General features: G+C 34.0%; 3 protein-coding genes across 3 annotated transcripts; 2 read left to right on the top strand and 1 right to left on the bottom strand.

Moving 5' to 3' along the window:
- The first annotated feature begins 23,641 nt into the window (after positions 1–23,641).
- On the top strand, positions 23,642–26,347 carry LOC107627823 (F-box/kelch-repeat protein At3g23880). The gene is made up of 2 exons (XM_088500760.1): positions 23,642–24,051; positions 25,074–26,347. Exon 2 carries the CDS (start codon positions 25,150–25,152, stop codon positions 26,314–26,316), a length of 1,167 nt encoding a protein of 388 aa, XP_088356886.1. The 5' UTR covers positions 23,642–24,051; positions 25,074–25,149; the 3' UTR covers positions 26,317–26,347.
- Positions 26,348–37,847: 11,500 nt separating this feature from the next.
- On the top strand, positions 37,848–40,242 carry LOC107627744 (uncharacterized). The gene is made up of 2 exons (XM_016330592.3): positions 37,848–39,326; positions 39,940–40,242. Exons 1-2 carry the CDS (start codon positions 37,884–37,886, stop codon positions 40,024–40,026), a joined length of 1,530 nt encoding a protein of 509 aa, XP_016186078.1. The 5' UTR covers positions 37,848–37,883; the 3' UTR covers positions 40,027–40,242.
- Positions 40,243–41,677: 1,435 nt separating this feature from the next.
- LOC107627663 (phosphate transporter PHO1 homolog 1) lies at positions 41,678–51,148 on the bottom strand. Its single transcript, XM_016330511.3, has 14 exons — positions 50,296–51,148; positions 49,659–49,962; positions 48,748–49,183; positions 48,521–48,569; positions 48,358–48,429; positions 47,806–47,935; positions 46,677–46,800; positions 46,022–46,271; positions 45,236–45,340; positions 45,095–45,139; positions 44,606–44,758; positions 44,020–44,298; positions 42,926–43,062; positions 41,678–42,050 (listed from the first exon to the last, which is right to left on the bottom strand). Exons 1-14 carry the CDS (start codon positions 50,638–50,640, stop codon positions 41,960–41,962), a joined length of 2,520 nt encoding a protein of 839 aa, XP_016185997.2. The 5' UTR covers positions 50,641–51,148; the 3' UTR covers positions 41,678–41,959.
- Positions 51,149–63,186: the final 12,038 nt, after the last annotated feature.

Here is a 63,186-nt window from a genome sequence, read left to right as displayed (position 1 = left end):
TGTGATGATTTTGGAATTGCTCATAACTTTTCATGCCCTAGAACCCCTCAACAAAATGGGGTTGTTGAAAGAAGGATTCCAAAATTCCTATGGGCTGAAGCTGTGAATACAGCTTGTTATATTTTGAATAGGACTATTATTAGAAAAAGGGCTAAAGAAAACTCTTTATGAGCTATGGAAAGGAACCCCTCCTAATCTTAAGTATTTCCATATTTTTGGATGTAAATGCTTTGTACTTAAGAATAAAGAAAACCTTGATAAATTTGATCCAAAATCATATGAGGGGATGTTTGTTGGATACTCCACCACTAGCAAGGCTTATAGAATTTACCTCAAAGATCATAGGACCATAGAGGAATCCATACATGTTTCTTTTTGTGATTCTAATTCAATTCTCAGTACTATGATAGAAGATGATACAGATTGTGAAGATGCTGTCAACAAGAAAACCAGTGAAGAAAATCCAAAATCTGCCCAAAATGAATAATCTATCCATCCAATTTTGTCTAGGATGGAGGAGACATTTCTGTTTTGTCTCCTGAGCTAGCAAGAGAATCTGGAACAGATCAACCCACTGAAGCTCATCAAAGCTCAACATCACTCCGGAAGCCAAGAGAATGGAAGTCCATGAGGGGTTATCCTCATGACTTTATCATTGATGATCCCTCTCAAGGTGTAACAACAAGATCCTCAACCAAAAAACAATCCGAACCAAGCAACTTTGCCCTCTAGTCACAAATGGAGCCCAACAATGTAAAACAAGCTCTTGAAGATCCATCAGGATCAAAGCCATGCAAGAAGAGCTTGCTCAATTTGACAAGAATGAGGTTTGGATACTAGTACCTCATCCGGATGGTAAGAAGGTAACGGGTACTAAGTGGGTTTTCAAAAATAAATTAGGTGAGGATGGAAAAGTTGTTCGTAACAAGGCTAGATTAGTGGCCCAAGGTTACGATCAAGAAGAGGGTATAGATTTTGATGAGTCTTTTGCTTCGATAGCAAGAATGGAAGCAATTAGGTTGCTTCTTGCCTATGCTGCCTATAAGGGTTTTAAAATGTTTCAAATGATGTCAAATGTGCTTTCCTTAATGGCTTTATTGATAGAGAAGTGTTTGTAGCACAACCCCCCGGTTTTGAAGATAAAGAATTTCCAAACCATGTTTTCAAACTCTCAAAGGCTCTTTATGGTCTTAGACAAGCTCCAAGAGCTTAGTATGAAAGGCTTAGTGCCTTCTTGTTGGAAAATCAATTTCAAAGGGGTACCACCGACACTACTTTATTTATTAAAGCATCTAATGATGATATTCTCCTAGTTCAAGTTTATGTGGATGACATTTGTTCGGGTCGGCCAATGAATCCTTGTGTGAAAAGTTTGGAAAACTCATGACTAGTGAGTTTGAAATGAGTTTAATGGGAGAGCTAACATTCTTTCTTGGCCTCCAAATTAAACAAACTCCTAGTGGCACTTTTATTCACCAAGGAAAGTATGCAAAATAACTAATCAAGAAATTTGGCCTAGAAAATTCCAAACCAATGGAACTCCAATGCATCCAAACACTAAACTTGAAAAGGATGATGATGGCAAAGATGTAGATGAAACACGGTATAGAGGAATGATAGGATCCCTCATGTATCTTACCTCTTCTAGACCGAATATTGTACAAAGTGTGGGTATATGTTCAAGATTCCAATCTCACCCAAAAGAATCCCATCTTTCGGCTGTCAAACGCATCATTAGATATATTAAGGGAACTAGTGATTATGGCTTATGGCATCCAAAATCTGATGACTTTTGTGCAGTGGACTTTTGTGATGCAGATTATGCGGGAGATAGGGTGGATAGAAGGAGCACATCCGGCATGTGTTGCTTCCTTGGAAGCTCACTCAACATGTGGTCAAGCAAAAAACAAGCCACAATGGCTCTATCCAAAGCCGAAACTGAATATATTTCTGCATCTGCATGTTGTTCACAATTAATTTGGTTGAAAACTCAGTTGGAAGATTACAAATTAAAAATTAATAGTATACCCTTATTTTGTGACAATATGAGTGCTATAAACATTTTTAAGAACTCTATTCTGCACTCAAGAACCAAGCACATTGAAATCAAATATCATTTTATTAGAGAGCATGTGCAAAAGGGAACTATTGATATTCAATTTGTAAAATCTGAAGACCAACTTGCTGACATTTTTACAAAACCCCTATGTGAAGACAGATTCTGCGCTTTGAGAAAAAGTTTGGGAATGACAGAATTAAGCTCTATTGATAATTTGTGAAAATTTTTTATTCTGTTTGGTTTTATCTCGTAGGAAAGCAGGAGATAAATTTCAGGCTGTGATGAACAGGCCATGATTCAGGGGGAAATTGAACTGATGTTAATTATCTTGGGCCCCACCAAATCTCTTTAACCTTACTCTGACCCGTTTTTGAGTTTCTCATTTTTTAATCACATTGTTTTTGGAAGGTGTCATATCAAATCTTGTAGGAAAGTGTTGTTGTCAAATTAAATCTTTATCCATCCCTCATCCCTTGATTCTAGGAGCTAACCATTCAGTTTTAATTTTAAAATCTCTCCTTGGTTAATAACCGCGCTCCTTAATGGGTAATAACTACCCCACTTCTCTCTCCAATCAGCATTTAATGCTTCCTTAACCTCCCACCTTTCTCCACTCACCTCGGCCCCTCTCTTCATATTCCCTCTCCCTTCTCCATTTTTTCTTAACATGAAAAAGAAGGTTGCCCCAAGGAAGAGTAGCCGAACCCCCTTACCAAAAAGTCTCCTATTCTCAACTCCTCAAACCCATACACACATTCATATATACTTTACATCCTCTTCATCTCACTCACCATCATCCAAACAAACCGAAACAATGAGAAGGAAAGTGATAGTGCAGAAAACTTCATCAAGGAGAAAGCTTGGAAAGAACAATGAACCAATCATGGAAGAAGAAGATGATGAGTTTCAAACCTCCATTCCTCACTCACCACCGAAGAAGGCAACACCACATGCGTCTGCTCGAAGCTCTCAGAAGACCAAAAGTTACGTGCTACGTAACACACAGGAACCACCGAACCTGGAATCCCTGGATTTCAAGAATAAATACAACAAAAATCATTCACATTTTGATCCTGGAAGGTTCAATTCTTGTGCGTCTTATGAGTTTCACAAGGATGTGTTGAAGAAACGTCACTTGTGTGCTTCATACATAGTGAACCTTGACTCTCTTGCTACTAAAGGAATCAACTTTATCACTCTTTTTGAGAATATGAAGTGGTCTCCTCTGTTCAAAATTCAGAAACCCGTATACCCTGCCTTGGTCCGAGAATTTTATGCAAACATGAGGCTGATTGATGGTGTGATTCACTCCTATGTGAAGCGGGTTTACATGACTCTGAGCAGAGAAACAATAAGTGCTGCCTTGGGTTATGTTGATGAAGGTCCAGCAGCTTATATGTCAGAAAAATGGGATTCTCATGTTGGAGTCACATATCAGATTGCTTTGCAACAAATCTGTGAAAATCTGTCTGGGCTGGATGGCACGGTTCCAACTCACAAGGCCCTTGGTTCAGAGAGAGCATTGCTGCACAGAATCATTACTCACATTCTGACACCACAGAGTGGCTCACACAATAGAGTAACCGTTTCTGATTCCTTTGTGCTTTTTGCTATCATTACCTCATCTCCTATTTTCTTTGCATACCTCCTGATAAGGCATATGTGGGAATGTGTTAGGAGCACCAAAAAGGCTAACCTTCTCTATAGCATATTTCTTACCTGCATCTTCGAATATTTCAATGTTGATCTAACCAATAAAGATGTAGAGAACAAAGTCTCATCAATTAAGGGAGGAGGAGTTTCAGGTAAAAGCACCAAAGAAAAACAGTCAATGCCCACTAACAGTGATCTTGAAAGCCGCCCAGCCGAGCCGTCCAAAATGGTAGAATCGATTAAGGAAGTCCTCACTGAATTTTTTAACATGTCCAAACTGATGGTGGACTCCTACAAGACCGCTCGTAAGCAAGCATACGAAAATGAAAAAGCTTGGACAAAGTGCCAAGAAAGAGTTGGTCTGATGTTTCAGAATTTCAAAGAGAAAATGGGGGCTGTTGATAAGGATGATGAAACTGGATCTGAGTACAATCTCTCTGATGATTAGCTTATTTGAACTCTAGTTCTGTTTGGATTATTTTAAAACTTTGTAGGCTGTTTGGATACTTTAGATCTCTGTTTTTTTGTTAAACTCTTGGATATTTTGGTTATAGTTATATTTGTGTGAGTTCCATTATCATTTTTTTGCAGGTTCCCCTTTGATGACAAAAGGGGGAGGAAAACTGAAAAATTGAAATTAAAAAGTTGAAAGAAACAGGGGCTAAAATCTTTTGGGATTCATGATCACCCCTGTACACAAACTTATGATTTGTTTTAGTTACTAGATTTAGAACTTAGATGTCATTGATCATGATATTCCTTGTTGATGCCTTTTGATGTTGGTGATTTATGTTTTGAATTGTTGGAAAGGGAAGGAATCCTAATATTCAAAGGGAATACTCTAATCTTTAATTTCCTTCCATTTCAATTTTTAATAATGTTTGTCATCAAGGGAGAGATTGATGAGTTTGGAAAACTCTAAATTAAGTTGATGATGATCAAACATTATTAACATAATTAATTACAAAATTATTAATTTGAGCTTTAATTCACATTTACTAATTAATAATTTTGTGTTATGCGGATTTTATTATTGGGCCAAAAAGAAAAGAAAATCATTGCAAGCCCAATGTGAATTCAAGTTTTCAACCTTATTCAAAAAATGTTTAAGTGTTATGACTAAAGCAATATCTTGTTATTGGGCCAGATTTTTTAATCATTATTGTTAGCCCAATTCAATTTTGGTTGGAAACCAACTTGCTTGGTCTGAAACCAATATTAAAAGAAAGGAAGTTCCATGCTTCCAACCGATCCCACTTTCAATTTGTGATGGATTTCAAATTCAATTAACTTGAATTAACTTGCATTGGAAACATGAGAGAGAATAGGCAATTGATTTGATGGCACCATTAGTGCTACACGCTACCTAAAGCAAGAGGGAAGTAAAAATTAATTTATTTTAATTCAATTGTTCAAATCCATTGAATATGTTTCTTTCTTCTCTTCCATCTCTCTCATAACTCTCGGTCACTTCCATCAGGGAAAGCATAAAAGCTTTTGCAAGCTATCAGAAGCAAAAAGAAGAAGCTAGAAGCAAGCTTGATGCCATAGTGATGATGGCTTCAAGAAAAAGAAAATCTGAAGTGTGGAGTGGCTGAGATCTTTGCCAAAAATGGGTAAGGAAAGGTGAAATGTTCTCAAGCCTTCCGTACTCGAAAATGGAAGAAGATCCATTCGGCCAGAGGAAGAAGATCCTTAAGGGATGGCTTGTCTCAGCTTTTGATCAACTACCACAGGAGGTAGCTACTGTAGCTACGTGGAGAAGATGCAGAAGTTAGAGCAGAAGAAGCTGTCATTATCAAGAACTCATCAAGGGCTAGGGATTCTTCTTGGAGTGCAAGTCAAGATGGATGGCTTGGATTGGTGAAGTTTGGTGTAAAGGGAAGACACAGAGGTAATTACATGTTGGGTTTTACATTCGGTTTCCTCTCTTCTCTCTCTGGCCGAACCGGTTTTACATGAAGAAGAAGAAGTTGGCTCGGTTCAAGAGCTTCAACCTTGGAGGCTTCCCCTTCTATAAATAAGAGTGAACAGTGAGGGCTTGAAGTAAGGAAAAGAGTGAGCACAGAGTTCCTATAGCTTCTCAAGCTAACATAAGTTCTTCTCCTTCAATGTTTTTCATTTTGTATTTTTCTGTTTAATTTTGTCTGTCTTGAGTCTCATGGAAAAAGGCAAATAGTGAGGTTTGTAAGAAAAAGCCATAGAGCGGAAAAAGGCAGAGAGTGCAAAATTAAAAGAAAAAGCCATAGATGTCCTTAGAGGTCCTTTGTACATCTGTGTTGTGTTTCATGATTCTGTGGGAATTCCCTTGCAAGTTGGTTTAGCACTTAGCAGTTGAAAGCTTGGCAGTGACCAAGTCAAGTTCAGGATTGAGGATTAGATTCTGGACTTGTCCCGAATATGAAGGGTAGTTTCTAGGGAGAATTGGTGTATGTAATCATGAAGATTATAGTGAAATTCCATCATTATTGTGATGGAGACTGGATGTAGGCTGCATTGCGCTTGGCAGCTGAACCAGGATATTTCGTGGTGTGATTTTCTCTCTTTCTTCTACTCCATTTCTGTTTCTGCTGCATAGGAGATAAAACTGAAAAATATCTCGTGCCGGGTTACGAGATAAAAAGAAAAAGTCTCGTGGCTAGGTACGAGACAAAAATAAAAAAGTCTCCAGAAGTTGTTCCAAAGACCAGCAAATTTTAAGAAGCGAAAAAGGGACTAAGATTCAACCCCCTTCTCTTAGCCACTAAAAATCATCACTTATGAATGTTTTTAAGTTATCGTTTTTTATTTTTCCTATAATTTTATATTTTTATAATAGTGAAATATCCAACAACAAAAGATAAAATATATTCCACATGGAATAATAAAATGAGAAAGTCCTAATATCAATGAAAATAAAATAAAAATAATATGTTTTTTATTGTATTTTTTTATTGCATATCAACTTTACTTACAATTTAAAATTTTATTGGGTTAAAAAAGATACAATAAAAAAACAAAAACCTATAGTCATTATTTTTTATTTTATTTTCATCGGTATTAAGAGTTTTCACTTTATTATTCCATGGGTAATATATTTTATTTTTCGATGGACATTTCGCTTTTATAAAAATATTAAATTATAAGAAAAATAAAAAACAATAACTTAAAAACATTCATGAGAATAATTAATTAATTATACTTTTTTCTTTTAATTTTCAAAGACAAAAATATACGTCAGCTTACAAGCTATATAATTTGAATTACAAATATAATTTAATACTGAAAAGAGTAAAATATATTTCTAATTTCTTTCTAATATAAATAAAATCTCCCCGTTTTTTTCTCTCTATATTATCCTCTCCATCTTAATTTACAAATCATTTCCAAAAATTAGATTCATTCATTTTCTCGTGTTTTTTTAAACACCTATCCATTTTTTTTTTTGGACCAGTAACACCTATCCATTTTTCATCTCGTGTTTTTGGTTTATTCATACTAAGGCCCAGGTCTCAGAAATCCATTTTTGGCCGACAAATACCAAAATTGCCCACACGGTTAGCTATTCAAAATGACCGTTCCTAGCAATAACACTAATTCACGGAATAAATTACTATTTGTATCCATAAAAGATATAGATACTAACAAATATATTTATATAAGAATAAAACGACAATTATAACTACGGAAAATGGTTTTCGTGTGCCAAGAGTATCTGGACATTGGTTATACAATTAGTCTATTAGGATATTCTTGGCACACAGAAGCTATCTTCTGTGGGTACAATTATCATTTTATTCTTATATGGATACATTTGTCAACATTTGTAAAGATACAAATGGTAATTTATTCCTAATTCACTTGAGTAAGTGTTTGAAATAAAAAATCTTGTATCATAATTCAAAATTAATCATAGTCCTAAGTTACAGAGCTATTGTAATCAAAATTTAATAAAAAAGAAAATAAAAAATTGTAATTTTGGAAAAAGTAGTAGAAAGAATGAAAGAAAATAACAGAGGACGAACCGAAGAAGATTATTGAGAAATTATCGGTCGTTCTCGTCATCATCGACAAATCATCCAAACAAGAACGAGAGAGGAAGAATCGTCACCAAAAGTATTCTATGATGTTGTCCATAGGGTTTTTTTTTGCTGGGCGGAATCTTCTAGCGGCAACCTGGTGGCTGAAATGAGGGTTTCATTGCTAAGTCTGTATAATTTTATAAAGGGACAATTTTAAAATATTGAAATACTTGGAGTTAAGTACGATTTTAGTCTCTAACGTAGATGCCAAAAATTTATTTAGTCCCGACCTTTTTTTCGCTACAAAATGATCCCGAAGGTTTTAGTTTGTTTTAAAATCGTCCTTCGGACGAAAATACCCTTCTCCTTCTTCCCCAAAATCAACCAGAAACAAAAGGCCAAAAGCAGAACCTGAAGTTGAACCAGAAGCAGAAGAACAGCAGAAACAACAATAATGAAACCACAACAACTAGACGAAGAAGAACAACAACAACAATGGATCATATATACAGTTAACCATTAACAGAATTCAATAGCCAAAGCTAATTCTATCAAACCTAAGCTAATTCAACAACAACAACAACAATTCAGCATCAACTTTCAGCAATTCAACCTAAGCTAATTTTATCATACCCACCTAAAATCAACTAACAGAAAATCAAAATCCAGCTAAACTAATCCAGAATCAAATCAAGGAACTAACACTAATCAAAAACAGAAATTAAAAGCAAAATGGTAACCAGGATTAAGAAAATAGAATATAGGAAAGAGGGGACAGAGGAGGTAGTCGTGGAGCGCCAGCGGTCTGGGCATGACGAGAAGGGGCTGGAGGGAGGGGAACGGGCAGTGGTGGCTCTGGTTCCTTCTGCGACAGGGATTGAGGGAGGCAGGGGCGAGATGGCGCGAATGGACAATAGGGAAGAAGGGCTCCACGTTGCTGCGCGGTGGTGAAGCAGGGGAGGCTCGCCAGCGGTGAGCTCTGGTTTGAGGAGGTCCGCAACAGGGAAGGAGAGAAGGGGGGAGAGGGTCATGGTTGCTCTAGGGTAAGCGCGAATGGGATAGGAGCAACGGCGGTGGCGAGGATTAGCGGCGGTGGCCCTTCCCCTTCCCCTTCCCCCTCCCCCTCTTCTGAACCAACTCCCCCCCCCCACAAGCGTGCGTGATTCCCTTTCCCCTTTCTTCCTTATTCAACGTTTTTGCGTTTAGTTTTGGTTTTCTTAGTGAGGGGTATTTTTGGAATAAAAATTAAAAATTTGGTAAAAAAAAAGGACGATTTTAAAACAAATTAGAACCTTCAGGACCATTTTGTAGCGAAAAAAAGGTCAGGGACGAAATAAATTTTCGGCCTCTACATTAAGGACCAAAATCGTACTTAACCAAATACTTGTTATTTTTATTGTAATATTTAATAAGTTATTTATAGATTAAATATGAGCGACATGTCAGCACAAATTTTTGAAATTCGATATATGAGCGTCATCTCAGCAAAATTTACAATTTATGATATGTAAACCCCGATAAGTTAGTAGATAATTAGTCAATAAATTAGTTTTTAATAAAGAAGATTAGAAACATGAATATTATATCAAATTAGGATAGAGTTCATCGAAATAAGAATTTTGACACTAATTTCGAAGAAAAAGGTCCAATATTGGACCAAACAGGGCCGAACCGGTTAAATCAGGCCAGCCTTTTAAAATGAATCAACGTCCTCTTCTTCTTCATTTTCAGCAAAACGCTGAAGGCTGCGTACAGGAAGAAGAGAAATGCCGAAACCCTTGCAACAAATTTCAATTCGCCGTAACTTTTCCGTCCGAGCTCCGATCGCCGCACCATTCGCGGTCACGCGTTCACCGTGTCGAGCTCTACGTTTTTACTGGAATAATTTCATAGGTAACTTGTTATTTCACCCTTAGCCTCCTCTTCCCCCAATTCTTGAACTATTGAGTAGGAAGTTGAATTTCTTTGATTTCTGATGTTTTAGGATCCAATTAGCTTGAGAAAAATGTTCACTCTTGCTTATGTGAAGCTTGGGTAAGGTGAGGATACGATAATTCTATTTTAATTTAATTGAATTTGAGCTTTGAGTATTAAATTGGATATATATGTGTTATAAATGTGTATTAGGTTGAAAATAAATAATTGGAGCTTGAAATTGTGAATATTGGAACTTGGAGGAAGCTGAGCTTAGAATTTGTTGAATTTGGAGGGGCTGCCTTGATTTTGAATAAATCGCTTTGGTCATTACGTGAAAATCAGCCATGGTATGGTTTAGGTTTCTTCCATTTAATATATAATGTTCTGTGAAAACTTAGGCTAGATGACTTTAAGATAAGTTGAATTGCAGGTGAACATTCATTGTTTAGAAATTTATTAATGAATATGTTTAGTTGGTGTTTGTTGGATAATTGATGATTTGGAGAAGTATGGACTTGTGGTATGTTTATGATGATAGATTGATCAATTATGGTTTTTGGTTGACATTGATTGATAGATTTGAATATTGAAAGTGTATTAGTGTTAATTGAAAATAGGTATTGTGCTGATTGTTGAATGATGAGGAAGGGGGAATGTCACATTGAGGAATGTAGGTTTAATGGTAAAGGAATGGAGTTTTGATTGAAAATTGAGGATTTGGGTATTTTTGTAAAGGTTAGTTTTTGGCTGAACTTTGACGAGGCATAACTAAGTTTTCAGACCCTTAATTTGTTTCCAACTTATTTAAAATGAAAATTGGGTTCATGATGTTTATGCCACTCAAAGAACGGGTGAAAAATATTGTAAATCGAAGAAGTTATGGAAATTTGAAAATTATGCTTGCAAACTGTACTGTTTTAGCAGTTTTGTTTTCTTGCTACTACAACCTAGCTTCTGCATCTGCCTTATTTATTCTTAAAAAGAACGTACGCCCACGTGTCCCACGCGTACGCGTGGGGTGGATTTTTTTTGTGATGCGTACGCGACGAGTCCATGCGCGCGCGTAAGGGGTAAACAAGCATGTCCACGCGTACGCGTGACCCATGCGCACGCGTGACATGAAGATTTCACCTACGCGTACGCATGACGAGGGACGTGCGTGCGAGATGCATTTTTACAATCCCACGCGTACGGGTGGCACCTGTTCCAGCAAACATGATTTTTAAGGTTTTTAAAACCTATTTCAAACTACTAAACCTCTATTTTCATTCGATTGGTCATAAATAATAGTGTTAAACCTGATAATCAGATGAAGTTAGGAAATAAAGATAACTTGAAGGTGAAGTAAAGTTGAAAAGTGATGAATTGATTATGAGATGTTATGGATAAGTCATATATGTTACTTGACTGGATATTCTGATGAAAGAATATGTATGAAATTTGGCTTGAATGATTTAATGATCTGAAATACAAAATTCTATGGGTAAAGTGTCGTGGCTTGCCACCACGTGTACCAGGTTGAAAGCTCGATACTCTGTTGATCCTACGACGTAAGTGTGACCGGGCACTATAAATTCCCGGGAATATAACCCCCATTGAGCAATATTGATTATTTGAGAAAAAACTATGCATAGACTCTTGGGGATGCACGTCGGGGGACAGTCTAAGGTTTTCAGACTTGTCGCCTTGTCGGGTTGGCTGGATAACCGACAGATGAGCCTCATCAGCCATAGGACAGGTATGCATCATATGCATATTACTTGAATTACTTGCTTGTGCTTTAATTGGGTGTGCCTAAATGTACTTGCCATGTTAAATGTATATTTGTTACCTGCAGTATTTGTAACCTTCTTGTGCTTGTCTTTATCTGTTTATTTGTCTGTGAAATGCATGATGGGTAGGAGGTATGGAGGAATGACAGCATGGGACTTAGATTTTAAGATTAAGTTAAGTTAGGTTTAGATACTCTTAGAAAACCACCTTTTTATGGCTTCTGTTTAATACTTTAAGCTCTATAATCTGAGTGTCGGAGTTCTATGATTGCCTCTGGCATTCCCAGGGCCTTATATATTATGTGTGTGGCACCTTTACCATACTGAGAACCTCCAATTCTCATTCCACACTATGTTGTTATTTTTCAGATGCAGGTTGAGAGGCGTCTGGGCTCCTGAAGCGAAGTGGTTATTGGGCTATTTTGTCATACAGTGATGTATGTATATATATGTACTTAGCTTACTCTCCACATAACTTGTTCTTTTTTTTATCCTCTTAGAGGTTTATAGAGAGACAGAATTTTGTTTATGTACATTTGAGTTTTGGATATGTATGTGTGTGTGTGTATTCTCCGGCCAGCCTTGACTTCGCAGGCTGAATTAGGAGCTTGTTATTTTGTATCTTTGGTTCTCTATTCCTACTTTTGTTATTTTATGTTTGATAGATATAGTTTTCTTCACACGCAAGTTATTCCATTTCCAGAGCGTTGCGCTTTTTATTTCGTGATTTTGTTTTACCCATTTTTTTAAGGCTCCTAGTTTATTATATTATTTTTGCTATTATATATACATATTTTATTTTAGAGGTCGTAGCGCTTCACCACCTCTGTGTTACATCCTAGGTGTAATACTATGTGTGGTAGAGTGTTACATAATATGTGTTTATAAGTACATATTTTGTATTCTAGAATTAAGAGACAGAATGATAATCTTATCATTTTTAAGGATCTGAATAATAGAAGAATTATGCTATGCCAGTCTTGGACATTAAGGAGACTAAGAATTTGTCTAAAAAACAAGTGTGCTAAAAATGACGACACTCATAAGGTCTATTGGATTAAATTAAAATAGCAAGAAGTCCATTAGTATATTTCAAGTTCAGTGGAAGCCATAAAATTAGCACTTAATTTTAAATTATTAGATTTATATTTTTGTTTGTTTTATTGTTAGAGTGTTAAAAGATTTGATTTGATTCTCAATCGTTTCTAGTATTTTTTGAAATTTTAAATTTAAATCAGTCTGATCTAATCTAATAAGATTAAATCTGATTTAAATTTATTTATCTTATTTTATATTTTAAGAGATTTAAATTAAGTTTTCTTATCTTATCTTTTAAGCTCTTAGGGGCTGTTCATACTCTGGCCCAATAAATAGGGCCCAGGATCCAAGCAAAGACGCCCAACCCAGAGGGTTGGCCCTCCATCCAGTATCAGCCTTCATCCCAGAAGTCGGTACTGAACACGACCTGTTCCAAAGAAGTCGGACACAAGGGTTAGCTGGCAGATAACACTCATTCGAATGAGTAACTGCCCCTAGAAACTCTCTAACCACTTCATAGAGCCATATCTTAACCTCCCTAAGATATGGGGACGGTTATCCACCTAAAAAGGTGGCACTACTTCAGCGGTGGTTATTGGATCACCACTATAAATACACTGACACCCTTCAGGTATCTCTAAGTTCCAATACTCTCTAACCTGCTCACACTCTTGCTAACTTAGGCATCGGAGTGTCTTTGCAGGTACCACCCCCCATTCTTTCACACGTACAAGTCGGACGGAGGAACACCGAGTAACAGGTCCACTCGAAAGCCACCTCCCTCACACGTTTGGGCCAACCAACGCCATCCAGCCCACTAATCTCCGGTTACCCACCGTAACATTGGCGCCGTTGCCGGGGACCCGAGAGATCAACCAGTGATGGCGGATAGATCCCCTGAAGAGGGTCACGTGGAGACTGATTCTGAACAAGAGAATCTGAACATTGGAAACAATGAGGCAGACCAGACCCTTCACCAGGAAGCCAATGATCAACACAGGGAAGGCACCTCCGGAATCAAAAACCCGAAGGTGAATTCCTCGGAGGGGCGCGAATCAGAAAAAGAAGGACCATCCCACGCAATTGAGCTTATGGGATTAATCCACAGTCGCCTCGAGCAGCTAGAACAGGAACGGGAATGACAAAAGGAAACCGAAAAGAACCTAAAAGAGGAGATGGAGCGACGAAAAGAGTTAGAAAAAAAACTCTTAAAGTTAGAATCCTCCCTCAAAGGCCAGAACTCCCACGACGGTAGAGAAGATTCTCCCTTAGGGGAGAAAGATCCTTTCAGCGAAGACATAATGAGGGCAAAAGTTCCGAGAAACTTTAGAAGCCCCGATATGGACCTCTACGACGGAACCACCGATCCAAAGCATCATTTAAGCAACTTTAAAAGTCGGATGTATCTGGCTGACGCTTCTGACGCTACGCGATGCAAAGCTTTTCCGACAACCTTGTCGAAAACAGCGATGAAGTGGTTCGACGGCCTCCCTCCGAGGTCAATTACCAGCTTTGAAGACCTCTCCAGAAAGTTCTTGATGAGGTTCTCCATCCAGAAAGACAAAGTAAAACATGCACCAAGTCTCCTGGGAATAAAACAGGAGGTCGGGGAGTCCTTACGGGCCTATATGGAAAGGTTTAATAAAGCATGTTTGGAGATTCAAGACCTGCCCACCGAAGCAGTCATCATGGGGCTAGTCAATGGCCTTAGAGAAGGTCCCTTCTCACAGTCCATATCAAAAAGACACCCCGCCTCTTTAAGTGATGTACAGGAAAGAGCGGAAAAGTACATCAATATGGAAGAGAACGCTATGCTAAGAGACCCGAGTTTGCGACTCGGTCACCCTCCCTCAACGAAAGAGAGGGAGAGGGAATCTAAGAAGAAGGAAGAACTCGGCCTCGATAGGCCAAGAAAATACCACTCTTATACTCCACTGAAAATTCCTGTAGTGGATGTATACAGAGAAATTTGCAATACCGAAAGGCTGCCTCCCCCCAGACCCATTAAAAATAAAAAAGGGGGGAGCCGCGGTGATTACTGTGAGTACCATAAGATATATGGGCACTCCACAAACGACTGTTACGACCTTAAAAATGTGATAGAAAAGCTGGCCAGAGAAGGTCGGCTTGACAGATATCTCATAGAAAGGTCGGACGGTTATGGAAAAAGAAAGCGAGATGATATGGACAAAAGAGACCCACCACCACAAACTCCGGAGAGACATATCCATATGATCTCAGGAGGGTTTGCGGGAGGGGGACTCACGAAATCCTCTCGTAAAAGACATCTCAAGAGAGTTTACCAGGTTGAAGAGGGGTCCTCCGATCTCCCAACCATTTCATTCACAAAGGAAGATGGGCGAGGAATAATCCCTGGGCACGACGACCCAGTAGTAATCACCATGATCCTGGCAAATGCCCATCTACACAGAACACTAGTAGACCAAGGAAGCTCGGCGGACATCCTCTTCAAGCCCGCTTTCGACAAACTAGGATTAGACGAGAAAGAGTTAAGAGCCTACCCCGACACCTTGTACGGGTTAGGCGACACGCCAATAAAGCCACTAGGATTTTTGCCCCTCCACACCACCTTTGGAAAGGGGGAGAAGACAAAGACTCTGAGTATAGACTTTATAGTCATCGACGTGGGGTCGGCCTATAATGCTTTAATCGGCAGAGCTACCCTTAATCGACTCGGAGCGGTGGTATCGACACCCCACCTTTGCATGGAATTCCCGACCTCAACAGGGATAGCAACGGTGAGGGGAGATCAGAAGCTAGCAAGAAAATGCTACAATGAAAGCCTAAACCTGAGAGGAAAAGGCAAAGAAGTTCACACAATAGAGCTCGGTGGAGCAAGGATTAAAGAAGAGCTGCGACCCCAGCCCGGGGGAAAAACCGAGGAGATTCAGGTCGGCGAAGAGGAAGGAAAAAATACTCACATAGGAGCCAACCTAAGGGAAACCCTAAGACAAGGGTTGACCAAGCTTCTAAGAGATAATTCCGATCTCTTCGCCTGGAAGGCCTCCGACATGCCTGGGATAGACCCCGAGCTCATGTCCCACAAGCTTTCGGTCTACTCGGGATCTCGGCCTGTACAACAACGAAGACGCAAGCTCGGCCCAGAGCGAGCTCTAATAGTAGAGGAACAAGTACAAGCGCTCCTAGAAGCCGGTTTCATCAGAGAAGTCAAGTATCCAACATGGCTAGCCAACGTAGTGCTAGTCAAAAAACAAAATGGTAAATGGAGAATGTGCGTCGACTATACCGACTTAAATAAGGCATGTCCCAAGGACCCTTATCCACTACCAAGCATTGATGCCCTAGTAGACTCTAGCTCGGGGTATCAATACTTGTCGTTCATGGACGCCTACTCAGGATATAACCAAATCCCGATGTATGAACCAGACCAGGAAAAAACATCATTCATCACGCCCAGAGCTAACTTTTGCTACGTGGTCATGCCATTTGGATTGAAAAATGCAGGGGCCACATATCAGAGGCTGATGAATAAGGTGTTTTCCCCTCACTTAGGGAACTTAATGGAAGCATACGTCGACGATATGTTGGTAAAGACCAAGAAGGAAGCTGACCTCTTGTCCGACCTCTCATAAGTCTTTGACACCATAAGGTTGCACGGGATGAGACTAAATCCTGCAAAGTGCGCCTTCGCAGTGGAGGCAGGAAAATTTCTAGGATTCATGCTAACACAAAGAGGGATCGAAGCCAATCCCGACAAGTGTAGAGCTATCCTAGAGATGAAAAGCCCGACTTGTTTGAGAGAGGTCCAACAGCTGAACGGCCGACTAGCAGCTCTCTCCAGATTTTTGGCAGGATCAGCATTAAGATCCCTTCCACTGTTCTCCCTACTGAAAAAGGGGCACCAGTTTGAGTGGACTCCCGAATGCGAGGAGGCGTTCCAGGAGTTCAAAAGGTTTTTGAGCCAACCTCCTATCTTGACTCGACCTATAGCCGGAAAAGACCTCGTCCTATACCTATCCGTGGCAGACAAGGCTGTCTCAGCAGCCTTGATAAGAGAAGACGAGGTCAGTCAACACCCAATCTATTTCATCAGTAAAGTTCTACAGGGCCCTGAGCTAAGGTATCACAAATTAGAAAAGTTTGCCTACTCCTTAGTAACAGCCTCTCGAAGGCTACGGCCTTACTTTCAGGCTCACACAATAAGAGTCCGCACGAACCAACCCATGAAGCAAATCCTCCAAAAGACGGATATTGCAGGAAGAATGGTCCAATGGGCAATAGAGCTCTCCGAGTTCGACTTGAAGTACGAAACTCGGACGGCGATTAAAGCCCAGTGCCTCGCCGACTTCATTGAGAATATGCGGGGGACCAAGAGGACAAACCGACTACCTGGGAACTCTACGTAGATGGATCCTCCAATAAAACAGGAAGCGGCGCAGGCATAATACTGGTAGATGAAAGGGGAACCCAGATAGAGGTTTCCCTCAAGTTTGAATTCCCAGCTTCAAATAATCAGGCAGAATACGAAGCCTTGATCGCAGGATTGAAGCTGGCAGAAGAGGTCGGTGCTATGAAGGTGATGGTATACAGCGACTCCCAAGTGGTGACCTCCCAAATAAGTGGGGAATATCAGGCAAAGGACCCAAATATGAAAAGGTACTTGGAAAAAGCTTCGGAGCTCCTGGGGCGCTTTGCAGAAACCGAGGTGAAACACATAACTCGGTATCTAAATAGCAGAGCAGACGCCCTATCCAAGCTAGCAAGTACCAAGCCGGGAGGAAATAACAGAAGCATGATTCAAGAGACTCTCCAGGAACCTTCAGTGGTAAAAACGGAAGACACACTAGAAGTCTTTGAAGTGGTCGGATTAAACCTCGGATGGATGAACCCCTTAGTCGAATACGTAAAATTTGACATCCTCCCTAAGGAGAAAAAAGAAGCCCAGAAAATCCGAAGGGAAGCACAACACTATACCTTGGTGAAAAATGTCCTCTATAGAAGGGGGATATCAACACCATTGTTAAAGTGTGTACCGACCTCGAGAGCCACCGAGGTGTTGGAGGAGGTACATAGTGGAATCTGCGGGAACCATCTCGGAGCCAGGTCATTGGCCAGGAAAGTGATCCGAGCTGGATTCTACTGGCCAACCTTACAGAAAGATGCCACAGAATTTGTGAAAAAGTGCCAGCCATGTCAGATGCATGCAAATTTCCACGTGGCTCCCCCAGAAGAGCTCATTAGTATCACTTCTCCATGGCCCTTTGCAAAATGGGGAATGGATTTGTTAGGTCCTTTTCCCCAGGCGCCAGGACAAGTTAAATACCTAATAGTGGGAATAGATTATTTCACAAAGTGGATAGAAGCAGAACCACTGGCCACCATCACTGCACAAAGAAGTCGGAGGTTCCTCTACAAAAACATAATCACAAGGTATGGGATACCTTATTCCATTACCACAGATAACGGAACCCAGTTCACCGACTCCACCTTTAGAAGCCTAGTAGCCAGTATGAACATCAAACACCAGTTCACCTCAGTGGAACACCCACAAGCCAATGGGCAAGCCGAAGCAGCCAACAAAGTCTTACTAGCAGGGCTGAAGAAAAGGTTACAAGATGCGAAAGGAGCTTGGGCTGAAGAGCTCCAACAAGTACTATGGGCTTACAGAACAACCCCCCAATCCGCCACTAGAGAAACACCCTTCCGACTAGTCTATGGCGTAGAAGCCATGATCCCAATAGAGGTCAATGAGCAAAGCCCAAGAATGATTTTCCACGACAAGATCAGGAATATACAGGGGCACAAAGAAGAGCTCGACTTGCTCCCTGAAGTCCGAGAAGAAGCTCAGATAAGAGAAGCAGCGTTGAAACAAAGGATGACTACAAGGTACAACAAAAAAGTCATTCGAAGGAGTTTCACCCCTGACGACTTAGTCTTAATCAGAAACGACATTGGAGTCAACAAATCGGGGGAGGGAAAGCTCGCTGCTAATGGGAAAGGACCATACAAGGTCAAGGAGGTCTTAGGAAAGGGCTATTATAAGGTGACCGACTTAGGCGGCACCGAGTTACCAAGGTCATGGCATGCCTGTAATATGAAAAGGTACTACAGTTAAAAGCGAACTCTACTCCCTGGTGTACTCTTTTCCCAGCTTCATGATTTTTTCCCAGAATCAAAGGGTTTTTTCTGGAGAAGGGTTTTTAACGAGGCATCATAGTAGGGACTAAGGGAAATAAATTATCAAAAGCCCTTAGTAGCAATAAGGTACCTCCTCAATTAATAAAGATCTCTTTCATCTTAAATATCTCTTTTAAATTCCCTTTTTTATTCTCTTTCTACGAAACGCGCCGATTTAAGCTCGACAAAACGTGAAAATCCCATGAACCGACCAAGATGGTCGTCAGGATAAAACGACGAGGTACAAGTCGGCGTAAAGAGGCTATAGAAGTCGATCATGATAAAACTCAGAAGCAATCTGACTCATAAGTCGGAAAACGAAGCCGAGTAAAGTTAAAATGAATCGCAAAAGTAGCCTAAGTCACGAAAAACTCAATAAAACAAAATTGAGTACTAAAAATAACAAAAAGAGATAAGAAAAAACTAAGAAAAAATAGTAAGGCTGCCTTGAGAATCAAGGAAATTCAGAAAAGCAGGCAAGCCCCAAAGAAAAGGTTTTTTCTAGAAAAGATCAAAGAGTCAAAAGAACCACGAACAGAAAAGGCATGCGCGCATAAGGTAACTCAAAACCCTTATCCAAAAAAGGGCATTTATTTAACGCTAAATTAAACCCTTGTTAAGAAAGGGCATCATAAGTTGTTTTGTTTACGGCCTTAAAAGGCCAAAAATTGTTCAAAACACCAACAAATAAATATAAAGAGTTTAAAAAGAGGGGCCCACAGGCCGGGCCCCAATAGCCAAAATCACTTTTTAAGAGGATCACCACCAGCAGAGTCAGGGGGAACGCCAGGAGCAGAAGTCGAAGAGGAAGTCGGAAGAATGGTAGAGGAACTCGGAGCGTCCTTAGAGCGAGGAGGGGACTCTACGATCCTCTGCCCCCGAGTCTTCAAATCAGACTCAGACTCCACCACGGGGACAGGAGGATCCACGATGGCACCATCAATAACAATCTTATCAGGGTCCAAAGGAGAAAGGTCCAAGTCAGGAGCAATAACTCCGACCTGTTCCTTGAAAATCCTCCAAGCCTCATCAGCACCATCCGCAATAGAGTCCTCCAACTCGGTGTAGGCCTTCCGAGCATTCAGCAAGTCGTTCTTTACAGACACAAGATCAGCAAATAAACTGTTGTAGCTGGCTTGCGCTGCTTTCCTCAAATCCATCTCCATGTTACATTGGGCTTGCAACTTCTTCCCCTTCTCCCGGAGGCTGTCTCTCTCCTCCTTCAGCTTGGTAACTTCCCCCTCCAACTCCCTCTCATGATCCTGATATATGCGAAGCCTACCTTCTAACTCCTCGACCCTCGAGGTCGTCCCTAAAGAGCTGATAGGAGTCTTCTCAAATATATCTAAGAGTTTGCCACAAACCCCCGCCGTCTTAAGACTCTCCTCAACCACAGTGGTGAGGTAGTGCCGAACAGAAACATCATCAATACTCATACGAGCATGAGGATAAATGTTCTTTCGGACGAACGCAAGAGCGTCTGCCTCACCAGAAGCGCCAGACTCTAAGGTCTTGCGCTTCTTTGGCTCTGGTTCGGGAGTAGGTCGGACGGGAGGGGGTGGCAGAGAGGGAGCAGAGGAAGAAATTACAATAGGTTGAGAGGGAGTCCCAACGTTCCGAGGAGGAGGAGGAGAGACAACCGTCCTAACACCACCAGATCTGGCTCGAGACTTTGCCTTGGCTTCCTGAACCCTCTGGTAAGACTCTTGAGCGTTTTTCTTTGCCATCTCTGCAAAAACAAATTGGTAGCTAAAAATCATACAAGTCGGTAAAAGAAATTGCAAGTCGGAAATAAGCGAGAAACGCAAAAATCTACCTAATTGTGACTGGACAAAGGCCGGCGACCCCTGGAGAAATTTTTTAGTATCCAAGTATGGGGCCCTCCCCCACACTTCTCGGAGGAACCCCACAATGGCTGCTTCTACCTCATTTAGGTCATCTAGACCATATTTCTCGCAGGGGGAGGCCTCCAGCCAATATAAAGGAAATCGGGGAGAAGAATGATCATCCAGGAAAAAGGGGTGGTGACCCTCTACAGCTTGCACTTTGAAAAATTAGTTCTTGAAGTCGTGAAAGGACTCGTCAAAAAGGGTAAAAAGCCTCCGACCTTGTATGGCTCGGAAGGACACCCACTGTTGCTTATTATTTAGCCCACTGAAGGGCTTGGTCATATGGAAAAGGTAAAAGAAAATCCTCAGAGAAGTCGGAAACTCTAGGGCCTGGCTGATAGATTGATAAATTTTCAGAAAACCCCAAGAGTTGGGGTGAAGCTGGGTGGGAGCAACCCGGCAATGACGCAATACAGACATTTCAAACTCTGAAAAAGGGAGAAAAACGCCCAAACGAGTGACCATACTCTCATACATAAAAAAGAAATGAGGGGCCGACGAGAAACAAACCCGGTCTTCTGGACCCGGGACTACCAACTCGTACTTTGGCTCATCTTCTTCAGAAGTACAAATTCTATAGTGAGTACGAAGGTGGGTGATAAATTCAGTGTCAACTGAGGGCTCCTCCCCTAGGACCGTAACGTCTACCCACTGGGAGAGAGCATCTACGGAAGCCATTTTCTTTTCTTAAAAAGGGGGTGACAAGAAACCTACAAAAGAAAAGGAAAATCAATACACGGTCTCTAAGGGAAGGGGCACGGAACTAAAGCCTACAAACCAAATCTACCTACAAGATAAAGGCACGCAAATAGAAAGCATGTTACAGAAGGGGAAAAAACTAACCTTTAAGTCTGAAATCAAGACGGGAGGAAGTAAGAGCCTTCGAAACGCAAGAATACAGCACGAACAAATGCAAGGAAAATTTGAAAGATTGCAGAAACGAAACAACGAAAGAGAGGGAAAGTATTTATAAAGACGTTAGGGGCATAATGGTAAAACTGGGGCAACTCTTAATAAAGGTGCACCGTTACCAAGGCCATTAAATCCCTACGCATACCCAACGGACACGACGCTTGATTAGACGTAACCGTCAGAACCGAAAGGTCAAAGAAAAATCACGTCGGTTCTTAATCATCACGTCGGTCCTCTCGCAAATCGGCCAAGACCCCGAGTTGAATACTCGAACCCAACTCTTAAAAAAGGAATTGGGCTCGAGTAGGGGCACTGTTCATACCCTGGCCCAATAAATAGGGCCCAGGATCCAAGCAAAGACGCCCAACCCAGAGGGTTGGCCCTCCATCCAGTATCAGCCTTCATCCCAGAAGTCGGTACTGAACACGACCTGTTCCAAAGAAGTCGGACACGAGGGTTAGCTGGCAGATAACACTCATTCGAATGAGTAACTGCCCCTAGAAACTCTCTAACCACTTCATAGAGCCATATCTTAACCTCCCTAAGATATGGGGACGGTTATCCACCTAAAAAGGTGGCACTACTTCAGCGGTGGTTATTGGATCACCACTATAAATACACTGACACCCTTCAGGTATCTCTAAGTTCCAATACTCTCTAACCTGCTCACACTCTTGCTAACTTAGGCATCGGAGTGTCTTTGCAGGTACCACCCCCCATTCTTTCACACGTACAAGTCGGACGGAGGAACACCGAGTAACAGGTCCACTCGAAAGCCACCTCCCTCACACGTTTGGGCCAACCAACGCCATCCGGCCCACTAATCTCCGGTTACCCACCGTAACAGGGGCCTATTTAAATAATCTTTGTTACTCGTACTAATTAACTTTTGATGATACCAATTTCTAATTGCTTTTTGCACGTTTTGTGTGTGTGATCAAGTGAGGTGAACGATTTGCTTTGTTTGTTGCATGAAAAAATTTAAAGGATCTAACATAAGGTAATTCTTAGTGTTAGTTCTTTTAATTTTTACCCATTTAATCTAGGTTATCAATGACATGTTCTTTGAAGGTCGAATACTACTTTCTATCCATCTTATTTTCTCATTAAATTCTCCATCTTTTTCAAATTTTGTTGTTGTCTTCTTAATTATCTCCTTTTGATTTTGCCGCTATTTTCTATCTTTTCATTTTTATGGTTATTTTCTTATTAATTTATAAATAAAATTTTAAAAGTTCATAATGATGACATCTAAGCAAATAATCTCCAAACTTAATATATAAGTGCCATGTTATAAAAGAATTCCTTATTTATATTTTTATAAAGATAAAGATAAAGATATGATACAAAAAAAATATTGGAAGACCATCATAATTTATTATTTTTTATTATTAGTTATATATAATTAAAATATGTTGGATGTTCAATTTATTAAGTATACGAATGATTATTTTTATTCTTGCGTGGATGGTTATTTTTACTATGGGTAAGCGACGACAGTGATGACGTGTGGCAAGCCAAGTAGCAACAGTAGAGTAAGATGATTATTGATGAAGATGGAGTGACAGTCGGTTCGGAGAAAAGAGGATATTAGAGTGAAATGCTTTGATAAATTAGAGTTTGAGATGATCATTTTTTTGGAATAATTGAGTGAGTTTTTTTATTTAGGTAATTTGTGAAATTTTTTTATTTTTTATATGTATTTAGGCCAAATTCAAAGTCTATTGTACATGTTGTCAAGATTTCTCATTGTCTTTTCCGCTAGGGAGCCAATGTAGTATTTATACAATGGGCTATTTATTTGGCCCAATATGAGTTAAAAAAATTGAACATCCAAGATAAAGTACTACTAATTTCTCAAACATAATACACTAATACTATCCAGAATAACCATCCGGATACCAAGGATAATAAACATCTGATATCCTACTGAATCGAACATCCCTATACCCTCATTGTACACATTGTATAAATACTCCATTGGCTCTTTATATTTTCTCTTATTTATAATATGTGCAATGTATATAATATCCTGCTGAATTGAACATCCCTATACCCTTATTATACACATTATATAAATACTCCATTGGCTATCTATACTTTCTCTTGTTTATAATATGTGCAATACATATGATATTTTCTTTTTTTGAAATTTTATTTTTTTAAAGATTTCCGGTTTTCAATTTGAAAAGGATTAAAAAAAAAGTAAAAAACACATAACCCCCTTTCTCACGCTTTCTCGCAAACGGGAACCCTAGCAGCCACTCTCTCTCTCCGAGCTCCAGCAGCCAGCCCATCGCCGCCGTCACCAACGAACTCTTATCCTCAGTCAGCCCAGCGCCGCCTTCACCGACTTCACCGATTTCACCGACGAACTCTTCTCCTTAGCCAGCGTCCAGCCCCTCCGTCACCGATTCTCTTCTCCTGGGTCCCTTCTCCTCGCGTCGCCAGGTCTGCTCGGAGCTGCTGTTGGCGTCGCTGCCTCTGTCATCATCGTCGTCGGCCTCCCTGAACTCGCATCTTTGACGCCAGAGAGAGAGAGAGAGAGAGAGAGAGAGAGAGAGAGAGAGGGTGTATTCGATCTCCCCTCTCTCTGTTCGAGCTCGCTTTCGTTCCTCCCTGGCCGTCACTTCTCTTCCTCCCTCGCGGCCGTAAGCAAAGCTGCTTCAATTTATGATTTCTTATTTTGTTAATTTTACTGATTCTGAGTTGCTGATTTTTCCCTTTTTGTTCATTTTTGCTTATTTTGTTAAATTTTGATGGATGATGGTTGATGGTGTTTTTGTTAAATTTTATGAAATAATTGTTATTCTGAGTTGCTCATTTTATGAAAAAAATTTGTGTTTTGAGTTGGGATTGTTGCTGATGCGATTCTGAATTTAGTTTGGATGCTGAGTTTGGATTCTTTGCTTAGTTTTTTTTTTTTTTTGGATTCTCTGGCTTTGTATGGCTTTGGATGCTGAGAAATCTTTGGATTCTCAGCTTTTGTTGAATACTTGATTAGTATTGAGAATACAAATGTAATAGAATAAGATTTGCTTCAAAAAAGAGTGAAAGAAGAGCAGTTAGACTCTTGATTACTTAGTTATTTTGTTTCAGGTCAATAGCTTCTATATATATAGTGCAGACCTTGTATTTGGAAGTGTGATTCAATTTTTATTTCAAAATAATATGATCAGTGTGTATTGATTCTCAATAATTTCTCAATTCTAAGTCTTTGATTTCATTTATTTGTTTCTTATATCACAAGAATTTCCCTCTTTTTTTCTTGTGCTCGTCACCATTCTGTTCAGTGTTTATATAGATTGTTAAGCAATTGAGCTTATTAGAGATTAGAAGTTAATTAAAAATCTTTTATTGTTAATTTTGAATGATAAAATATGAACAAGTTACTATGTGAAATGGTAAAACTTTGAATTTTATTAGTTTAGAAAATATTAAATTTGAATATTTGAGATTGTATATTGAATTTTTAATGATTTCATTGTATATTCGATGACAGGTTTGGTTCTCGCAAGTCGCAACCTTGTGCTTTACTGTACCATTTTCGCAAAACAAATCATGAAATAATCAATCTAATAAATACAGAATATATCATTAATTAGAGTATAATTTAATTAATATTCAAATATTTTAGAATATTCTAACATTTATGATTCATTCTTTTCTGCAGAGGCCACAACCTAGAGAGAGAAAATATATATATACTTCACCTCAGCTTCTTGAAAGACGGAAACCCTAATTGTCTTATGACTACGAGAATGAAACACCTTGAATGCGAAGATAATCTTCCAAGAGATCTGATTAGAGAAATCTTGCTGAGGCTTCCAGTGAGGCTTCTCCTGCAACTGAAGATTGTATGCCGTTCATGGAACTCCCTAATCTCCAGCCCTGAATTCGCCAACCACCAACTTCAACGCTCAACGCTAACTCAGCCGCCGCCATTGCTGTGTTGGAAGGTACCGAAACGGGCGGGTGACGTCATGCATTGCTCTTCACAATCTCTTATTCTTGATCGCCAGCATCAGCCAACTACATTCGGTTCACATCCGGCTGATGGAAAAGTCATCTGGGGATCTTGTAACGGATTGCTCTGCTTGCTCCAAGGTTATCCCTTTGACACTCTTACTCTTTTGAATCCCAGTACCCGGTCGGTATCCCCATCCGTTCCATTCGAGTGCTCCCACAAGTGCGGGAAGCTTGTTTTTTTTGGCTTTGGCTATGATATTCTACATGACCAGTACAAGTTTGTTATGGGTTGTCGTGGCTCATCTCTTATAACTGATTCCAAGGTGAGATCTGGGGCTATAGTTTTCATTTTTGGTGCAAATCCTTTTTGGAAAACTGTTGATCATCCGGTGTTTCCGTATGATATTCATGGCACAAGTAATGGAATATTTGTGAGCGGCACCCTCAATTGGATTGTGTATGATCCTACTATTAGTACATCTTATGAATTTGAGTGGTTCCTTCTTACCTTCGACTTGAGAACGGAGTTGTTTGGTCGATTGCGTCTGCCTGTTACTAGATCGGGCTATGACTTCTCCGAAATGCCTCCCTTGCAACTCCACAATAACTGTCTTTCTGTTTGTTATCCCACTCCGCATATGCCAATTATTTGCACTCTCTGGATAATGAAGGAGCATGGAGTTGAAACGTCTTGGACTAAATTGCTGGCAATCCCATTCGATGTTGGAATCTCGCCATATGTTTCGGTAGCATCCCTCTATATCTCACAAGATCATAATCTTTTGGCACTAAATCAATCTGATGGCAATTTTTTTGTGTATAATTTACGTCAAAACCAATTAGTTTCTCGTGTGCCTTACGAACATTTTGGGGCATGTTTATTCCTTTGCCAGGAGAGCTTGGTCTCACCATCACATTATTGTGGTCTTAAAACTATTCAAGTTTGATCATCAATAAAATTTTATTATTTTTAATAAATACTTAGTTTTAATCATATTAGATGTATATTAAAATTAGTTATTAGTATGAAACAAGTGTAATAACTTCTGTTATACACGTGATAAGATTAAAATTATAATTTTAAGTTATTTTGTTAAAATTAATTTGAATTATAATAATTTGATTAATAAAAAAGTAATATGTTATGCATTGTTTGTTTTTTTCTTAATCTAGTGTTAAGTGTATCTGCGACTGAATCTAATTTCAAATAATGAAATATTACCACTCTATCAAAAGTTGGAATATACCTTTTAAGGCTAGTTTTCACCTATGGTTAATTGTATATTGCGTTATCAAGAATAAAGAGTAAAGATAATCTACGAGTGCTGTTACAAGATTACGAACACTTAAAGGATAACTGTACGATGAATGTGGTATACAGAGAAGTTTTTGAGAGTTTACGATGAAACACTAATTTCTAAATCTCTTAATCAAACGGATAAATTGGGATAAGAATAATACTTTCAACTTTTTTTCTGGTTAAAGTCTTGCATTCTATCACATGATTTTCCATTCTTCTAACTTGCATTCTCGTTTCATTGCACAAACCATTAGTTTGGTCTATATTCCGCAGCAACATAACAGGAGCGCTAACCTTCACGATCAATTTGTATGGTAGTAGAACTGAACAATTTATTCCATTTAGAATCTTTGGTGAGAAAGCATCTAACTCAAATTTCATATTTTTCTCTTCAGCACACACAAAGTCAGAACTTAAGTAAATTTTTTTTTGTCTAGGTAACCCTGCAGTCATCTTATTGTTGATATCAGTGACACAATCTAGAGTTGGTGCAAAAATTGTTCTATTCTTAAAATAATTTTCAATAGATAAATTGGATAACATATTTAGATACACAAAATTAATAAGGTCATCCAAAACTGTCTCAGTTTTTAACCAAAATGTTACATGATATATGAATGATCGATTTTTAATTAACTTCTAAGCTCTAATATACTCAATTGCTTGATAATCAAAATAAACACTCTAAGAGAATCAGAATATAATGGTAATGAGCATAAGAAAAAAAAAAGAGAAATTCTTGTGATATAAGAAACAAATAAAGGAATTCAAAGACTTTGAATTGAGAAATGATTGAGAATCAATATATACTGCTCATATTATTTTGAACTAAAAGCTGAATTACACTTCCAAATACAAGGTCTGCACTATATATGGAAGTTATTACCGTCGGATATATGGTAAGTTTTTTTTTTAATTTTTGTTACTATGTTTACTAATTATGGCCTGCATCACTTAGACAGAGATAATCAAAATTAATTTGGTAATTAACCCACTAAAATTAAAATTAATGTTTGTCATCATCAATTTAATTTAGTTAATTTTTTAACTCAACAAAAATAATAATATATTATAGCAAAAAAATAATAAATAATTTTTTAACTATTTATTTTTATTTAATAGATATATATATTAAAAAATCTATTTCCAAAACAATGAATAAATATTTTTTTGGATATTATATTGATTATTTAATCAGGGTCCTAATTGTCCCACCAAGACTATGTAAGAACTTTTAAATATTAATTTATATAAAAATAATTGTATGTAAATTTTTATTTTATTTTAAAAATTGAATTTTTTTAAGAAGATATTATAACTTTAAAGACTTCAAATTTTAAATAGGGTTTGACGAGTAATATACACCGTCGAGGAGAAAAAAAAAGCCAAAGGTGTGGAAAGGAAAAATACAAAAAACTAAAAGAAAACCATAATCCCCTTTTCCTTTATAGTTTTTAATTTCACCTTCTTGTTCTGGAATAAATTTATTATCATGGTTTCTTATTGTTTTTTCTTATCATTTAATTTTTTTATATTGCATTTATTGTTGTTTAAATTAAATGTGAAATTACAATCTAAGGTTTTTTATTTTCTTTTCCTCATCATAAGTGTTTTAAGAATTACTTGACGGTAATTTAGGCATGAACGTGAGGTTAAAATTTTTTTGGAGACTACGACCGACTTGTTTTGACCAAAGTGCTGCCATCTGAGTTCTTTGTGAGGAGATGGGAGTGATACTTGCAAAAGACTCTGATGTTTAAGTTAGGAAGAACTTTAAATAGGTATTTTAGTAGATTGGGACGTGAATATATCTGAGGGGTGTCAGTAGAGATGACAAACGAGCCTAAACTCGCTAGGCCGACCCGCGTAAACCGCCAAAAAGGTGGGCCGGGCTGAAAAATTGAGACCGTCACACATTAAAAGTCCGCCTAACCTGCACTGCTTAAATTGTGGTTTTGGCGGGCTTCTCCGTCGGATTTAGGATTTTTTTGAAGATGTTCTGATTTAGTGTTTTGGATTATATTTTACATTTGATTGATTATGTTCTAAACTTGTAATTGTTTAATTATATATTTTGGACAATATTTATTTTACTTTGGACAATGTTGGTTTTATTATTTTGTTTCAAAAACTTGGTTTATAATTATGTTTATTACATATTTATAATTATAAAGACTTTATAATGTTTGTAAATTTAAAAATTATAATTTTTTTATGTCTTTAAAAATTAAAAATTTATTAAAATAGTTGTGAAATTATATATATTATTTAATATTTTGTTGGCAATTTATATTATTTAACATTTAATAATAAAAATGTGAAATTTGGCGGGCTTGGCCCGTCAGACAATTGTTAGGTGAGGCAGGGTGAAATTTTAGAACCGCCTCATTAGGTGGGGTGGGGCGGGACGGGCTTCCCCACTTGCCACTTCTAGGTGTCAGTATATTTAATTATTTATAGTAGAAAGATAACTAATTTTTTTTAGTAGTTCCACTTTTGTTGGTGGATAGTCGTTCCTTTATTTTGGAAGTTTGTTGGGTCTATCTTTTAAAAGAAATAGAGATAGTATGAGAGATTTGGAGAAACAGTTGCTTATTTAGATAAGTGGAACTGAACTTCTTTGTCGCGTCCGACCTCTTAGGAGGTTGGGCGAGTAGAATGTACCACTTTTAAAGGGCTTTTATTCTTAATGGGTTTAGGCTGGATTTTGGATCAGGTATGAACAATAAGGCTTTAATTTTTTTTTTGGTAACCCATAAGATTTTATTTATTGGGTGTCCAAATATTGATTCTTTTTTTACATCTTTTTTGGTGTTGTTTGCCACTCTAATAGTACTAATTTAACTATTTTTGTTTTAGGTTCTATTCCTATAAGCCCCACAGGGAAAAATTACTTCAATAGAGAAAAATTACTCAAACTTCTAAATTCTAGCAAATATCAATAATATATATGTTAAAGGATTTTTACTAAAACATAGGGAAAAAAATAAATAAAACAAATAAAGAGAGTAGTAGCAGTCCAATAATAATATTGTTTATGGTTTTGTTGTGATTGCTGCGATATCCTATCCCTTCTGAAAAACATCAGAAAAATGTAGTCAAATAAAAGGATAAACCCAAATATAAAAATGACAATTGAGTTAGTGACAAAAAGAAACTTAGTCGTTTCTCAATATAATATTCCCTTAGAATATCTTATGATGCAACAAAAACAAATTAAATAAATCGCAGCGAGTCCCAGAGTATTTAACACACCATCAATATTAGTCTTATGAATAATTTATTAAAAATATATAGTAAAAAAAAATAATAAAAAGCAATTAGAACTTATTTTATTTATTTATTATTTATTAATTATTTTAATAATTAATAAATATTAAATAAAATAAATTTTAATTTGTTAGTATTATCAATAATTTATATATAAAAAATATTTAATAACAAAAAATTAACTAAAAATTAATAATAATTAATAAATACTAAATAAAATAAATTTTAATTCTTTTTATTTCTCTAATATTACTATTTAATGACGTATATATTGCCAATATATGTGTTTCTTCTAGCCACCTTTCTCCCTCCTTTCTTTATTAGAATATATGTGAATTCATAAGAACGAAATTCTTTCTTTAAAAATGAATTTCTTACCTTTAGTTTTTTTCCTTTTGTTATGTTCAAATAATAATATTTTTAAAATTAAGTTGGTTTAAGATAATATTTTATATATCTCTGATAAAAATGTGTTGATACCGTCATACCTATGAAAATCAAATCGAACGGCCAGTTCAATTATGCTAATCGAAAATTAATTATTATATTAATTTGATTTAAATAAAAAAATTAATTGACAGTAATTGATTAAAGAATTAAAAAATTTAGTCAAAGAATTATTATAAATCTAATTTTTTAATAGTTAACTGATTTAAAATAATAAAATATAAAAAATTATTTTTTTAAAATATTATATATTTTATATATAAATATATTATTTTATTATATCGTATTCAATTTCGGTTGATTCTTAATTGAATTTTAAAATTTTAAAATTTTTAATTCTATTCCTTCAATTGAATCTTATTATACACTAGGAATTTTTATTTACTACTACTAGTCTCTCAACCAAGTCTTGATTTGAGTGCATTTATTACAATGTAAAAATCATCACTACTAAACTAAGACTTTGTATGCATTATACAAATAGCTTACCTTCTTTATAAATGTGAAAATAAACTATAATTTTTATTTATGAATATTTAGAATGTTGATAAGTTTATTTTAAAAAAAATAATTTTAAATCCATAAAAAATAAATTTTTCTTGCCAAAATTATTTAAAATTTTTAAATTAGTGCGTTTAACAATTCCAAATTTAATTTTCTATTTCTGTTGTGCTAAATCAAGCTTTTTTTTCTCCTACCAACACCAATTGTGTGTTTTCGTTTTTGTGACAAACTAGAATATTTAAGGAAGTTAGCGATTACTGTATTAAAATATTTTTTACCATCGAAGTGGTTGCAATGGAAACTTTGGGCGTTAATGTTAATATACCAATCAATCTATTGATATGAGGTTTTATGCACATAACATGGAGAGTGGTTTGAGCTTGGAATTTGTATTGTGTCAGAAAATTTAAAAAAATGTTAAAGATAATCGAGACATATCTACTACATAAGAAATTGGGAAGAATTTAATGTCTAGTTCTATATAAAAATTAAAACAAGATATACTCATTTTTAATTGATCAATTAATCCTATAAAATATTAAAAAAGTATTTGTAATTAATTGTGTAGAGAATTTTGGTTTATTATTAGGTATTTTAGGTTTTTATTCGATAGTAGATAATTTAAAATTTCGAGATAAAAACACATTTTAACTAATTCCTAAAAAATATAAATTTGGATCAAATTCGAACTAATAACTACACCGAAAAAATACTCAGTTTGATCCTAAGTGTTGTGACTAGGTGTTGCAAGGCCAATGATCTTTAGGGGAATGTGAATTAGCAGTTTTGGTGTAACTATATGTCTATATTTGGACCGAATCTACATAATAGACTTTTGTTAGAAAGTAGAATGTAGTGTTCCTGAGCAACATGTTTTTTATTGGCCAAAAACCGTAGAACAGTTTATTTTATTTTGTTAGATTGGTTATATTATGGGTGGGCAAAATGATTTCACATGCAACAAATGGATTAGTGGACCTAATCCCAGAACTTAATATTAGGGGGATCAAATTTTTAATCTGTAATTAGTAATTACTATTTATTTTGTGTATGATTTAATTATTCTGTTGTTATACTTTTTATTAAATAAAAAGATAAAATATTAAATTGGTCCCTTACGTTTAAGTTTAATTCTGTTTTGGTCCCTAAAGTTGTAAAGTATCCTATTTGAATCCAAAAAGGTTTCATTTAGCTTTAATGTATTCCTACTGTAAAGTCAATATTAAATAATTAATCTCACCGTTCCACCAAACCTTAATATCTTCTTCTCTGAAGAAGAGGTATAAATTCAAGAGACACAAGATCAGCAACAGATGCATTACCACGAGCTACTAGCCTTGATTCAAGCATATGGAGAACATTATCGATTGTCGAAAACTCACTTTTCTCGGAGAATTTTGTTGATAGCGACGAGAACAAGGCTATCGTTACCTTTACCGCAGGAAACTCCCCTCAACAATCGAAAAGTTTGGTTATATAAGTTTTTCATATCTGAAAACTAAAGTTTCATTAATTATTTAACATTAACTTTGCGGCAGGACTACATTGAAGTTAAATGAAACTTTTTTGGATTCAAATAAGACACTTTAAACTTTAGGTACCAAAACAGGATTAGACTCAAACGTAAGGAACCAATTTAATATTTTGCCCTAGATAAAAATTATGGAAAAGTTTAGGGGGCCAGCAGTTTTGTTGAATTTTGGCCAGCATGTAGCCAGCAGAGAAAGGTGAATCATTGGATGAAATCTCACACCAATCTCACACCATTAGATCATCATTGATGGCTATTTGATGGCTACCAATCACAAAAGTTGCTGGCCCCCTAGCATTGCTCAAAAATTATAAATTAGGTTTCTTCAAGCTATTTTCTTCAAGCTATTTTTTATTAAACTGAGCTTCCCATGGTCATCCATTTCATTCTTATCCTAACACTCCCCCATGGATGACCATTTAGAATTATGCCTCGTTAAAACCTTACTAAAGAAAACCCAATAGGAAAAACTTTAGTGAAGGAAAAAGAGTACAAAATCCTTTGTGATGAGGACTGCCTCATTAAAAACCTTGTCAAGAAAAACTCAATGGGAAAAAAACCTGACCAAGGAAAAAAGAGTACAGTCTCCCCTTCTTGTCGACATCATTTAATTTCTCGAAATTGGCGCATCCCAATTTCATGTAGCAATCTTTCAAAGGAGGATTTTGGGAGTGACTTTGTGAATAAATATGCCAGATAGTCACTTGAGCGGATCTGTTGGACATCAATTATCCCTTGATTTTAAAGATCATGAGTGAAGAAGAATTTGGGAGAAATATGCTTTGTTCTATCACCTTTGATGTATCTGCCTTTAAGTTGAGCAATGCATGCTGTATTATCTTCAAACAGGACAGTTGGAGCTATCTTATGATCAGTCAGTCCACATGATGACAGAATATATTGGATCAAACTCCTGAGCCAAAAATATTTGCGACTAGTTTCATGAATCGCTAGTATTTCGGCATGATTAGAGGATGTTGCAGCAATCATCTGTTTCGTGGACCTCCATGATATAGCTGTACCTCCATATGTGAACAGATATCCTGTTTGAGATCTCGCTTTATGTGGATCAGACAAGTATCCAGCATCTATATAGCCAACTAATTGTGACTTGGATCCATAGGGATAAAACAATCCCATATCAACTGTCCCATGAAGATATCGAAAGATTTGTTTAATTCCGTTCCAATGTCTTCTGGTTGGAGAGGAACTATATCTTGCTAATAAATTCATAGCAAATGATATATCGGGTCATGTATTATTAGCAAGATACATTAGCACTCCAATGGCACTAAGATATGGTACTTCAGGACCAAGGATATCTTCATTCTCTTCTTTAGGACGAAATTGATCCTTTTCCACATCTAAAGATCTTACAATCATTGGAGTACTTAATGGATGTGACTTATCCATATAAAATATCTTCAAGATCTTTTTTGTGTATGTTGTTTGATGAATAAAGATCCCACTTTTTATATGCTCGATCTGCAGGTCGAGACAAAACTTAGTCTTTCCAAGATCTTTCATCTCAAACTCTTCTTTTAGAGTTTTTATAATTGTTGGAATCTCTTCAGGAGTCCCAATGATATTTAAATCATCAACGTACACAGCAATTATAATGAATCCAGATGCAGATTTCTTTATGAAAACACATGGACAGATATCATCATTCTTGAATCCATTTTGGGCCAGATACTCAGTAAGACGATTATACCACATTCGTCCAGATTGCTTTAGACCGTATAAAGATCTTTGCAATTTAACTGAGTATAACCATTGTGAATATTCATTGGATGGTTTAGATATCTTTAGTCCTTCAGGAACTTTCATATAAATATCCCGATCTAATGAGCCGTATAAATCCACATTCATTAAATACATATGCAGTTTATGATATGCAGATAAATTGACCAAATAACGCAATGTTATCGCATCCACTACAGGAGAATACGTTTTTTCATAATCTATACCGGGTCCTTGTGAAAAACCTTGTGCCACAAGTCGGATTTTGTAGCGCACAATTTCATTTTTCTCATTTCGTTTTCTCACAAATACCCATCGGTATCCAACAGGTTTTACATCTTCTGGTGTACGGACTACAGGTTTGAAGACTTCACGTTTTGCAAGTGAGTCTAATTCAACATTCATGGCTTCTTTCCATTTTAGCCAATCATTCCTTTGTCAACATTCTTCGACTGATCTTGGCTCAGGATCCTTACTTTCATGCATGATATTTAATGCCACATTATATGCAAATATTTCATTGACAATTGTCTTATTTCGGTCCCATTTCTCTCCTGTAAAGACATAATTTATCGAGATCTCGTCATTTTCACAATTTTCAGGTACCTGAACGTCTTCTGGCGTTAAAATTATATCAGAATTTTGGACAACTGCAGGTGTCTTTACTATGTCTTTTTCAACAGGAATAGTATTTACCTCTTTTCTCTTTCGAGGATTTTTGTCTTTGGAACCGACAGGCCTGCCACGCTTCTGGCGTGTATTTGCTTCGGTGGCAATTTGTCCAACTGGGACATCAATTCGAATTGGGACATTTTTTGCTGGTATATACGACTTGGTTATCCTCTTTGTATCGAAAAATGCATCAGGCAATTCATTTGCTATTCTTTGCAAATGTATAATCTTTTGAACTTCTAGTTCACATTGCCCTGATCGAGGATCTAAATGTATCAAGGATGATGCATTCTAATTAAGTTCCTTTTTAGGAAGCTTATTCTCTCCCCCTAATGTTGGAAATTTTGATTCATCAAAATAAATAAGAAAGATGTAATAAAGTATAAATAGAAAAACACTACTATCAGTATTTATCAATACTATTATGCTACTATAAAGATAATATATTAATATTATATTAGTAGCATGTAAAGAGAGAAAGTAAAAGTACTATATATTGTAGTGCATATAAAAAAGAGAGAGAAAGTATTTGTTTTTATTATTGCTGTATGAATTCCTTTTGCCTCGTTTATGCTTTTATAGACAAACAAATTCTACTTTTCAAATTTCATTAATTATGCTTTGTCATGAGAATTGTTCCTTTTAGCATAGGAAAACTGAGCCTCCTATGGTCATCCATTTCATTGTTATCATAACAAGTTTGGGTAGTTTTTATGAATAAAAGCTCATCTTTGTTTTTTTTTTTTTTTTGAATAGATTTGTCATATAATATAGATTTGTCTTCAATGTGGTTAAAGGTAACTTCCCTAGGTCTATCGGTTAAGGTGGATCAGTATTTTTTTTTTATGAGGTTCGCATTATTTTTGGGGGTAGGTTCGCAATATTTTTTCAACAAACAATGAATTTTAAGCGATGCAGGAAATTTGGGACAAAACAGGCATAGGCCCAATTATAAGAGACAAATGATTGACCAAAAATATGTTTTCTTAAGAAGTTTTTTTTGGGGAAAATGCTCTATTCTTGTGTTATATTAAGACAAAAAAAAGAATACATTTTTTATTTAACTAAGTTGGATTAGTCAGGTAGTTAGTTCACTAGTCCGCTTAAGTAAGTATTGAGGTTTGAATCCTACCTTGTGTATACAACAATCCATTAATCAGCAATAAACCCTTAAATGAAGTTTCGATCTGGGATAGATTAGTCCTTAATTTGTTGGATTAGGAGATACTGTGGGAAGCTAAAACAAAAATATTTAAATAATAAAAAGCCTCGGACATTGTACATGTGACTAAAACTGTATAGTTTTTCATTAGTGTATCCTATAAAGCTTAATTTATATTTATCAGTTGGAAAAGTATAGGTAAACAATAAAAATACTAAACAATGTGAATAATGGATATATTGGATGTTCATTTTACTAGGTGTACGAATGATTATTCTAATATTAAAATTTAGGTGGATAATTTAGAAGTATAGTGTACTTTTATTTGATTGGTGGTTGTTCATATTGTTCAAAAAGGTCATTAATTATCTAGCATATATAGATGTTATATTATATAAGGTAATTTTAGATATTATCTTCCTAGTATTATCGTAAATAAATACAGAGAAATAAATAATTCCTGACCAAAAAATAATTTTTTTTACCAAACATGCAAATACAAAAAAAAAAAAAAAAAAAAAATTCTTTTTCCGGAAGACAACAAAAGTTCCTATGCTAAAACTGAGATTTATATAGATTTTAATATGTTGAGATGAGTTTAGTAAATTTATTACTTTCTTATATATTTAAACTTTAAATATTTTGATGATTTTAGTAAAACTTTTCAATTTTTTTATTTATATTTACTATTTTCTTTACGTAAAAACTAGAAAGGTAGCCTTTCATAACTGAAAAATAAAAGGACATAATTATACAAGTTTTAAATCCAAAAGACGTATAACTAATGAAAGGTTTAATATAAGCGTAATATTTTCTTTCTCATTCCATCAATCATGTTATATTATCCATTCACCCAACAAAGAAGTAAATAAATAATAAAAAAGGGACTAATATAAAATATATAATTGATATTGCAATGCAAGGAAGGAAAACATATCAATCACATTGGTATATTGGTTCATCAGAAAATAACATAATAGGTTACATGTAGATATAAAAGGTAATATTTTGTTCTCATTATTAACATGCAAATAAATAAATAAATAAATAAATAAATGTGCACTTTTGTTTAATGAGGTAGATAGTTCATTTTCCAGTAGCCATTAAATATAAATGTGTTTTAAACCTATATATTTTAGAAAATACTAATGTATATAATAATTAGAAATTCTTTTTTTTTTTTTTGGTTTCCCACGGTATCCCCCAACCCGGCAGGTCAAGGACTAATCCGTCGCGGTACTGAGCTCCATTTAAGGGTTTGCCGCTGGCCAATGGGTTGCTGCATGCACAAGGCGGGATTCGAACCCCCGACACTTGCTTAAGCGGACTAGTGAGCTAACCACTAGACCAACCCAACTTGGTTTAATAATTAGAAATTCTAATTACATATTTTTCACATATACACATAATTAATTAGTAAGAAACAATTTTGTATCTCACAAATATTCAACTCAAATTAAATTATCATTGTTAATACCAACATCACAAAGAATGTTCATAAGAAGTATAACTTGAAAGTACTAAATTGGACTACAACCATTTTATTTGTGTTCAACCCATTTAATATTTTAATTATATATAGTTATAAAATATGTGTGCATATGTATAAGTGAAATAAAAAAAAAAAAAACAAAGAAATTAAAAATATACATTAATTCTTATCAAATGATCCCATATTGAATTTACTTAAACTTTTACCTATGTTTTTTTTTTCTTCCTTTTATTTACTTGTTTAGTGGTAATGTATCAATGATGACAATAACACTACATCTAAACACACATCTCAACCTTGAAATGATTCATCACAAAACAATACATAATGGCATATAAATAACAACCCAATTCTCCTAACCAAACCATGTCCTAGGTTACACAAACAACAACAATGTTGTCAATATTTTGGGCATTGGCATTGTCATTATTAGCATGCCAAAGCTACCACCCTATAACATTAACCAATGCCCAAGCACCTTCAAAGTTACCAACTTCAACTTCAACTCCAAAATCACCAATTACAAACACACACACACATCCAAATGGACCTTCTAATAATTCACCAATTACAAACACAAATTCAAATGGTGCACCTTCTAAATTGCCAAGTGCAACTTCTCCAACTTCTTCTTCTTCTAATACACCAAAGGTGGTAGCATCATCCCCATCTACTAGCAAAACACCAATCACAACCACATCTTCATCACCAACCAAATTGCCAAATTCCCCAACTTCTACTACTACTACTACTTCCCCTTTGAAACAACCTCAACAACCAATTCCCAAGGCTACTTCTTCTCCTTTCAAACAACCTCAACAACCAATTCCTAAGGCCACTTCCCCAACCTCTTCTACTTCTTCCCCTTTGCTTCAACCCCAACCAATTCCAAAGGCCACTTCACCAATCTCTTCACCAACTCCTAAGGTAATACCCACACGTCCAACATCTTCTGCTCCTATCAAACCGCCCCCGGTTCCTTTTGTTCCGGTTAAACCACGACCAATTCCTATTGCTCCAATTAAACCACTACTACCAGTACCCATTGCTCCTATCAAACCACCACCAATTCCCATTGCCCCGATTAAACCACCTCCGATTAAACCGCCTCCGATTCCTGTCGCACCGGTTGAACCACCCCCAATTCCAATTGCCCCAATTAAACCACCACCTATTAAACCTCCACCAATTTCAATTGCTCCAATTAAGCCACCACCAATTAAACCACCACCGGTTCCTATTACACCCGTTGAACCGCCACCAATTCCAATTGCTCCAATTAAACCAATTTCAATTACTCCGATTAAACCACCACCGGTTAAACCACCACCAATTAAACCACCACCGGTTCCAATTGCTCCAATTAAACCACCAGCAATAGCACCAAAAGCACCCACACCAAAGATCCCACCACCACATCCACCTAAAAAAGCACCAATTGTACCACCACCACTGCCACTTCCACCAACACCATTACCATCAGCACCAGCACCACCACCTCCTAAACACAAGAAGAAGGCACCCGTAATATCACCGGTGCCTTCTCCAGCAAGTAACACTCCTACACCTGCACCCTCACCATTGCCATACACCCCAGCACCTTCCCCTGATGACTATGCTCCTCAACCTCCACCACCACACAGGCATAGAAGAAGGAGACACAAGCACAAACACATCAAGCATCACCATCCACAATCTTCTTCTTCCTTTGATCTTGCTCCAGAACCATCATCATCATCATCAATCATTAGAAAGAGTCCACCAGCACCATTAGTTGATGATACTACTCCCATTGATACTCAAGACACACCATCACCTGCACCAAGTGCAAATGGGGTAATCTTTATCTTTTAAATAACCAACATGTTTAAATAAATAACGTCCTTTAAATTTGATAAAAAATTTTAATAATACCTCTAATATTTATTAACTATGTTATGTGTACACTAAAATCAGCTATTAGTATAAAATACATATTGAAATATAAATATATATTAAAAATAAATTAAACCACACGTGTATTTATACACAAATATATTTGTGACTGATTTTAGTGGTTGATTTTGGTGTACGAATAGTATTTTTGAAGATTTATTTATTTTAATTTTGTCTTAAAAATTTGTTATTTATATCAAATATATTATTTACAGCTAATTTTTAAAAAATTTTAAAATCAATTCAATAACAATTTTAAAAGAACAACTTTTAACATAAATCAGGCATAATTATCATGCATTATTGTTGGATTCGTCCTAAATTTTTTCTGAAAATTTAACCATTATGATATAGTTGATGTAAATCGAAAATTTTAAGGACAAAACTAAAACAAAATAAAACTTAGGAGTAATTTTTGACAAACTTCAGAAACTAAAAATATATTTTATTCGATAAATAAAAAAACAAATAAAAATACTAATTTATTTTTTTTCCCCTTTGTTTTGACATGTAGAACGGTGCATCATCATACAATGATCAAGTGAGAAAGATGTTGGCAAGTGTTGGATTTGCTATTGCCATTTTGTTTTGTCTCAATTGATAATATGTTGCTTCAATCTCTAAGGAGCTCCATCTTTGCTTTGCAAATTAAATATAAAAAAAAATGAAAATGATTTGCTATATATATGATACTCAATAATATGAAGCTATACATATAATTTATTTATTTTTCTTTGTTCTTTGATTTATGTATTGTCATATTTTTCTCACAATTATTACTGAATATATGAGCCTCTTTTTTCAAATAAGCAGTTAAGCACTCTTTTACTAGTATCAAAATATACAAAATTCATTATATTATTATATTTTTTGGCAATTTTTTGGTGACTAAACAAGAAAAGAAACAAAGCAAAAACTATTCTAAATTCGAGCGGATGATTCGTTGGAGATCAACACCAGGCTCATACCAAATAACATGATTAGAGTTACTCTTGGCACCATATTTAGCCATCAAATCCGGCAGCTCTATTTGCTTCTCGGGACACCCATTCAACGTGAACAAGCCAAGGACGAGATAAAAGCTCCTGAATCTTGTGAACCAAATCTGTTACTTCAGATGGATACCCACTTGTAAGCTCATGCATGATGGGCAGAATGTCAAAGCAATCTTTTTCACATATAATATCCCTCAAACCGCAATCCCAAGCTAAAACCAGTCCCCTCCAAACAGCAAATAATTCACATCTGATTATAGACCAAGGGGGAATGCTTCCAGAGCAGTCCGAGATCCAATCTCCCTTAGAATCTCTAATAATACACCCAAATCCCGCTAAATTTGAATCCATATACAAGCTTGCATCACAATTAACTTTAAAACTATTGCCTACCGGTGGTTCCCAACACAGGCAATTTCGGAGAGACCTAAAGGCATTGCTTCGATTCCTGTAAACCTGTAAGTCCTTGGCGGTAATTCTGGCCAAGGCAACAACCTTATGGTCTGTCCAAGGATTGTCAGTGTTGAATATGTCATTGCACCTAATTAATTATTATATAATAATTCTATTTAATTAATATAATGAAAGGCCTAAGAATTTTAAAATTTTCCTAAGACCCAAAATAATGGCCCATCCCTGATTTCCAAAATTGTTTGGTGAGAAACGATTGATCTTATTTGGGCCTCTCCTGGCCCATTCTAGAACAAAAACCTCTAAATCTTATTTGTGTTTTTCAGACCCAACAGCATAATAATAAATATTTGTAATTAGTAACTATCAAAAAAAATATTTGTAATTAGTTTTCTCTTCTTTGGACTTTAGTTTCGTTTTAATACAAAAAAAAAAATCCAAAAAAAAAATTATTCCAACCAAAAAATAAAATAAAATAAAAAATACCGTAACAAATTATTGAATGAAATTCTAATCTGCAAGGAATTAATTTTTATCTTTTTAAGTTGGGAATACATTGAGAAACCACTAAATAATAAAGAATAATTTCATCCATAGATTAGGAATCATGGTCTTTAGATTCATTAATCATGGTCATTAGATACATATATGGACTATTGATGTATAAAATATAAAATATTTGGTATTATACTTATATATGTATACAGTACTATTGATCTACAATATTATTCATAAATATAGTTTATTTATTAAATTTATTTCTTTATCGTTAAAGGTCAATTTTTTCATCCAAAAATGTGTAAATTTAAATAACAAAATAGAAATGATAAGACAAGTACTAAAATAGCATTGCAATTGCACCTTTTTCTTTTCATTTAATTTCTATTTCTTGTTAATGAAAAATTGTGTATACAATTGATGATGATGATGATGATGATGTCCCTACAATCCACATTAAAAAAAAAAAAAATTCTGATCAAGTTGATCAAATCATACATCAACTTGAATGAGGATAACTAATATGCACCACTGAAAATTATTATTAATTATTTCTCTTATGCTAGCATAACCCTACAATAATAATACATCAATCCAAAATATGCCAATTGGCATGCATTATTAGTAGTACTAGTCTTCCTCATCCACTTCATGAAAAGGAAGTGGTATTATTTTCACTGCTCTAAACTTGCCAGCATTATTTAGATGCTCATTCTCCAATCTGAAAATCAATAAAAAAAAAATATTAAATCAGTTCAAAGGTATCTATCACATAATATATGCCTTAGCGTTTGTTTGGACACCATTATTTTGATAAAAAAAGATTTTTTTTCAATAAAAAAATATTTTTTTTATTTTTTAGCGTGTTTGACAAATTTCGAATAGTAAAAGTAAAAGTACTAGAAAAATTAGAAAAACATCTTTTTTTAGAAACTGTAATTTAAATAATTTTTTTAAAAGATCTTTTTTTCCTTAAAAAAAGATGTTTTTCATGTAATAAATAAATAAAAAAATACTTTTATGTTGTTATATTCAAACATAATTGATAGATAAAAAGATCTTTTTGCATGAGATACCCAAACATAAAATTACTTTTACTTTTTCACAAGATCTTTTAAAAAAAGATAACTCGAAAAAAGATTTTTTTTAAAAACTCACCCAAATAAGGCCTTAGTTAACAAGTTCTTTTTCTTTTTCTTAGAAAAAAAAAAGCAGACTTCATATACTTGCATAAGTTTTCAAAAATAATCAGGTATTTAAAAAAATTAATTATATAAAATATTTAAGCTTAAATACATTTTTGTCCCTCTAAAATACATATATATTTTTTTTGGATCCCTATAAAATTTTTCTTTTTCTAATAATTTATATCATTAGTTTGTTCCGTTAAATTATGACATGTCACGTTAAATGCTAAGAAAATTAATAGTAAAAATTAAAATAAAGAATTTTAAAATTTTACTGGACAAAAATAAAAAGAAAAATTCCATAGGAATTAAAAAAATGATTATTTTATACGGATAAAAGACTTATTAAATCCAAAATTTAATTTCACTTTTTTTTAATAGAAATTGAAACAAATATTAACCAATTTACCTGTAGAAATTCCACATTCCTCTTCTAATAACTTCAAGTGCTGCTAAAAATATGCTTGTTACTCTGTAATCAACATGTTCAAAGCTTGAATGAAGAACTGTTTGCAACCATGCAAGCCTCAGAGTAAAATTTAATCCCTGCACAAACAATTTTCCATGGTAAGAACATGTCATTTCATATTATGATTTCTTTTGTTAAACATTAGCAAATTATATTCTCTGATGTGAACTTAATTAGCCTCTTCGAATTAGATTAGGAATCTATCTTTCAAGTTGTATAATAATGATAGCCTTATCAGAATTTAGTTGGAGAATATATTTTATTCCCCACTTTGTAGCATTTTCCTAAGACATATTTTTTGGACTTCATATTGCATAGCTACCATATCCACATTATATATACTAATAAATTTTTTGTTCCAAACACACCTTAATTTAGTTCTTAAAATTTTAGTATTAATTATTTGTTTTTAAAATTATATTTATAGATTAATTTAGACCTACAGATATAATAGTTAACATGACATTTTAACAAAATGGTGAAAATTAATTAAAATTTGAGTGATTAGAAATTAAATTGACATAAAATCTTATATGATAAAATTTTTAAGGTTATGTCGAATTCTGTTTCTGAAATAAAAATATAGAGACACAACGAAATAAAAATAGAGACGGATATTTTTCATTTGCGAGTTTATAGAAAATATATGAATTTTCTATGTTTCAAATAGAAAAATTTTTGTATCGACCGAATACGTATTAGCTTTTAGGTTATTGAATTTAAAAAAAAAACAAATGAGTTTCTAATTTTTTAATTTGAAGACACATAAATTTTTAACTAACTGAAAAGATAAAAATATTTTTTATTTTTTAAGATGTGAGACATTTAAATTTTTCTATTCAAAATATTTAAGGACAAATATGTTCTCTAAAAAGATTTAGATGTCTCATTTTTTAAAAAATGAGGAACGTTTTTATATTTTTAATTAGTCGAAAATTTATTTATCTTTGAAATAAAAAATTAAAGACTTATTTATTGTTTTTTTCTTGAATTTAAATAGAAAATTAGAGAAGGATGTGATGTGTAATTATTACCATGGATATGTAGTAAATGGATTTCCTTGAAAGCATTAATTCATTCCTTAGCCAAGGGTTCTTAGAATTCACTTGAAGCAAACCCCAATCCTTAACAAAGTCCCAATACAATTGGTACATAGTTGCTGCACTTGACATGATCACAACAAGACATAGCCATCCAACACTCCCATCTTTCTCATATGCAACCTTGGTGCCTGCTGCCAACATTGCTGAAACATACTTTCCTAGGTTTAGAAGGTGTCCCGTGTCGCCTTCGTCGAACCATCGCCTCGCACACTGAAAACCGGTTAAAATCAAATCAGTTACTTACATTCCAAGTCATCACAGTTCAGAAAAAAACTTAAATAAGTTTTTAATTTTCGTAACGATAAAGTATATTTTTTGTTTTTAAAATATTCAAAAATTTTCGATTTGCATCAAATATATTTTCGGTTTGTTGAAAACTCAGGTGCAGTCAACTTCACGTGAAGTTGATAGTTGAAAGCCGTTAAATGATTTGACTAAATTTTCATCTAACGACTCTCAATTATCAATTTCACATGAAGTTGACTGCACCTGAGTTTCCACCTTTCGCATTACTTACTTGCATTGCTCTCCAATAATAGGGTAGAAATGAAACTGCATAAGCAAGATCTCTGTAGTGAGTTGTTCTCATGCAATAACCATAGTCTTGTGTTTTGTAGCTCCCAGTTATATAGTAACATGCTACATACTCAAGATTCCTCAGCATCGGCACCTATATATCAAATTTAATCATCATATAAATAAGAGTGAATACCCCATCTGAGCCTTGATAATTACCTCGAAAGGACAACGAGGCCTAAAAAAAAAAAAACACCCAATCTGATTAGTCCCTGATTAGTCCCTGTGCCAAAAAAAACAACATCGACTTTTTTTTGGCATAAAGACCTTGTTGTCATTTCGAGGTAATTATCAGGGGTCGAGCTGGGTTTTTTTTGTCAAGAACCTCGTTATCTTTCGAGATAATTATCAGGGCTGTTTTGAGTTTTTCTTTATAAATAATACTTAAAATCTCACATTCTTCTTTTTGGGCATTAAGAAAAAACTATACCTGACTGCAAAGTTGATCAGCCATAAAAAAGTCCAACATGACAACCTAAGAAGAAGAAAGAATCCAGTAAGATTAAGGTTCTTAATTAGTATATAAAATTTTAATTAAATCCCTAGAGTTTTAAATATTTCTGTTCAGTACCTTGTAAAGAGGTGACAAAATTATGTTCCTTATGACACAAAGGAAACGGTAACGGCTTGACCGGTATATAATGTTGAAGGGGCACACAAGTATTAGTAAGAAGGCCTGCACATCAAATTAAAACTTTAGCTTATGCCTAATATATAAGTTTTAAACACAAGAAAAATGAGAAAAAAAATAAAATAAAGAATAATACCCTAAATTAGTCTCTAATATTTTTTATAAAATAAATTAATCTCTAACAAAAAAATTGACAAATTAGTCTCTAATTTTTTTATGATGATTTAATTATTTTGTTGGTCCCTATAGTTTCACCAAATTTGCAATTAGGTCTTTATATTTTTTCATGTCAAGAATATTAACATTAATAGAATATTTCACCCAAAAAATATGTGATCAAAGATCTAATTAAGTTCTTAATTATGGATATCTTCAATTTGTGAAAAAATATTTAGTTAACTCTAATATGTTTTTACATTAGGAAAGATCTAATTACAAAGATATATGGACCTAATTGAAAAAATTTGATAAAAATATAAAAACCAACAGAATAATTAAACTTTTTATAATATTAAAAGAAATTAGTTCCTAAAAAATAAATAAAAAAATTAGTTATCCCTTGTTTTAAAAATTTTATACAATTCAATTCCGAGTCATATTATATTTTAGAAAAATTAAGGACTAATTTGTCTAATATTATAAAAAATAAGAGGGTAATTTATCTAATAAAAAATTGTTAAATAACAATTTAGGATAGTATTCAAAAATAAAAAATAAAAATTATACCAGAAAAAGAAGGCCAGGAATGGCTTGAACTTGAGAATAAGAATAGCCTTTAGTGAGGAGAGTCAAATGAAGGAACATGACACCAACCACAGAAGCCATGGCCATTGAACAGATCAAGAAGACATCTCTGTATTTGAGCTCCTTCGTCGGCGCGAGCTCGAAGATGAAGCCATAGTTTATACGAGTCTTTCTCCATGCAAAAATGTTGCATCCATAAAGGAAGAAATGCAGAAACATGAGGCTGAACATGCTGCAAAAAATAACAATAATTCAACCAATAATTTTTTTTTTCAATAAACACCCTCTAGTTTCAAATTTTTGCGATCAAGTCCCTATACGGTTAAGTATAAGAATTTAATTGAAAATTAAGTAAAAATATAGATAATTTACCCTAATTAAATATAATGCGAGGATAAAAAAGTAATTAACTTACCTAAGAAGTAAGAACAGAGTAAACAGTTTTTTTTTTCAATAATAACAATAATTCAACCAACAAATTTTTTTTTTCAAAAACACCCTCTAATTTCAAAATTTTGCGATCTAGTCCCTATAATTTATACTGTAAAATTATAAGAATTTAATTGGAAATTAAGTAAAATTATAATAATTTACCCTAATATAATAGAATGTGAGGGTAAAAAAGTAATTAACTTACCTAAGGACAGGGTAAACAGTTTCCATATAAACTGAGTTTTGTTGTCCAACTTTGTAAAGTCCAGAAACATGAGCCATAATCACATATCCAGCAAATAGTGCCACAAAGCATCCAGTGAATAGTCCTGAGTTCATTTGAAATATTCAATTTATTTTGTAGTTGAATTATAAAAATTCTAAATATTTTTTTACTTTTTCTCTACAAGTCGTCTGGTTAAATGGGGCCACGAGATGTTTTTATGTCCAAAATAAGATTTTTAAGTTAAGACGTCAGATAATGAGGTATTCTGATATCTTTATAATTTTTTTTTGACTATTTTTTATCGATTTTTTTAAAAAAATTTTATAAATTTTTACATAGAAATCCATTTGGACTTCAATTTTAACAATTTTTTTAAAAATCTTCCTTTAAAAAGAAATGGTTTTATTATTACTATTTAGGGTTGGGATTGACTTTCCTATATGAATCATCTTGTGTAGACATATAAGGAAACACAACATGTAAAGGTTTAAGTAAACATTATAACAGCAACAAATTAAAGGGTGAAACAAATATGTAGAAACAAGCCAATAAAACCCTAGTGATGCATCTCTTATTGGTTTGTGATTGCCCTTTAAGGTTCATTATATGATTTTGTTGGAACATGATACATAATAAAGAGTACTAATGGGACAATGTACTTTGCTTTCACCTAAAAAAAATTGAACCCAATTACTTTTTTTTTCTCTTTTCTTTTCTCGTAGTATCTCCCAACTCGACAGGTCAAGGACTAATCCGTCGCGAATTGGAACTCCATTTAAGGGTTTGCTACTGACCAATAGGTTGCTGCATGCATAAGGCGAGATTCGAATCATCCGACACTTATTTAAGCAGACTAATGAACTAAGTACTAGACCAACCCAACTTGATTACCCAGTTGTTTTTTTATTCTTATGATACCTTAGTGGCTTAAAAGTGTCCATGTTGTGTTCTCTTTAGATAGATATGATCACAAATCAAATTAAAAATTTATTTTTTTTAATAAAAAAATCTTAAAGGCCCTTTTTACGGAAATGATTGAAAATAAAATAGGTAAAGTGAAAAAAAAAAAAAAAGAAGGAAATAATTGTTGGCCTGAAAAGTTGCTTACCAATGAAGAAAGTTACAGCATGAGATTCTTTTCTCTGACTTGGTCTAAGGTATTTCATGGCTTTTCTCCTATCATCTTTGGCAAAGTTTTTAACAAATAGTTCCTCAACTTCATCCATGAATTTCACAACCTGTCTCATTGTAAAAGTGAAATCAAAATAATATAACATTATTTTTCATATTATGTTAATCAATTTTTAATTAATGTAGAATCTTTCCTAAAACAGATCCAAGTATAAGCTATTTGGGACATGTTCTTCCACTAAAATATGGAATTTATTCATAAGTATATGTATATTTACATATTTTCTCCTATTTTTACCCTTAATAAAAAATATTTATTATATTTATAATTTTCACTGTTATTAATTTATTTTATTATGACTGTGAGTCCATGTTGTGGGTGCAGACATGAATTATGAGGATTATTGGCCACTTTAGATTGTCTCTTTTAACACTTTTTTTCTTTTAACACTTTTTTCATATATTTTCATCAAAGTTGGATTTTTTTGTTTTCATTTTTGAATTTGTGGCTGGTGTTTTTAGTTATTACCTTGTCTGAACTGTTGAAATATGAGCTTTCAACAACTTTGAGATATATTGGAAGAATTTGCTTCTCAGTAACCTGAAATTTAGAGGAAAAAATATAACAAAATTAAGATTTTTTTTTTAGCTACAAATTTTAATTAATATTTGGAGCCTCTAAGCTACTTTACCTTGTCAAATTTTTTCAAAATCTTCATAAATGCAAGCATGTTCAAGTTCCTGAAAATTAATATAGTAAAAAAAAATGGTAAGAAAATTTACACGAATATTAGATACAATACAGTTCAGTACGTAAATATATCTTTCTTTTTTATAAAAAACTGTTGCAAATTTAAGAAGTTTAATGTAACAATATTTACATTATAGTCTAAATAATTTGAGAAATTTGATGTTTTACCTATAAACTTTGAGATAACCTAATCCCTTATGGAGTTCAATGAAGCCTCTTTTGATCATCTTTTCAGCATGGTGCAACTTTGTTTTGTTAAGATGAAGCTTATTATTATTATTATTAGCACCACCTTCTTGGCTACATTTTCTTGAAGATTGGTTTAACAAATCTTCCTTGACAAGGTAACTGATCGCCGAGAAGGTCCGAGCCGGCGTTGTTAGAGGAATGTTAATCCTTACATTCTTCCCTCGGAAGCTTCCGAGGCGGCCGGAAGGCGTCCTCAGTTTTTCATCTTCTCCTCCTTTCATCCGCGACGGTTTTTCAGCTGCTTCATTTGATTGAGGAGAATCTGGAAATGGAACCTCATTTTTTTCCATGTCCTCATTGTTGCAATTGTCTTGCATTTCTTCATGTTGTTCTCTGCTCCGAACAGAGTCTTCCTCTGTTTCCAAAAAACAGAGTATTTTTTAGATACACATAGTTTATAATCTTTAGTTATTCTTACTAATGCATCTAGTTTATTTTCCACAATAATGTGAAAACACAGAAGTGAACATATAATATAGATTATAATTCTAGTTATAATGCATGAATAATATAAAAGTAACATTCATGTATAAAGTATAATAACTTTTTTTAATTACAAAAATTATTTGGTTGTCTTTTATCTATCATGTTAAGCTTTTGATTAAATAGTCTAAAATTCGATTTTTGTTACTTCTATTCTTTTAAATAAAATATATTAAATTCCACTACGAGATAAATGGATTGTGCATTATCTAAACTTTTAAAAAGTTAATATTATAATAAGAGAAATAAAATAAGAGATTATCATGCAACTAATCCTAATTTTCACTAGCATTTTTGTCTAATTATTTAAATAAGAAATATTAAATAAAACAAAGATTGTAGCATACCACTAGAAAATGTGCAAGAGATAGATTGGTCCTCCTTGGATTCTTGTGAAGAGTTGCATCTACCTTGTTGCTTTTCCATGAATGCAAATTTGAGCTCAACAAGTATATCCATTTGCTTCTTCAATGAGTCTCCTCTTTCAAGAAACTCTTTCTCCTTTGTCCTATAAAACTTGTTAACCTTGTTGAGTTGTTGATCAAGGCATGCAAAGAACTCTTTGGTAGCATCAGTGTCAGCAAATTGTTCTAGCAACTCTGTCTCATACATGTCCCCTTTACAAGTTGATGAAGCAAGTTTCTTATGAACCTATTAAGAAAATAATAATAAATAATTAAATATTAATTAAAAACAAAAATAACAACAAAAACTTATCCCACTTGGTGGGGTCGGCTTTACGGATTAGATAGTGCCGTAATGCCCTATCATAGATCAAGTTAAAAAAATAAATACACATGACGACAACAACAATAACAACAGTAACAGTCATATCCCACTAAGTGGGATCGACTGCATGTAGGTCAGAAACAAATACATAAAAATTATATCCCACTAAATAGGGTCGGCTGCATGGATAAAAAATACGATAAGTTTTGTCGTATGTCGAGTGAGAAAAAAAAAAAAAGAACTCATGATATTTACTTGAATTGGTCCATGCTCTCTATGTTGATGGGAAAACAAAGAGAAGTTTCTTAGTGATGAAAAGAAGGACATGTTCTTAGGTGGTGAATTGTTATTGGTATTGGTAGTGTTATTAAGAAGGTTGATTCTTTTGAGTTCCTTCTTGAGTTGCCAATAATCAACAAAGGCTTCTTTCCATTCAGGTATGAGTTGGCCTTCAAATTGCTTAGAGAATTTCACCATCTTCTCTTCTCTTCTTCTTTGTTGTTGTTCTTCTTCTATGAACTCAAAGGAACAACAATAAGGATTGGTATGTGTATTATTGTTGCTTCTTGGTGAGTAATCAATGGAACACCAAGATGACATTATATATTGTGATGAAGATGTTGGACAAGGAATATGAATCTGATTGATATGCTAGAACTTATGCTTTTGAAGCACATTCTATAATATACTTAGATCCTATGCTTTTCTCCACTACATATATAAAGCCTACTACTACTACTACTATTATAGTGGTGGTTAATTAGTGGCGGTTTGTCTTTTCCGCCGGAAAGTGACCGAACCCGGCTGCCGGATTATGATCACTTCACGGCCAACAATCCAACATGTTCTTGTGGAGGAAGATTTTGCAAATGGGTGTGGAATTTAAAGGTGGATTTTGGAAGTGGGGACAAAAAAAAATGTACTATTCAAAATGCATGTTAGGGTAAAGGGGTGTTCTTTGTCATGTAGGAGAAGATTGTATTAAAGTGTTATTAATTGAGACTAATAATAATAATTTCACATTAAACATTTTGAGCTAAATAAAAGATGGGTATTAATGAAAGAGATCAATCAATGGTATTTTATTATATAGATTGTACATTTGATAAGTTTAGTCAAGAATTTGCTCATTTAAGCAAAGTGATGAAAAAGTTTATTGGCTTAACTCTTTGCTACCCTCACAAATATGAATTCTAATTAGCCCAACCTGATTTCCACTAACTGATGATAACTATTAACTAAAAAGTGATGTGTTATTTGTATTTATTTGATTTTATTATTATTATTATTATTATTATTATTATTATTATTATTATTATTTACAAGAGAAATATTTTTATGTTTTTAAGGTATATTTAACATGTATTTTAAGAATATTTATGATTAATTTATTTTTCTTTATATAATTTTTAAGCATTATTATACATAAAATAAGTAATTTTAGATGTTTTTAGAACATATAGTATTTATTTATTTTCTATTTTTAATCATTATTTATATTAGAAAAAGAGTATGTGTTTGTTTGATATACGAAATAAATACACCAAATATTTCTCCAACTAAAAAAAGCTTTCAATTACTTTGACAAGAGCCACTTTCTTCATCAATCAAGCAACTCTTTTTTAAAAAAATAAATTAATAAACATACAACTTTTTTGCAAATTTAAAGTAGAGCCCCATTGCAGACGTACATAATAAAAGTATCATAAGTATTCATTTTATAAGTTTAATTAACATTTTTTGTGTTTCAGTTAATGATTAACGATTTCTTATTGGAAAGTTTTGACAAGACAAATTTGTATCTTTGTAACAACAAATCTACAACATCCCATTCCCACTTTTTTATGACAATAATTAATTAATTATTACACTAGTGGAAATTGCAAAGTTGCAACATCATTTGTATAAATGTATTCATTATTTTAAAATTATTGCATCCAATAAAGCGTCGGTATTAGTAATTAATTTTACCGACGAAATTGGAGCGTCGGTAAAATTAGTCAAATTTTATTAATAGAACTTTTACCAATGTATATTTATTGACGGTTTGATTATCGATGTCTTAACTGTTGGTAAAATTCAATATTTTTATAATAATTTTTTATCATGTATATAAAAAAAATTGTTATTTATAACACTCAAACCAAATATTCACTACAATAATATAGATTATTTTTTAGGGTTATATGTGTAAAAATAAAATAAAATTTGTTAAAAAATAAATTTTGACATTATTTTAACTATGAAAATATGTTAATAAAAATTTTGTCAAAAATAATATTTTTAACATATAAGTAATTGTGAAAAAAGCTTAAATCTTATTTTGATAAATATTGGCTGTCAAAAATAATTTATTAAAAAAATTTAAAAATATATTTTCTGTGATACTTATTAACCGTTAAAAATACTATTTATTTTGACACTTATTGACCATAAAAAATTCTCAACAAAAACTTTTAACAAAGAATGAGATGAGATCTAAAAACTGAAGAATAAACTGAGATTTTGAAAATAAAGAATGAGTAGTATGATCTCAAACTGAGAGCAGTGTGATGCTAAAATTGACAGAGCCCAGAGAAAAAGAAGAATAGTGGAGTAAATTGAAAACAAATGAGTGTCAAAATTGAGGAGTAATTTTCTACAGTCAAATTATTCATCAAGAAAATATAGAGAATTTGATATTTGTGATATTTGTCAAAAATATATATATTAATTTTTACATTTAATTATGGCTGTTAAAAATAAAAGTGTTAAAATAGCTCTCTTTTTTTATAGTGACTCTTTCTTCATTTATAGTTAAATTTCTGCATATAATATATGAATTTTTTTTTTAAATTTTGAAAATTTTTTTTATACTTACATAATTAAAGTATGTTCATACATAATAGGGTTATATTAGACAAAAGTTTCAAGTTTAATTTGGTAGAATATTTATGCATGAGAAGGAAAGCATATTAGGCTCCCTACCCCAACCAACTTTGATACGATTTCATATATATAGAATTAATTCTTGCATGTAGAATATACATATAAATACATACATTCATCAATAATAATAATAATAATAATAATAATAATAATAATAATGATGGTGTGTATATTAATTAAACAATATAGTGGCAGTATTCCAGGTTCTATTCCTTAGTTCAAATCCCACTACTCCATTGCCAACTTGTGAAAATTATATGATTTGATGGGACTGAGACATAGCATATAATAAATAAATAAATAAATAAATAAAAACTGATAATTTTATTCAAAATCTATCTTCTGCTCTTTCAGACACAAACACATAATCATACACTCACAAAGTGTGTCATGTTTCGCCATTTCTTCTTAGACATGGTTCTTTAATCTCCATTATAACTGATCAATTTTTTTTATATATTTATTACATTGGATATTTGTCTATATTAATTTAATTTTTTTTAATTAATTTTGAAATTTTATTGGCTATATATATATATATATATACTAAAGATTGGTGTGTCTCATGCCAATGAATTACCCATACTCAATTAAGAGGTCGTGGGTTCAAGTCACATATCTTTTCAAGTCTCCGCCAATGAGTAATAACTCAACTGACATAGTCTCTCCATACTCAATTAAGAGGTTCCGGGTTCGAGTCTCATATCTTTGATAAAAAAAACAAAAAAAAAAGATTGGTGTGTCTCCAAGCATATCATAGGTAATATGATTCACACAGAGAAGAACTGTCTTCTCTAAAAATGAAAATCTTAAAAGTTACTGCACCAACATGTTTAGAACATGATTTTACGTGTAGTTATTTCATTATATAATTTTATAATTTTGACAATACTTTTTAATATTATCAAAATTAAAGTCATATATTTTACATTTTCAAAATATCTTTTATTTTTTAGATATTTAAAAATATTAATTTAATTTTAATAATATTTTTTTGAAAGAATTTTAATAATATTTTTTATTATTACTAAAGTTTGTATTCAATTATTGTAATTAACATAATGATAATCGCTGTAACATGTAAGGTCCCACATCAGTTGGAGAGGAGAACGAAGCATGCCTAATAAGGGTGTGGATACCTCTCCCTAACATGACGCGTTTTGACGAGTGAGTGTGGGGGGTTTCGGCTATCATCTCTATCGTCAAAGGCAAAACCGTGAGGCCTTGTGTGCCAAAGCAGACAATATCGTACTCGCGGGTGGTCTGAAATGTTACATACCATTCAAAAATTATTTTACTTAATGGAATATGCTAAAGTATATTCATTCATTAGTGACGTGAGATGGATGAATTTTTTTGTTTTGTAATATTTACTATTAAAATGGATCTAATTATTAATTTAAAATTAGTATAAAAACCAATTAAAAACTTTTAAATGTAAAAATTAATTATATATATATATTTTTAAAATTAACAGAATAATTTATCATATTAAAAAATATTATTTATATGGTGGCTCATAAAGAGAGATTAATGTAGTAATTAAAAAAGCTGCTATATAAAACAAATCCAACTTAACATTTAACAAGTACACTTGTCAATCAATTATTAACTAATAAACAACTTAAATTATTATGACATGATTCTAAGTAACTTTTTTTATATAATTAATTGCACCATATCTTAATCCAAAATATTGATTGGCATCTATATACATGTATGGCAAGGCCAATATCTCGTTGATATGAATGGAAGCTTATACATATTAGTTTAATAATTACACTACTAGCTAGAATGATAATATAACGATAACGATATTATTTCGATATATATATATATATATATATATATATATATATATATATATATATATATATATATATATATATATATATATATATATATATATATATAGGCTTGTAGATAGGATTAGAATCTAGTTTTAGGCTAATGTTTTATTATCTTATAAATTATTTTTGTAACTGCTTTAAACTATGCAATTAACTATTTGATGTGACTCATATTTAAATTTAACCAATTTTAATTCAAATTGTTGTCATCGGATTAGAGTATTTTATGATTAGTGTCAAATTTGACATCAAAATATTTACTATTAGTATTTTTTTTCTGTAATAATATTACGGGAATAAAAATATTTTAAAATTATATCGACTTTTTTATGATATTATAAATTATAGCACAAAAAAATTATAGAATTAAATTATTTTTATAAAAAAATTATAGAAAATAAAAGTTTTCATCAATTAAGAAGATTAGGATTTTTATATATAAAATTAATCAAATAATATAACTTTTAGTTATTATTTTCATGTGAAAGAGTTTAATTTTTACTAATAATTAATTTTAACCTTTATTGTTTAAAATTTAAAAGAATTTAACGTGTATACTTTTACATTTAATTAGATGTTAAGTCTGTTACATAAATAAAAATCATTAAGTTTTATGATTGCTATTTAAAAATAATATTTTTTCTGTCTATGTATATAAAAATATAATTAGATATTAGTATAAAAAAAATTATATTAATAGTTATAAAATTAATTCAAAATTAATTTTTTTAAATAATTGAATCTTGATTCCAACTCTTAATCACAATATTATATTTTCTCCTAATTATATGTAATAAATATTTGAAGGAAGAGAAGTGAAAATATAGATTAAAAAAATATGCGATAAAAATTTAAAACTAAATAAAAAATATGCATATAATAATAATAATAATAATTTTTATTTGAATTATATTATTTTATTAATTTTTTTGTAAAACATAAAGATAGAGAAAAATAGAGAATGAACGAAAAGAAAGAGAAAGATAAAGAAGAAGAATGAGAGAGAGTTTGCTAATTTTGGAAAGAAAATTTTATTTTAATTATAATAAAAATATCCGGTGATACATCTTGATTTGTCAAATTACTAATATAAAATATAAATTATAAATTATACATAGAGTAGAAAAGAAATAGAAAAAGAGAGAATGGATAAGAGAATTTAAAAAGGGAATTTATTAATTTTAGAAAAAAATATTTTCTCTCGTTTTAATAAGAGAATGTCATTTGACATATTTTTGTTATTAAATTAGTTAGTAATATATAATATAGAATATTTTAATTTCAATTTTAATATTTTAATTTAATTTGAATGCAATTAGAAAATGTCATGTTGTATATTTTGTTTGTCAAATTTATAATTAGTCATTGATAATGATATATAAGAAAAAGAAAAAGAAAAGATGGGAGAACTCTTTGATTTTGAAAAAAATATTTAATTTCAATTAGAATATAAAAATGACATGTGACACATTTTACTTATAAAATTAGTAATATATAATTTTATTATATTTTTTAATAAAAAAGTCTAAAATTTCTTTATTTATGATCTTCGTAGAGAAAGACCACAGTAATATATATTAGACATAAAACATAGATTTTTATTACAATTTTTTCCTTTCAAAATTTTTAAAATTTTATTTTTTATTTTCATTACCTTTATTATCAACAATTTCCTCTTTATTAGGACAAATATTGATTTTTAGTGACAAATGTGTTTATATTTTATAATTAGTATTTTAACAACCAAATAAATTACATATATATTTGTATTTCTGAACATATATGTCTATTATTTTGAGACAGTAAAAAAAACAATATATAATAATAATAAAAATATAATTATTTATGTACATTATTCTATTTAACTTAAATTTTTAAAAAAATAATATTATGATATATTTTCAGAACTTCTATAATTTACAACATAAAATTTTAGATAAAATAATTTCATCATAACAAATAACTCTAAATAAAATGGATAGAAAAACGCCAACTATAAGATCCCACATCGGTTAGAGAGGAGAACGAAGTATGTCTTATAAGAGTGTGGATATCTCTCATTAGTACAACGCATTTTGACGAGTGAGTGTGAGGGACTTCGGCTATCATCCCTATTGTCAAAGGTAAAATCCCTATTGTCAAAGGTAAAACCGTGAGATCTTGTGTGTCAAAACGGATAATATCGTGTTAGCGGGTGGTCTGAGCTGTTACAGATGGTATCAGAGCCGAAGCCCGGATCAATGTGCCTTATAAGGGTGTGGATACCTCTCCCTAGCACGACCGTGAGGCCTTGTGTGCTGGATTGTTACACCAACGAGTTATAATTTAAATAGCATAGTCTCTCCATACTCATCTAGAAATTGTCGATTCGAATTTCACTCCTAATTAAAAAAAAAAAAGTAAATAGGAAAACAAAAAAAATAAAGGTTAGAGAGGAAATATGTGGCTTTATATTAGGTATATAATGGAGCCAATTAGAAAGCATGAAAATGAAGTGTGAGTAGGAAAGCATAATCAATATTTGGTGCGCCCTAGCAGGCCATGGTGTCCTCTATTTCTTTCTTATTATTTCAATCTTCACATCATTATTCACACACTCACTAAAATGCTTATATTCTACTACGTTTTTTCACACACACTCTCTAGCATATTTTAGATTTGACCCCACATGCCCTATCTATCATATCTTGACCTTTATTTGTTTCAACATAGTTAGGCCCATTATTATTTGCTCTAAAAGATTTCATCTTTTTGTTCTTGAGGTTTTATTTCTAGCAAAATTGAGTGGGAATTAAGTCAGATACTATATGTTTCGAAACACAGTTACAACTATTATATATATATATATATATGCTCAAATTAAACACTCTAGTCTCTAACATATATTTTGGAAATTAATGAGTAGATAATACTTTTAAAATGTGGGGATTTCTTTAGGTATGTAATATTTTTATAAAGTTGATTATGCTTTTTGAATTGAAAGTTACTTAAATTTAAGTTTGAATTATATTAGAATATTAGATAAAGTATTATTTTGTTTTTTAATATTTGGGTCAAATTTTAATTTAGGCTTTAATATTTAAAATATATTATTTTAATCTCAAAAAATTTCAAACATTCTATTTCAATATCAAAAAGGTTTAAACGGGTTCAGTATTGTTCTACTGTTAAATTTGGCATGAACAATTAGCATATTAAAGAGTCAATAATATTTGATTTCAACATGTAAGTAACATCGATCAGATGATCGCTGATATAAATTTTTTCTTTGCTTTTGGAGCGTTGATGATTGATTGCTAGAATTTAGAGTTTTAACAAGAAGGGAATCGAAAAGAAAAAATATTACAAAAAATTTTTGGTTATGTTTTTGTAACACATAGATGAAGATATGACTTGACTAATAACATTGTTAACGATAATGTCACTCACTCGATTAATTATTCATGTCATATTTAACGCTATGTAGGATAACATTAAATATATTTAAATCTTTTGAGATAAAAATAAAATATTTGAAACACTAAGAATCAAATTAAGATTTGACTCAAATATTAAGAACTACAAAATTTTTATAAAGACGGAGATCTGATCTCATGAATAATTAAACATCTACAAGACTGTAAAATTACGTGAAGGTAAAATTATAAACTACTCTTAATTTATATATAAACATTAATTAAATTGTTAGGATTTAGAAACGCTACTTTCTCATCTCCAGTCCTTCTTCTGTACTTTTATACACAGTGACACAAATTTTAACAACAACTTCTGTTCTTACGCAAAAGATATCTTTAAAGTATAGCTTGTCCTGTTGATACTTGAACAAGCTTTTTCTTGAGGTAAGAGGGTACCCTGCAAAGGGACTCCAACGCTCAAGTAAGTAAGAGTGTGAGATGTTTAGAGTAAAGAGTGGAGTAATCGTGTATCTATGACTGAATGAGTCACTTGTATATATTGAATTACTTTCAGACCGTTATTCGTATTTCTGTTACTGATTTTGACGGGGTCCTTTGTTGGCGGTCCGACATTTGGGGATTTAGTGGTTTGCGTGTGGAGAGATTTGCGGGGAAGTTATTGTATCCTGCTGATTCTGATTCTGAGGTTGTTGGTATAAGCCGATTTTAGGGTAACGGATCATAGCCCCCAAGATCGACCTGTTTGAGAATTCGAGTTATAAACAGGTTGAGCTTATTCGAATTATAGCTCGAAATCAAGATCAGTGGAAGCCCTCAAGCTCAACATGTTTATTGGTGACTTTGAAATGGGGTGACCTTTGCGTGTCAAGTGTCCGAGGTATAGATGGATTGAGTTTGGTTCAGGTATTCCTCGGAATTGGAATGGTAGAGCCCCCGTAGTTCGGCCTAGTTTATTTGGAAATTGGGAAAGCTTTATGTTTTGGCGGTTGATTTGAAAGTGATATATAATTTGATTTGAATAAAATGTTTTGGAAAAGGGAGAATAGACATTTGATAAGACTCTTGCAGTTAATGTGCATTGGGAACCGAAAAGGTTGTTTTTTGCTATCCACTAATTTTGCATTACATATTTGATAAACGGTTCTAATTTTGTTGGGGTTTTGGAGGGTCGTGTGTATAGTGGGTTTTGGAAAAATTTGGACTTTGGTTTTATCCAGTTTTTGAATAATTTGCTGAAGATTTGCAAGAAAAGTTAGTTATTCTTACTTATCTTCTTTTCGTCCTTCTGCTTTCATTGCGTCTTTTGTAATGGAGAAAGAGAAAAAGGTTGCGGTAAAGGGAAAAAATGCTAGGGGTCGGGGTAAAAGGGAAATTGCTTATGAGAAGGATAAAATTGTTGAGGAAGTTTGGGTTTGGGATCCTAATGATCCTTTCGCATGGGTGGCTGAGTCAGTGAAAGAGTATGCTTCTGTTTTTGACGATGATCGAAGTGTTTGTCGGTTAGGTTTATCATCTTCGTGGGTTAGGGAGGGTTGTGGTATTACTCTAAAATTTTGTTCCTGTAGTGCTAATGATCGCGTGTTTCACCGTGGTGAGGGATTTGAGTTTTTCTTTGTGTATAGTTACATTTTTGTGGACCTTGGGGTTAAATTTCCTTTTACTGAATTTGAACGAGGGGTCCTGGTGCAGCTTAAGTGTGCGCCCTCCCAATTGCATCCCAATTCATGGGCTTTTGTTAGGGCTTTTGGGGTGCTGATGGAGTATCTTGAATATGAACCGTCATTGGAGGTATTTTTCGCTCTTTTCCAGTGTAAAGGTGTGAAAAGAAGAGGATGGTTGAATCTAGCGAGTGCCCCTGGCTGAGCCATTTTTAGTTTGTATAAGTCGTCTTATAAAGGATTTATGTCGATGTTTTTGAAGGTTAGTGTTGCCGAGGGCGAGTTTCCTTGGTATGTTGATGAGTGTTTGCTGGAGAAGTTTCCTCTTTTTTGGGTTCCGAGGCCTAGGCAGATATTAGGTATGGATAGGATGGAGTATAGGAATGAGATGATTGTTGAGTTCCTGATCAATCATATATCTCCGTCTTCTTTGTTAGCTATTATGGATCTTCTTGAACTTGAATCAGATAAAGATGCGTTGGCTGAGTATATAGGTAATAGTTGTATGCGTAGGATGTGTTTTTGGCTATTTATGGTGTTTGACATTGATTATGTTTATTGCAGTGGAAAAGCTCCGAAGGTGACCTCAAGTGGTTTGCGAGCGTTTTTTTGTACCAAGAATGTAGAGAAGCAAGGGTCAAATAGTCATACTGTGGCTGAAAAGGGTGCGGAGGTGGATCAGCAGTCACCGGCTAAGAAAGTGAGTTATAAAAGAAAAAGGGGAGAAGGTAAAAAGGAGAAGGTGGTGGGTGTGTCCGAGGATAAGGTCGTTGGGAGAGAAGTGAATTTAGAGCAAGTGAAGAGTTTTACGAACAACCAGAAAATTCTTCATGGGTACAAGGGTGATGATGACCTGACCTCATTATGGAGTGAACACTTCCCCTTTTCTATTGTTGCTGATGAACATGCTCAAAGTCCCTCTGACGTGAAGCTTATACATGACATTGGTGATGTTGGTATCTCGCAATATCTGCAGGTATATCTCATTATATCCGTAGTGATTGTGAATTTTGTTCTTGTTCTGTTTTCTCAAGTTCTGTGTTTTTTTCCTTTAAGTCGTTGATGTGATCTGCTGCATGTAGTGTCTTTGCCACCATGTCATCAACATAGACTTCTATGTTTCGACCGATTTGGTTTGAAAAGACCTTGTCCATGAGTCTTTGGTATGTGGTACTTGAATTTTTGAGTCCGAATGGCATGACCTTATAACAGAAATTTCTGTTGTCAGTAATAAAAGCAGTCTTATCTTGGTCGGCCGAATACATCAATATTTGGTTATAACCAGAATAGGCATCCATAAAACTTAACATTGGAAACCGGAGGAACTGTCAACTAGTTTATCAATGCATGGGAGGGGGTATGCGTCTTTTGGACAGGCCTTATTAAGGTCTGTATAGTCCACACACATCCGCCACTTACCGTTATTCTTTCTTACCATTACCACATTGGCTAACCAAGTGGAGTATCTGAGCTCTCTGATGAAGCCAGCATTGAGGAGTTTTTGGGTTTCCTCCAGGGATGCTGTTCTTTTGTCTGTGCCGAGGTGTCTTTTTTTCTGGGCTATAGGTCGGATTGATGAATTGACTGCTAACTTGTGACAGATGACGTTAGGATCTATCCCTGGCATATCCGCTGGAGTCCATGCGAATAGATTGACATTTTGCCTTAAAAGCTCGACCAGTTGTTCTTGTTCTTCATTTCTCAGTGCATTGCCGAGGTATGTGTATTTGCTTTCTTCGGCCATTAGTTGAACTTTTGTGAGGTCATCAGTAGGCATCGGTCGTTCTTGATGGTTGGTTCGAGGGTCCAAGTCGGCCAGGGGGTAATTGTTCCGAATTGTATATTGCTTAAATATACTGCTGTTTGGACTGTCTTGAGTATTCATTCTTCAGGCTGGCGTTATAGCACTGCCTGGCTTCTCTTTGGTCTCCATGAATTGTTACTACTTTGTTATCCTGCGAGAGAAACTTGACACACAAGTGCACAGTGGAAATGATAGCATTGAATGCATTCAAAGAGGGACTTTTGCAATCAACTACTAGATATTGTATGTCGATAGTTCTATGTTCAGGATAGTTTCCAAGTGTGGTCTGTAACCAGATATAACCTTGAATAGATACTCGCTCACCTGAAAAACCTACCAGTTCTCCGGATGATGGTTGCAGGGCTTTGTCACTTAACTTCATTTTCTGAAATGTGAATAGAATAGTACATCTGCGCTGCTTCCTGGGTCAATAAGGATTTTCTTGACCAATGGCTCTCCGACCTGCGCAGAGATAACTACGGGGTTGTCGAGGTTGCGATCGGTTGCCTTATAGTCGTTGGGAAGAAAAGAGATCTCTGGTTTATTTGGGTTGACAGGTTGGGATGAGGTTGATGTTGTCATAGTCATCATAGCTCGGTACGATCTCTTTCTTGCCGAGTTTGTACATCCCCCACCTACAAAACCACCAGAAATGCAATTTATTATCCTGCGAGGTGGATTAATATCACCGTCTACCTTTTTCCCCTTATCTCGGGGATTGTCAGTTGTTTTAGAATGTTGGCCGAGGTCTTTTGTGTTTCACTTTCGTCCACGGCTATCGATATATCTGTCCAGTAGACCTTGGCGGGCCAGCTTTTCGAAGAGATCTTTTGCTATTACACAGTCATCTGTAGTATGTCCGTATTTCTGATGGAAAGCGCAGTATTTGGATTTGTCTACATATCGCTGGCCTTGATATGTGCCAGCCCTGTTCGGAGGCTTGATGAGTTTTGAATGCAGGATGTCTTTGATAATGTCTTCTCTTTTGGTGTTAAGGGGAGTGTAGCTGTCAAATTTGGGCGTGAGTCTGAACAACTTTTGGTCTGTCTTATTGTTTGAATGCTTGTTTCGCCTTTCATCCTCTCTATGCGAGTTGGGCTTTTCTGCCTTTCGTAGCGCTCTGAGTTCTTCGATCTCTATCTGGGTTGTTGCCTTTTCTCGGAATTCGGCCAGAGTTTTCGGCTTTGTTATGATTATAGTCTCCTGAAATTTTCCTAGGCGAAGGCCGCTTTTCAGAGCGTGGAGGTGGACTTCTGGGTTTAGATTGAGTATTTCATTGGTTGCTTTAGCGAACCTGGTCATGTAGTCCTTCAGGCTTTCATTCAGCCCTTGCTTGATAGTGCTTAGGTAGTCGAAATTGTGCACATATATCTTGGATGCGGCAAAATGGTTGACAAACTGGTTGGCCAATTCATCGAAGTTAGAGATGGAGCATTCTGGGAGATTGGAGAACTAGATCAAAGCGGCTCCATCTAGGAAGGTGGGGAAAG

Source organism: Arachis ipaensis, chromosome B1, assembly GCF_059453495.1.
Source record: "Arachis ipaensis isolate K30076 ecotype BB chromosome B1, ASM5945349v1, whole genome shotgun sequence".
Classification (NCBI taxonomy): domain Eukaryota; kingdom Viridiplantae; phylum Streptophyta; class Magnoliopsida; order Fabales; family Fabaceae; genus Arachis; species Arachis ipaensis.
Note: the sequence above shows the minus strand (reverse complement) of the source record. Positions and strands in the feature narration are given on the sequence as shown.

Excerpts from the sequence above, each read along its gene's own strand:
- LOC107627823 (XM_088500760.1), top strand. The coding sequence starts at position 25,150 with ATGACTACGAGAATGAAACACCTTGAATGCGAAGATAATCTTCCAAGA.
- LOC107627744 (XM_016330592.3), top strand. The coding sequence starts at position 37,884 with ATGTTGTCAATATTTTGGGCATTGGCATTGTCATTATTAGCATGCCAA. Across the intron at positions 39,327-39,939 it reads CTGCACCAAGTGCAAATGGG|AACGGTGCATCATCATACAA; the intron begins GTAATCTTTATC and ends TTTGACATGTAG.
- LOC107627663 (XM_016330511.3), bottom strand. The coding sequence starts at position 50,640 with ATGTCATCTTGGTGTTCCATTGATTACTCACCAAGAAGCAACAATAAT. Across the intron at positions 49,963-50,295 it reads GAGAGCATGGACCAATTCAA|GTTCATAAGAAACTTGCTTC; the intron begins GTAAATATCATG and ends TTTTCTTAATAG. Across the intron at positions 48,570-48,747 it reads GGTTATCTCAAAGTTTATAG|GAACTTGAACATGCTTGCAT; the intron begins GTAAAACATCAA and ends ATTAATTTTCAG.